At 36.2% G+C, this 72089-nt stretch overlaps 1 protein-coding gene across 4 annotated transcripts; it reads left to right on the forward strand.

The window, feature by feature from the left end:
* Positions 1-22163: 22163 nt before the first annotated feature.
* On the forward strand, positions 22164-54172 carry Rbbp6 (RB binding protein 6, ubiquitin ligase). Of its 4 annotated transcripts, XM_063226678.1 has the most exons (19): positions 22164-23448; positions 28272-28371; positions 31171-31207; positions 35493-35537; positions 37521-37609; positions 37726-37822; positions 38180-38319; positions 40005-40118; positions 41036-41208; positions 42645-42748; positions 42857-43194; positions 44425-44521; positions 44645-44723; positions 44832-44886; positions 47011-47079; positions 48513-48875; positions 49167-49268; positions 50113-51867; positions 52190-54172. In XM_063226678.1, exons 1-19 carry the CDS (start codon positions 23283-23285, stop codon positions 53754-53756), a joined length of 5490 nt encoding a protein of 1829 aa, XP_063082748.1. In that variant the 5' UTR covers positions 22164-23282; the 3' UTR covers positions 53757-54172. The 4 variants fall into 4 exon arrangements, with proteins under 4 accessions (XP_063082748.1, XP_063082750.1, XP_023416645.2 ...); XM_063226680.1 differs by lacking the exon at positions 49167-49268; XM_023560877.2 differs by lacking the exon at positions 40005-40118.
* The last annotated feature ends 17917 nt before the right edge of the window (positions 54173-72089 follow it).

Consider the following 72089-nt stretch of genomic DNA (forward strand, 5'->3'; position numbering starts at 1 on the left):
GGTTGCTTAAAATTAAATCAAAATAAACGTAAGATTTGTGGCTAGTCATCATTCACTCCTAAAAAGAAGCAGAAAGAGCCTAGAGTTAAGTGTAATACATGGGCTAAAATGCCAGGCTTTCCACTCGCCCATATTTTATGTATTAAAAAAAGACATGCAGATGGATAGCCCATTCTATATTTACAAGGAAATTTTTCAAGAAAAACAAAAATGTAAGCACAACGTATTCTGTAAACTTATTTTAAGTGGTTGTATGAAGAGAAATATTCTTCTTAGTTGTCTAGTTCACTTTTATAGTTGAACATAAACATGAAATCAAATTTGAAATATATCTGAGAATATAGAGATATTCTAAAATATACCAGATAATCTACCAGAGAAAGTAGCTCTCCATCATACATCCATAAAACCAGCAAAAATAAAAGGTACAGTATTGAAATTCTATGTATAGGTAAGACTATAGAGCCAGAGAAACTCAGTTACTGTTGACAGGAATATGAGTTGGTGCAATTACTTTAAAAACCAGTATGATATTATTAATATTGAAGACCTTCAATTCCTCTCCTTATATATATGTTCACTGGGAAAGTTTAAGAATATCCACATGCGCATGGTTCATAATTCTATTGGAAGCATCTTATATGTCCAGGTACATTGAATATATAAATAAATTGTGGTATATTTATTCAGCGGACACTATACAACAGTGACTCTCGAACTTTGTGATCTCAGACCTCGCCTACCCTGAAAAACTATTTAGTACCCTAAAGAGCATTGGTTTATGATGATTATACCTATATGCTTTCATAGATGGGCACTTTAAACTGAGAGACTTTTGAAACACTTATTTATTCATCTAAAAGTAAATCCATAACATCTTAACATAAGTAATATCATTATGAAAAATAGCACGCTAGAAATAATGAAGTCTAAAAAGGCAGACAACTTCTTACATTTTGTACTAAATATACACTTAGTAGCCTGAAAATAGTTTTAATCTGTGGGATGGTCTGATTTTGAAGGGCTCTGCTACATAGTTATGAAAATGAAGTGAGTTATGCTATCACATACAAAGCGCTCGTGAACATCTGTATTAGTCAGGTTTCCTATCTCTGTAACACAATTCCTGACATCTATGACTGAAAGGAGGAATTTAATCTGGCTCAGTTTCACATGATTCAATCCATCGTAAGTAGCTCCAAGGCAGAAACATCATGGTTGAAGCTTGTGACAGAGCAAAGATTCTTAGTTCATGGTGAGAAAAAAGTAGAGCAGGACAACAGAGCCAGAGAGCAAGGAGTGAGCAACCACACATAACCCCAAGGCCATGCCTCCAAGACCCACACAAACATGCCCAGCAGGGCACTCCACCAGTCCCGAGGTGACTCCCAAACCAATCAAGTTGACACAATGAAGTTCAACCACCTCAGTATCATACTAAACAAAAGAAGCAAAAAGCAGAAGGAACAACAACAACAACAACAAAAAGAATCAAAAGGCAAAATACTACATTTAGAGAGAGAAGCAAGTATTCAGAATTGACACCTAATGCGTACAGGGTATCGAGTCTGCAAGACGAAAATTGTGAAAATGAATGTTGGTGATAGTTACACAGCGCTATGTGTAGAATGGTATATTACTATAAACTCAAAAATTGGTTATGATGGTAAATTTTATCACAGTTAAAATTGCTTTACAATGAATATATTCAGAATGACTTCATTCATGTAAGGTTCAAAACTGGCCAGAATTAAACTATGTTATTTAAAGAGGAACACATACATTGGAAATTCTTAAATACTTAAGAGCAGGGAAACTTACATTTTAAAATCAAAATTGTGGGTGCTCTAGAGAAGAATGGAGTTGCAATTAGAAATTGACCTGGATGATATTCTATAATAATTATGCTATAAACTGAATGGATATGTTGTATGCATGCTTATGTAAAAATAAATATTCAAATGTAAATATTTTATCGAAAAGAAAAATACATATTGTTGAAAGTCAATTGCCCTTGACAAAAGTGAAAATGTATTCAAGGGAGAAGGGACAGCCTATGCTAAGCCTATTACAAATCTGTGTAGTGTATGTGCTACTGAGGTGAGCACTGCAAATCCATATGGAAAAAAGTAGTAATAATAAACCCTGACCTCAAATTTAAAAAAATGTAGAGAAATAATAGGCCTAAATCTAAAGCTTAAATTGGTAGGACTTCTAGAGGAAAACAAAGGAGAAAATTTTTGTTACTTTGATTTAGGCTAAGAAAAATTCTTAAATAAGACAGACAAAGCATAATCCATAAAAGAAATCTTAATGCACTGACTTCACCTAAAGTTAAAATGTTTACCTTTTAAAAGATGCTATTAAAGAAATGAAAAGATAAGCCAGAGATTAGGAGGAAATATTTGTAAAACAAGGAAACTTAATTTTAAAAAAGATCCAATTTAAAAATGAGCAACGTATTTGAACAGACACTTAGCAAAGAAGATAGGTAGACTACCAATGAACCATCTAAAAATGAAATTAAGAAACAATTCCATTTACAATAGCATGAGAAAGAATAAAATTATTAGGAGCAAGTTTAACAGTACAAAAGCAAGACCAACACAGTGAATACTATAAAATGTTGTTGAATATAATTGAAGGACACTTAGGGGCTGGTCATGTAGCTCAGTCTTTCCAGTATGTAGTTAGCATGTACAAATCTCTGTATTAATTCCAAAAAAGAAAGAGGAAGAAAGAAGGGAGGAGAAAGAGGAAGAGCGAGAGGCGAGAACTAATTAACTAAATAGGTAGATTTTTGATAGTCTTGAATCAGAAGACTTAACGTTGTTCAGGTGGCAATATTCCCCACCTCAATCAACAAGTCTAATGCAATCAAAATTCTAGCTGGGTTTTTTTTTTGCAAAAATTAGTAAGCTGATCTTTAAATTCATATTGAAAAACACAGGGCTCCAAATAGCCAAAACAGTCTTAAAAAACAACACTTGCTTATATAAAATCTTACTATAAAGCCACAGTAATCAAGACACTGTGGAACTTGCTGAAGGACAGACTTATGGATTCATATTATAGATTTTGTATTTCATAATTTAAACATGATATTTAATGGCTAATTGACTTTGGCAGGGGTACCAAGTATATCCAATGAAGAAATAATAAACCTTTCAACAAAGGAGCCCCTGTCTCACATCATGTAAAAAACTTAATATGAACTGTATGTATAAAAATTGAAACTATAAAACTGCCAGAAGAAAACATAGAAATATCTTTGTGATGCTAAATCAGGGGATAATTTCTTAGCATGGCAAGGGAAGAAAAATTAGATATACTGAGTGTGATAAAAATCAAAAACATTCATGTTTCAAGAGCATCATTAAGCCAGGTGTGGTGGTGCACTCCTGTAATCCAGCACTCAGGAGGCCGAAGCAAGAGGATCATTGCAAGTTTGAGACCAGCCTGGGCTACAAAGCAAGCCTAAGGCCAGCCTGAACTACATAGAGAGAACCTATGTAGAAAATTAAATGAAAAGACAAATCACGGAATGGGAAGAAATATTTGCAAATTATATATCTAACATGGTACTTGCATATAAACAATATAAAGCACTCATAAATCAACAAAAAGACAAATAGCCCACTTTTAAAATATTCAAAAGATTGAAACAGTCATTTTTCCAAAGAATATGTACAAATTACCAGTAAGCACCTGGAAAAAAATGTTCAAACTGTTCAACATCACTAGTCACTAGGAAACTGCAAATCAAAACCATGGTGAAGTTACACTTTCTACTCACGTGGATGGCTACCTAAAAAATGGACAGTAACAAGTGGTGGCAAAGATGTGAAAAGGCTAGAAGCCACATATATTGCTGATGGAAAGGTCAAATAGTGTACCGTTAGGAAAAACAGTATGATGACTCTTCATACTGGAAAAAAATTAAAGATAGAATTACCATATGTCCTTGCATCTCCACGATTAGATATAGACCTATAAACATTGAACCATATTTGATAAAACACCAATAGGTACATGTTTATAACAGTATTACTTATAAGAGCCAAAAAATGGAAACAATCCAAAAGTTCAACAGTTGATAAACGAATAAAGCTCCAAAATGGAGTATTATTTAGCCATCAAAAGCTGAAATATTATTCAGCATCAAGTACTAACAAATGCCACAGTGTCAGTGAACCTTGAAAATATCATGCTAAATTAAAGATGACAAACACCAAAGACTGTATATTATATGATTCCATTAATATGAAATATCTACAGTGACCAAACCATAAATACAGAAACCAGTTGCCTGAGGTTGGGGTAAAGGTGATAAATGTGCATGATTAAGGAATAATTGCAAATGGACTCAGAGTTTCTTTGGTGAGTGATAAAAATATTCTCAACTTAGGTAGCAGTGATGACTGCAAAATCCTGGGACTATTTTTATCTCTACTGAATTGTGTGTGTTAAAAGGGTGAATTTTATGCTATGTGAACTATATTTAAAGGAGTAATTTCAAAGTGCATTCTCCCTGTCATTTATTATGCATAGAGAAATACAGATTATATAGTGGGAAATAAATACATCAAAGATACACAACATTATTGACTATTAGAGAAATTTATATTAAAACTGCAATGCGATATCTATTGGAATAGCTATAAAGAAAAAATTGGCAATACTAAGTATGGACAAAATGTAGACCAACTAGAATATGTTTCTTGTGTTAGTTTTCTGTCACTGTGACAAAATACCCAACACCTGAAAGAAGGAAAGGTTTATTTCAGATCAGCATTCCAGAAGTCTCAGTCCATGGTCACTCAGCCTCATTGCTTTGGATACATTACATCATAGCGGAGGATGGTCACCTTATGGCAGCGGGGACGCACAGAGGGACAGGAGAGGGCTGAGCTCCCAATGTTTCCTTCAAGGGCACACTCCACTGACCTAACTTATTCCCACCAGGCCCCATTTCCTATAGGTCCCACTATCTCCAGTACCGCCATCAGCTGAAGACTAATGCTATAACATACAAGTCTTTGACAAATATTTCAGATCCAAACTATAACATTTCTGATGGGAGTACAAAATTGAGCCTCTTTGGAAAAGAGTTTGGTAATTTTTTGTGAAGTTAGATACACACTTACGTAAGACCCTACTCTCAAGTAGGTGTCAAAGAGAAATAAAAACATGAGCTCATGCAAACACCTCTACATGAAGTTTACAGATGAAGAAACAACTCAGATATCCTCAACTAATGAATAAGCAAACCATGTGGATCCACACAATGGAAGATAATTCAACAAGAAAAGGAATGAGTTACTGTTACAAGAACATAGGTGCATTTCAGATGTAATATGCTAAGTGAAACCAGCCATAGCCAGAAGACTACACAGGATTTGATCCCATGACTTGATAAACTAGTAAAAGAAAAATTGGGAGAACAAAAAATAGACCAGTGGTTGTTAAGGGCTGGAGGTAACGAAAGCAGTTGACTACAAAGACACCCAGGAATCTTGGAAAAAGAGAAATAAATACTCTATATTTTGACTGTGGTGGTAATTACATGATTACAGATACTTGACAAAACTCAGAAAACAAACTAAAAAGGGATATTGAAAGTTATACCTCAACAAACATGATTTTAAAAAAGAAAAAACTGTGGTTCTCACTCTTTTTTTTTTTTTTTTTTTTTTTTTTTTTGTCTTTTTCGTTTTTATTGGTACCGGGGATCAAACTCACGACTGCCTGCTTGCAAGGCAGGCGCTTATGCCACTGAGCTAAATCCCCAGCCCCTGATTCTCCCTTTTTGTTCAATCACTCACTTCCATTTTCCCTTCCCAGAAAGCATTCACTTCTATTAATTTGTTGCAAACCCTTTTAGTCTTTCAAAAGAATTCTAGATATTTACAGGTATATCTGTATATGTGCATGTATAGTGTGTATATAATTTATATATGTATAATTTAGTAAGATATTATAGGTTAGTTTTTACTGTGCTTTTCACTTAACTATAGATTGTGGACATTTTTCCATATCAGCACATAACAGGCTGTCTCTTTTCTTTTTTTATTAAGTTGACAGTTAATTTGGCTAAACTCAAACTGCAGATTGCCACCCTGGGTGTTGGGTGGCAGCTGCAATATCAGTTCAGTTTGGTTAGTCAAATGTTCTGCTAAAGTTTTAGGTAGAGCTCATGTGCAGAATTTTGGGGTCCGTTTCTCTAGATCTTGCCTTCCAAGATTCACCTCCCCGCTTATTTCCCAGAGACTGTTTGTATATATCCAGCTCTCTGGTTCATCAGGCTAGAAGGTCAGATTTCTAGTAGACTTTAAGCCACCTCTACCTCCTGACACAGAGGAGTTGTGCCCTCAGTCATGGCGCATTCACCTAAAAAATAAAAAAGAAGCATTCACTTAATATTGCCCCTTTTTTGAGGTAACAACAGCCTGTTTATGGTAGCTGCCAAGTGTCTTCAGTAGTTCTGTTGTGCTTTCTGTCCAGAGTTTACAGTTGTCATCTGCACAAGTTTGCTCCCTGTAGAACTTTGCCTCTTTTCAACTGCCACATTTCACCTAAAAATCCCTGCAGCAAACGTATTGGTATGGCTTCCTATTTCACAGCAAGGGACAGCACAGGGCCTTTGAACTTCAGATCCCTGGAGGACTTGGAGATGGAATGTGTTGTTTGCAGTGTGTGTGTGTGTGTGTGTGTGTGTGTGTGTGTGCTGGAAAATAAAATAATTTCAGAGTGATCTTACACTGGTCACTTAACTCCAGTTCTTATTTGTATATAGCAATGACTTTTTCTTACAGATATACTGAGAAGTTCAATGACGTACACAGCAATGGCCCATCTGTGCTTGGCACTTAGACTACACAGGCATGCGGCCCAGATGTTCTGGTCCCCTTCCCAGTCTATGAACGAGGTTCTAATATCACCAGCTCCATTGGACAGTAAGGACCCTAAGGCCACAGGGAGTTTATGTGAGTTACTTGGTGGCCTTTACAATACATGGAGAGGTGGGATTGGAACTGTGGCTGGGTAGTACCCTCCTGGTGCTCTTTACCATGTATAGCCTACAAATGTAGTGTGTTGTTGTTTTACCCCGGTTGTGCATCAAAATTCCCTGGCACCACCACCTCAAAGATGTGTTTGATCAGAATCTCCAGCCTCCAGATTTGGAAAAAGCTCCACACCCTGACACAGAGTCACTGCTGAACTATGAGCCTTCCCTTCCCAGTGTCCCTCATCCTGACTCACTAGGGAGAATTGGTCCCTCCAGTCCCTCTAGGCCCTCTACCAAGTCACAGGCCTAAATGATTTGAGTTACCTCTGACACATTCCTGACAGATCTGTATCATCAGCTTGCAAGACAGGTGGAACAGGCTCCAGAGGCCACAGGAAGCAACATCTGTCCTTTGGACCATCCCTTTCCACCAATCTGAAGCCATACCCCTGGTCATATGACTGCTAGCAAGAAGGCTATGAGCCATGATATAAGCCTTTTAAATAACCACGTCTGGCAAATCCATGCTAACTGAGCCCCTGCAAGTTCCTGGAGCCTTCCAGGATGCTTCCAAAAGTCATCCCAGCTCAGAGGTAACTTGAACACCTTAGGAGCACATGGTATTAGCGCTACTCAGAGTGCTCCCAATATTAAAATCAGAGTTTTGAAGCCCATTTAAAACCTCCTACTCTTAAATATCAATGTGCTCATGTGACAGTCCTACATGATCTGGTAACCGCCTAGCTCTCATGCCTGAGCCCATCCCCCTTCCTGTTACCCACACTTCAGCTATACTGAATTTTCGGCCTTGATCATACCCCAGGGACTTTTCACTTGCTATTTACCCTGGAAAGTTCTTCTCTTAGAAGGGCTAAGTTCCTTATTCAAATATCACCTCCTCAAAGAGGTCTGTCCTGACAATCCAAAGTTAAATTACCCTCGCCTGTCATTCGTGTCACCCTCTCCATCTCTCAATCAGGTTTTGTTTTCTCCCCAGCATTTATCAGATCCTAAAGTTATTGCATTTGTTTTGCCTGCCTAACTGCTTGCTGTTTGTCTCCTACACTAGCATGGAAACTTTAGGAAAGCAAAACATTGCCTGTATTGCTCACTGCTGTGTCTCAAGTGCCTAGAACCATGCCCAGGAAGACCTCTGTCACTCAGCAGGTATGTGTAAGATGAATGAGTGCTTCTGACATCTGCATGTTGTCCTATTGCCCTGCCCCTCTGGTCCAGTGTTCTCCAAGGTTAAAACCAGCAAAGCATGATGAGGCTTACTTCTGTGGAGGGCACAGATGTGGCAAGCAGCATGTCAAAGCGTTAGGCTTGAACTCTGGCTCCATCATTACCAGCTGAGAACTGAGGCTCACATCGGGGTTATATAACATGATTATCCTCTCCCTGAGCCTTAGCCACCCTCCTCTGTGAAACAGGGAGACAAATCAGACCTCATTTCCAGGGTCATTATGACAATAAAGGAGATACAGTATGCAAAGGATGGTTTCCAAAGTTCACCTTTGGGGGCTGCGGATTTAGCTCCCATAAGTGCCTGCCTTGCAAGCAGGCAGTTGTGAGTTCGATCCCTGGTACCGATAAAAAGGAAAAAGACCAAAAAAAAAAAGTTTACCTTTGAAACCAAAGTCTTCAGATATAAAAATGGTTACATGTGCATATAATTGGTGTGCATCCTCACATAGCCTTTAAATTGTCCCAGATTACTCATATTATTTCATATTCTGTAGATGCTATGAATTTTTATCATACTGCATTGCTTATGGAATAAAGATAGGAAAAGATCTTATATATTCCATAGAGGCACAAATATTTTCAGTCCACAGTTGGTTGGATACAGAGGGCAATGGTAGCAAACATTAGACACATAGCACAGTCCCAGGTCTATAGGATCTGCCATTCCATGTGCAGAGTCAGGGAGAGGAGGGAGGGCAGCTTTTGGGGGCAGCATCATATCTTCATACCCAGGACCACAGAGATGGACAGATAAGCCAAGACTTCCCACTTGTGCCTGCTCAAGTGAGATTCAAGGTCATTGTTTTCCTTTACCTACCAAGCTTGTTGTGACTGGAGAAGCCATGCAGAACTACTTACCAAGAGTCACTGCAGGGCTCCACAAATAATTACCTGTCTTTTATCAGGTGCCTCCAAGAAGACACAGACGGGTCAGACAAGGTCTTTGCCCTCTGGAAGTTAATCTAGAAGCAGAGACAAGATATAAAAACACAAAAACAAAGATTACAGGATGAGCTGGCAGGAGGCAGTCTGTTGGCAGAGGGCCAGCGTCTGGGATGGCTACTGGGGACAGGACATCGTTTCCCAAGGTCCCTTCAGAGGAGGACACGTTGTCTGCCTGCCTGCCTGCTATGGGAAGCAGTAATGTGGAGTCAGTAGTGCAGAGATTGCTCTTCTCAGCCAGACACACCCTGCTTAAAATCGTGGTTCCTGTGTAACCTCATACGTGTGACCTCACCTCTCTGAAATTCATTCATAAAATGCGGATAATATTGGAACCTATTCACAGGGTTATTGGGAGGACTTACAGGGTAATAATGATGGTGAAAATGCTTGACATAGGGTGACTGAGTACACAATGCATGGCAAACAAACATAAGTAAGCCACGAATCCTTTATTATGATTACGTTTATCCACGCAGGAAACACTTCAAAGAAACCTCTCTGGCATTTTCCACCTGACTTCTCCAAACAATGTTTATATGGTGCTTGTAACCCTGCACAGTCATTAAATTACTGTAGCAACGCTTTGAGAAGGGTATTTCCTGTTTTTGCTTTAGAGCTTTTTAAAATCTTTTTTAAACATAATTTTAATTTTTGTTGTTGTTGTTTTTGGTACTGGGGATCAAACTCACAGCCTCACGCTCGCCCCATAATTTTAATTTTTTACACATGGCATAAGATATATAATTAACTATTTTAAGTGTACATTTCAGTAATATCAAGTATATTTGTATCATCGTGTAATAGATTTATGGAACTTTTTCATCTTGCAAAATGGAAACTCCTATCCATTGAAGATCAACCCCCTGTTTCTCTCTCCCTGCTCCATCCCAGCCCCAGGTAATAACCATCCTATATTCTCTTTGAAAGAAAATAACATTTTAACTGTTTTGTGCAAGACACCAGAAGCAGCTTCCTAATTTGTGGGATTCAGGCTAAAATGCAAATGAGAAGCTTCATGTTCAAAATGTAAAAAGAGTTTCATGAGGATGACAGCAGAATATTCAACTTTGCACAGGTCCCTTGTGAGTACAGCCAGATAGGGCCCTATCAGCAGGGCCTAGAGGAAACCAAGGGGCAGAAAAGTTGAGTAATTTCCCCCAAGGTTACACAACAACTGTTGGATCCAAAATTTAAAATTACATGACTTTTTGGCTAGGCATAGTAGCACATACCTATAATCCCAGTACTTGGGTGACTGAGGCAGGAGGATTGCTGTGAGTTCAAGACCAGCCCAAACTACACCATGAGACCTGTCTCAGAAATCTAAAACAAATACAAGAAAATTGCATAACTACTGACTGCCCAGGACACAAAAGCACCTATTACATATTTCATATTTGGGCAGTGAATTCAAGATTTACTCAAAAGAAAGTAGCTCCTTCAAGTTCATCACCTATCCTCGGTTCTGGCATAAATAGCATTCCCATTCCTGTTTACCTAGAACCTGTCAATTCCCAGGAAAAGCAATCAAGCATTGATACATGCCTGTCTACACATGTGGCCCACATGTCAGACACTTTGATGAGGCTCCACCTGTCCAGGACACTCCTACTGAGTCTTGCTTTTATGGGGTAGAGTAAAATTAGGAGACACTGGGCAATGAGAAGTCACCATGGTATCTTCTTGCTCCAGAATTTAAGGTCTATAGCCATGTTCTGTCACTGAAACTAGACAACACAAGAAAACTAGAACCAAATTAAACTATAAGCAAAAAGTGAGTTATAATTATGATTATGGCATTAAGTACAAAACAGCACCTAACGATTAGTTTAAATTAATCTCAACCAATCTAATTCAATAAACATAACTGAAGCTATATCTAGAAAGCTGGCTAAATTCAATTTCTTTGAAAAGGGCCACCTTATCTTTGACAAAGGTGCCAAACACATTCACTGAAAGAAAGACATCCTCTTTAATAAATGGTGCCATAAAAACTGGCTTTGCACATGCCAAAGATTAAAGTTGGTCTCATATCTTTCATCATGCACTAAACTAAATTCAGAATGGATCAAAGATCTAAATATTGAAACAAATATTAAAGTTTCTTGAAGTAGATAAAACTCTTGAAGACACTGAGGCAGGCAAATATTTTATGAACAAAAGCCCTGATTGCACAGGAACTATCACAAAGAATCAACAACTGGGATCTCACCCTACCAAAAAGCGTTTGCACAGCAAGAGAAACCAACAGAGTGAGGACATAACCCACAATGTGAGAGAAAATGTTTACCAGCTATACTTCAGACAAAGGGTTACTATCAAGAACATATAAAAACTCAAAAAAAAGTCTTCCCAGATTGAAAGATCCAATCCAAAAATGGGTATTCTGAGATAACTGCACACTCCTCAGATGAAGAAATAGAAAAAGCAAATAAATACATGAAAAATGTTCAAAAGCACTGGTCATTCATCAAATGCAAATTAAAACAACACTGAGATTCCACCTCACTCTAGAAAAAATGGCTATTATCAAGAAATCAAGCAATAACAATGCTGGAGATGCTGTACAGAAAAAGGAACTTTCCTCTGTTGTTGGTGGGAGTATAGACCAGTGCAACCACTATGGAAATCAGCATGGAGATTCCTCAAAAAACTAGGATTGGAGGTCCCATTTAAGCCAGCTATTCCCCTTCTAGGGATCTTCCCAGAAGAAAGCATCAATACCACAACAATATATGTGCACCCATGTTGATAGCACACAATTTGTAATAGCTAGATCCTGAAAACAACCTAAATGCCCACCAACTGAGGAATGGATAAAAAAGGTGTGGTATTTTTATACAATGGAGTACTACTGAGCCATAAAGAAAGATAAACTTGAGACCAAACTCGTAAGTGAAATAAACCAGACATGCATATGTAAATGTTGTATTGTCTCACTAGTATGAGAAGCTGAAAGAAACAATATATATATGATGGTATAGATAGTTATACTACCGATTTCTCTGAGTTCATTGAAGAGAAAAGTTTGTGCTAGTATTGTTCAAACAATTGAAGGCAGCTAGCTTGCGCTCTCAGTAACTGATTTGAACATAACAGTACACAATGTATATACCCCAATTATTGTGCTTTGATATTTTGGGTTTTTTTTCTCTTTAAAATAAAATAGATATAAAAATAAAAAAGAGCTTCTCTGTCTAAATATTTGTAAACTTTTTCACTGGCAGCCAGGGAAAGGGAGAGATGAAAACTCAGGGTCACGTCAACAGAAGAGTCATATTTCTGAGGCCATAACATCTTGTCATCATTATTCTGTGTGTGGCTTCCTTTTAGTTTAATTATTTATTCTTTGTTTTCAGCAAAATAATGCATATATGTGAACTTTTTTACCCAAGACTGAGGCAATTATCACCTTATGTCTTTTCTTCCCCAGCCCAGCATTTGATCTCAAAGGCAATCACTGATGTCAACTTTGTATTTCCAGTTGTCTTTTAAAAGATGTATTTAATGTGTACACCTAGCTAAATAATATATTACTTAGTCTTAAACATCTTCAAAATTCATAAACTAAGTTGTTTTATAGTGCCTTGTATTTGCTTTTTGCTACTAGATCTTGCCAGCCTTGGACTCTCGAGGTAAACCAGTCTGGCTCCAATCTGTGACCCTCTTGACTGAGCCACCACAGTGCTGGGATTACCAGCAAGTAATCCTCACCAAGCTCACGATATGTCATTTTCTTTCTTTTCTTTCTTTTTTTTTTTTTTTTTTTTTTTTTTGTCTTTTTTTGAGACGGGGTCTCGCTGTGCAGTTCAGGCTAGCCTTGAGCTCACTTTGTAGCCCAGGCTGGTCTCAAACTTGCAATGATCCTCCTGCCTCAGCCTCTTGAGTGCTGGGATTACAGGCGTGAGCCACCACGCCCGGCTCATATGTCATTTTCTAATACTTGCTTTCTTGGTGCAAGTAGGCCAAAAATGATTTCCCTACACGCTGTTGTGGTCTTCACAGCAGTATAACATTCAACTATCAAAATAGGCCGTAATATTATCATCCGTTCTCTGGTTTATGGCCATTTGGGTCATTTCAGCCTTTTGCTATGGCAAAGCGGACTTCCATGACATTCTTACACAAAACTTTGAGTTAAGTTTTACTTTGACTGTATAACCAGAGTGGAGTAACTTAGAGTATAGCAGTACTCAAATTTGATAGAGAAATGCCAAATTGTTGATTATTCTAATGGGCACCTCATTATCAACAACTAATGGATTTTTCTGATCTCCATTCCTCACACGTGCTATTGTCAAACATTTAATTTTGCTAATTGGATGGGTGTTGAACTAATAAATAAAGGGTGAGAAAACAACAGACTTTCCACATCTGTTTTCTTTTTTTTTTTTTTTTAATTTTTATTTAAGGAGAAAAGAAAAGAAAGGAAAAAAAAAACAGTGAAGGGGTACAAGTTATACAGATTTACAGAATAAAAAAATGCGCAGTAGGAAATCACTAGTTAATGGATTACATATTGCCATCTTAGAAATAATTGTTTAAGTCACAAAATTAAAGCTTGTAGAGTGGACATTCCAACAATGATACTGCAAACAGTTCTGTTCAATGATCCAATAAAACTCTGTGATATCATTTTCTATCTTATACATTTAAATATACATGCAGTTATATAGTTTAGAGCACTTTCTTTTCCTCTCTTTTGTACAGTGACTATTACACATTTTGGGTTTCATTGCTCCCACGGTTCTTGTTGCTTTTTTGGAAGAGAGTAAAACCAAATGTGACATAACAGAACAGAATCAGTCAAGTCAAAAGGGTGGACATAATAGATAATATAAGAACATAATACAAGGTGATCAACAATGGTTACCATAATGCCTCCCGCTATTTCTAATAGAATTGCCTATATCATTAGTTGTAATACAATTGAACAAAACCGTAAAGAATAAAACCGACAAAACCAAAACATTGGAGATATTGTAGGTCTTCAAAAGTAGATAAAAGTCAACGAGAATGGGCGTTATAATGAATCTCATTATCTTCTCAGCTGATGCCTAAACTTTCGAACCTGATACTATCCAGCAAAACAGAATATAGGAACCTCAGTCAAAAACAAGATGGTGAGAGTAATACAGGGCTTCAAATCGAGATAATAGAAAGTCAAAGTGGGTTACTATATTATATCCTGCTATATTTTTCCCTTTAATTAAATGGATAAAAATAAAAAAGTAAATAATGGAGTGGAGATTGAGAAAAAGGAGGGCATAACAGCGAAACAGGGCAGATCAAAACATAACCATTTAAGCAGAATAGTGTTTCACCACCAGCTAATCCTGACCCAAAAATAGTTACCATATTGACTCCCTCCCTGAAGTCCTTGAGTACAACTTCATATACTGTAGCATTAAGTATATCAAAACAATGTAAATCCATTTAAGAGAATGACAGCATTATAGAGTATTTAGAATCGACTAACAGAAAATGAACAATGGTCTCTGTATAATCTCCTTGTCTTTAAAAGGTTTTTTCTTATACTATCGTACATAACAAAATCCAATAAGATACAACCTGTTTAGACCATTGGAGACAGAAGAACAAAAGCTAGATGAGACTTCAAAACAAGATGGTACTAAATCAGCATTACCTATTAAGATGTCATTTTCTCCAAAAAAAGCTGCTCCTATCATCCAATCTTCTGTCTCATTTCTGTTGAGCTCTTTTTCTGTCAGTAGCTGTCAGTTTGTCTTCTTCATTTTGTTCTCTGCTCCATTCGTTGTGGCCTCCCCGCCCCTATTTCTGGGTTCTTTGTATTTTTCTTTTTTTAGAATATCCTGCAATACTTTCTGTAGGGTTGAATTGGTGGTTGCAAATTCCCCCAGTTCCTCTTTATCCTGGAAGCACCTCGTGTTTCCATCAATTTCCAGGGACAGTTGTGCAGGATATCTCAATCTTGGCTGTAGATTATTATCTTTCAAAGCTTGAATTATTTCTCCCCATGCTCTTCGTGATTTGATGGTTTGTGAAGAGAAATCTGCTGTAATTCTGATGGGTCTTCCCTTGTAAGTGATCTGTTTCTTGTCTCTTACAGCTTTTAATATTCTGTTCTTGTATTGAATTTCTGGAATTTTTATTATTATATGCCTGGGTGTTTCTCTGTTAGGGTTGTAGGTAGCTGGGGTCCTGTATGCCTCATACATTTGAGTATCTTTACCTTTTGCTAAATTAGGAAAATTCTCCTGGATTATTTCTGTGAGTAGCTTTTGTAGTTCACTTGTTTGTGTCCCTACTTCTTCTTTTATGTTCTTAATCCTTAAGTTATGGCTCCTCTTATCATCTTCTTGTCTTTGTATTATTGCTGTGTGTTTCTTTGTTATTTTTAAGAAGTTTTTCATTTCATTCTCCCATGTTTCAAGTCTGCCCTCCAATTCAGATAGTCTGTCCTTAGTTTCTTTCAAGCTGTTATGCCAGTCTTGGGTAGACTTCTTAATTTCTTGATAGTCCCTTTGCACCTGCTTCACATACTCAATGCTTTCTCTGTTTTCTCCATCAAGCAATTCTCCCCTCTTTTTCTGTTCTTCCATTCCACCATCCGCTTTTTCCTGGGTGGTGCTTAGCATTTCTCTAACTATTCTGCATACTTCTAGCTTCAGGTCATTGATAACTTCATTCCTGAATTGGTCTATGAGGCTCTCTAAATGGCGCTTAATGTATATTGGTGCAGTGTCCACAATTGCCTGATTCTCAGGATTGGGGGTCGAGGAGCCTTTTATGTTGCTTCCCTTCCCCATATTTTCTGTTCCTTATAAAATGTAATCTTACACAGGAGGCCCGGCTTCCCTGCCTGCCAGCCACAGCTTGATCAAATTGCGCTGGCTAGTTGTTCCCGCTCACCGCTGCGCCCCAGGGAGTTGCGGAGGAGGCAGCCTACGCGGGAGTCGGTCGCTCCTCCGGGCCACCGTCAGGCTCTGGGATCTGGGTTAGGCCAGCCTAGGGAGTCCGCGAGCAGCATCCCTCCGGCCAGGCACCTTTCACCAATCCCGTCCAAGAGGGAAATGTGCGGCTGCAGTTGCCACTGCGCCCTGCTCTTACAGGACTGCCCGCGCCCAGAAAAACCTCCGCTGGAGTCAAACTGCGGTAGGGAATCAGTTCCTCGCTCACCTCGCCACCAGTCAGCCTTCCTCCCTGGCCGTAGCGTTTCCGACTCCGTTTGCAGATTCCCGTTCCCAAGCCTCTGCATGTCTCTCCTTGCCGAGCCGCTATGGAGGTAGCCGGGCGCCGGGCGGCGGGAAATCTAGACCGCGGTTTCCGATGGCGTGGGGACTCCGTTCGGAGACTCCCGTTCCCAGAGCTCGGCGGTCGCGTCTCTCCTTGCTGAGCCGCTGTGGAGGTAGCCGGCCGCCGGGCGGCGGGAAATCCAAACCGCGGTTTCTAATGGCGCGGAGTCGAGCCTCCACACCGAGATTTTTCTGTTCCTATTTTAGCGCCAGGACTGTATTCCAAGTTGGATTCTCTCAGCCCAGTTTGTTCCTGAGTCAGCAGAGCATATCTCTACTGGTTCGTATCTCCTTAGTCCGCATCATTCCTGGCCTCTGAGCCGAGCCTTTAGAGAGCGTTCAGAAGTTGCTGTTGTCTGTCCGCCATGTTCTCCAACTCCTCCCCACATCTGTTTTCAAAATATCTTGTTCGTATGATGACTCAATTTATGACTTTAACTTTTGACAAGTTGAACATTCTCTTAAAATGCTTCTTAAAAATTGAAAACAAAAACAGTGGTCTGCTACAATGTTGCAAAAAAAATCTTCTAAAAACTAAAATCATTCCATCTAACATAAATCACCAGAAAATGTAAATAGTTTGGACATCAAACTTTTGGTAATTATAATGGATTCAGTCATTTATCAACATGAAATTTCTAAAGAATAATCTAGGAATGGTGTCAGTAAACTTTCTGTAAATAGCTAAATAGTAAATATTTTGTTGTAGTCAGGGTTGTACACAGAGAACAATTCAGATCAGGATATGGAGTTTATAATATTTTTATAATGGTCATCAGAAGTTAACATAGGAAAATGCAGCACATCTATCCGCAACACCAAAGACATAGATTATTTAGTCAAGAGCCTAAACGCCACGGCAATGTCCCACATGAGTCCAGATAAAAACCCAGAGCTCATGACAATGCCTCCCACGAGTCCAACTGGAGGTCTAGAGCCCACAAGAAGGACTCACGCCAGTGTCTTTTACAGATCCGTGCCAGGAAGACCCAAGGGTCAGTGGTGGAAGCCAGAAAGTCTATGCCAACAGGAAGAAGGAGCTGTGCTAGTGGGATGAGGGTTCTACGCTGGAGCCGAGAAGTCATACTCACAACAAAGACCAGCGCTATCCTGAAAGGCAACACAGCTGTCCTCAGTGACAAGGAGGCCCCGAGTCGGGTACGTGCCAGGAAGCAGTGTGAGGAGTTCATCCTGGAGACCAAGAAGGCACATGTCTTCCCCTCCGGAGCCAGGAAGCAATTGTCGATGTGAGGACCCAAGCATGTCCAGGAGAACCAATAGCTCAGACAGCAACTTGTAGGAGAACCCACAAGGCCTCTTTTAACACCTCAAGCCTCCACCTCCCTTCTCCACCTATTTATCCTGGCAACCCTCCTCAGGTAGAGCATCTTCGCTCAATGTATGCTGATGTAATCCAGCTGGCGTTAAATTGACCACCAGTTCTCAATCCATAACAATCCACCCCTGGTCAACTTAATAACCACACGCCTTTCCTTTGACTATAGTCCTTAGTGGCAGATTTGTTACATTAATACAACAATTACATATATACAATTCTTTTTACACTTAATTCCTGTATCAAAAACAAAACATTTAAAGATGACCAAGGTTCAACATTGAAACACAGTACTTTGACAAGTTAACCTGGTTACAAACATATAAAACATTAAAATCACACTAAAAGAACAATTATAATCACAGTCCTTGCTTCCCATTAACTTTAACATGGCATGGCAAGACTAAAATAGAAGAATCTCCTGCAATTCAAATGTACTCTTGATTTTTCCATTATCCTATTCTAAACAACCATGCTCTCTGTTTCATCTTTATAACCCACTCTTCCAATGGAGCCTTCTTGGCCAAGTGTTTTAAATTACTCTACTGGCTCTTTGCTCTAAATTTTCAAAATAGATCTGGTCAGCAGTTCTCTAAAGTAACCATGCTACCATCCCAAAAGTAGACTAAAATTTTTCTGCCACCCAGGTAATATCTCCAGCAGACATTGCAGTCTTTCCCAACAGAAGCACCCCAAGCTTCATCTTAAATGGCAGCATTTCCATCAGTACTCTGATTTTCCAAGTTATGACCAGAGTCTCCAAAATAGTACAGCATACAGGGGCTGTCTCTTTAGCCAGTTTCTCAAAAACTTTTCAAATTAAATTCTAAGGCTCTTAAGTCACATGGCCAGACAACATAACAGCCACGACCCCACTCCTCTGGTACCAATTTCTGTTGTAGTCAGGGGTGGTACACAGAGAACAATTAGGTTCTTTTCAATTATATTTCTTATACTATGAAATATTACTTGATTTTTCTTTAACATTTTAATGTTAGGGATTAGGGTATTGCTCAGTGGTAGAGCCTTTGCTTATGCCTAGCATGTGCAAAGCCCCAGGTTTGGTCCAGAACCAAAAAACAAAACAAATGAACAAACCCTAAAACAACATTTCCAGTTATGAGTAAGTGCTTCCTACTGGAATGGGATACTGAGAAGGACACATCAGTTCTGATGTTTTTCTCCCCAAATTGCCTACCCCTACTCTAACTCTGAGGAAATATTAAACAAACCCAAACTGAGAGACATAAAATAAAAATGAATTATTCTGTGTTCTCTGAAAATGTCAATAAGAAAAGAGCTTTAAAAAAACGTTTCAAAAGAAAGGTGTTTTAGAAGACAAGAAAAGCAACTGCAATTTGCAATCCAGGATTAAAATAAAAACAGAAAAAATGGAAATGAGTGGTGTTAGCCAGTGGTAAAATCTTGAATCTGAATCTCCTATTGTCCTGTTTGGAATGGTATTATATTGGGAGAATTTAAGGTTCTTGTCATTTGTACAGAGGACTCACAGCTAAGAGTTTGTATTAAACCTCAAAGACTTTGGACTTGAACTTTGCAGCAATGGCAAAACTGTTAAGACTTTGGCAACTCTTAGAGATGGACTAAATGCCTTTTGCATACAGGGATGCACATGAATCTTTTGGGAACTAGGGGCAGAATGTTATGGTCTGTATCTAGATGTCTTCCAAAGCCTCATGCAGTTACAGGTGGGGCTTTTTAGAGATGGCTGGATATAGTGTGATGGTGGGATTAGGGACAGCTAGGATTGAGGGTGTCCCACCCTGGGTGTGGATGACATCACCAGAAGGGCGGTATCCTGGATGAAATATAAAGGCAGGCATGGTTGCTACTGCTGCTGCAGCCTCTGCTTTTGGGCCTTCGCCTGCCATAAACTGTTTCTCCTCAGGGACACTCCTGCCACTCTACCTTGGAGCCAACTGACTACAAACTGAAACTTCTAAAATGTAAGCTTTTCTTCCTTTAATTTGGGGTATTGGGTATTTGGTTTCAGCAAAGAGAAAAGTAAGTAAGACAGATTTTTATCCCCCATGCCACTACATCATCATTATCATCAAGTAAACCCACTTAAGTCTCCCAGAACTTCAAATATGATTATGAATGTATTTTGACTTATTTCATGTGATAGTAGGGTCTCCGTAAATAAGAATGTCTAGGATGAACACAGCTTGGTAAAGGGCCTTAGTCTGAGAAGACTTCTTGAACCAAATTATAATTGACTATATTCCTTCCAATGATATATGCTCAAAGTGGTTCTGATCCACTTTTTCCTACCCTGAGGGTGTGGTCCACTTATGCATCAGTTGAGGAAATTACCCATTTAGGATATGAAGGCATTAGCTAAAGACTATGTAATGAGAAGATTAAAAACTACCACTGAAGGTGTGAATACCAAAAGAATTTACTATTTTCTGAGGTTTTTTTTTAAACTATTTTCTTGCCCAGTTTTCCTTTCATTAGATTTAAGATTCATTTCTCTCGTTTTTATTCATACAGATTTTTAACTCAAGAAAAGCAGCCACCCTGAATTGGACCTAAAAATAAGAAATTTTCGGTAAGTTACTAAAGATAAAAGTGGGAAAAACTGTTACAAATGAAAAGTACTGATGTATAATGCAGTTAGGCTGAATTTGTGTCTCGGGGACTGTTCTTGACTATTGCCAAATCTTACTGCCAACATATTTCTACAGATCTCATAAATATATAACTAGTTATTCAATGCTTATTTATTGAGTAACTACTACGTGCAGGCATTGTTCTAAGAGCTGAGGATACAGCAAGCATAAAGATAAAAATCCCTGTTCTCAGCTAGGTATTCAGGGAAAAGAAAATTAAAAAGTGAAAAGCATGGTAAAAAGCATATACCATATCAGCAGTTGGTGAGTGCTATGAAAAACTTTTTAAAAATAGGATAAAAAATAATGTCCACTCTAATTAAAATGGTGTGAAGAAGGCTTTTCTGACAAAATGATGATGAGGGAGGTGTTTTTTGAGGCAGTATCTCACCAGATAGTGCAGACTAGCCTTGAACTCACCATGTAACCCAAGATACTCTCAAATTTACCATGATCCTCCTGCCTCAGTCTCCCAAGTGCTGGGATTACAGGCGTGTACCACCATCCCAGGCAAGCTGATGATCGATTTAAATCATACTGAAGCAGATTTTACGGTGTGACATTCAGGAAGTTCTTGGAAAATTATCTCTTGGCTATATCATCTTGTTAGTTGCCTTAGTTTGCTGAGTCTAGTCTGTAAAACTCAGAGAGAATGGAGGACATGAATTTTAAATGATAATGGTTATTACAGTTTATTAAAGTAATGTTAGTATACAAACGTAGTAACTGCCAATTCCTCCTGGGTGATGGGAGGGTGTCTTGGTAGAGTTCACATTGAGCTACATTTCTAGCCCTTTTTATTTCATATGAATTTATTTTAGATTGGGCTAAATTGCCCGGGCCAGAATTTGTGAACCTTGTACTTCAATCTCATAGGCTGCTGGGATTATAGGTGTATACCACCACGCCCAGTAGCTCCTAGTGTTTGAATTAAAAATGGCATTGGAATCTCAAAGATGAAGCAAGCCCTCCCTTCTACAAATTCAGAAAGCAGGTGATTATTAGCTTCAGTTTCTTCATCTATGAATTTAAGATAATGGTATATTGACCGTTGGTGATTCTTATGGTTGCTAAGTAGACATTTGTTGGGCCACCTCTATGGAGATACATTGAACCGCGTGCCAGGTATGGTTTTAAACTATGGAATATATATTAATTCATGTAATCTACAAAACACCTAGAAAACCAAGTACTTTGGTTTTATGTTTTATGTGAGTTCCTACCCAAAATACTTGGCTCCAGAACCTGGCAACGTGCGATTTGCCCTGTGCCTATCAAATAGTAAAAGCTTGATAAATCGAAGGGATCTAATGATGGTGGTTATTAGTTCTAAGTTTCCCCTTGTGAAGCGTTTAGGGCAACCAGTTTGTTGAAGGCTAAGCTTAGGACTTCTTGCATAGCAACTATACCGGACAGCATAGCAATCGTAATGATTACTTAAATTGGGGGCTTATGAGGGATTCATGGGAACTATGGAGAAAGGGAGAGTTAGCCGAGCCCTCTTGGCATGTCACTTTTGCAGAGAAAATCAGCGTGGTAGTATTTGTACTGTGAACTCCCGTGTAAGTCTCAGCCTTCCCCTCCCTCGCTCGCCGATGGTTTCTCCCGTCCGCGGCGCAGCCTCAGGTTCCGCGCTCCGAGTCACAAAGCGCGGGTCACGTGGGCAGGCCGGTGCGCTTTGTGGCATCAGTGACCCCGCCTCCCGGCCCGCCTATCCGCGCACGCCTAGCTCCGCCTCGCGCGCGCCGCCCGTGCAGTCCCTGCCTAGAGACCCCGGAGTGGGGCAGTCGCCCGGAGCCAGGCCGCATCCACCATAGTGCCTGGCTTGGAGGTGTCGCCGACGCTGGGTGAGGGCCGGAGAGCGGCAGGGGGGCAAATCAAAAAGGGAGCCAGCGAAGCCTTCGCCCCCCGCCTGGCCGTTTCCGGGCTTCCTGTCGCGGTTTGGGCCGAAAGGCGACGGGAGCGAAAGGCGAAAGGAGCGCGGAAGATCCGGCGAGAGGAAACGTCGGGGAGCCTCGGCGGTGTCCCCGGGGTCCGCCACAGCCCCCCCGGCTGCTGGCCGGGGCCCGGGGTGGTGAGGAAGTGCTTCGCGGCCTAGTTGAGGCCCGGCCCGGCTTTGTGTCCGAGCGGCGGCGGCGGCGGGGGGGGAGGCGGAGCCGGCGCCGGCGGCCTGCGGGAAGGAAGGCCTCTCCTCCGCCGACCGCGCGGCCTCGGCCTAGGCCGCGGGGCCGCTGTCGCCTCCGGGGACAAGGCGACCGGGTGTGTGTGTGGTGGGGGCCTGGGCCTGGGGACGCCGACGCCGGTCTTCCGGAAGCCGGAAGGAGGCAAGAGGCCGCTCGTGGACTCCTAGGCCCTCTCCCCTCAAGCTCCTCCCGGGGCCTGGGTCACCCCAATCCACGGAGAGAGAGACCAGCCGGGAGGTGCGGCCGCGCTATGGACCCCTGACCCCGCGGGGTCACTCGGACTCTAACGTGTGGACTGACCGCTACAGACTGCACCGCCTGCCCCCCGTCTCCTGCCGGCCCTTAGCATGAGCGAGGGGGCCCCAGCCGGGTGACATTGTGCCCGTTGGTGGATTCTCGATTTCCCCTTTTCCCCGCACTGGCCCTCCTCTTCCCACATGAAGCGATTCTGAGTCTTGGGGTAGTTCTGCATTATTGTTCTTACGAACCCCTGCTTGTGGTTGGGGGGTATTTAATCTGAGGCCTTAGAGGTCCTTCGGTGTCTTTGCGTGTTTTGTGTGTGTACATATTTTGCTCTTAAGTTTATAAATATACATATATTGAGAGTGTCCACGTCTCCTCGCTGAACCTTAGGCATCCTTTGGCACAATGTCCTGTGTGCATTATAAATTTTCCTCTAAACGCAACTATGATACGGTCACCTTTGACGGGCTCCACATCTCCCTCTGCGACTTAAAGAAGCAGATTATGGGGAGAGAGAAGCTGAAAGCTGCCGACAGCGACCTGCAGATCACCAACGCGCAAACTAAAGAAGGTAAGAGTCGGGCTGGCTCCAGATGTTTGATAGGTGGAAATGATGGTAGTTAAGAGACCTGATTGGGAACTAACCGTCACTATTCTTTTTAATACGTGAGGTACAACTTTCATTGATAGCCAAGAATTGCTGTCGACCTTGGAGTTTACCTGGTTTGATTTCTGTATATTTTGATCATCTATCGATAGGCTAATCCGAAAATCGAAGTCTGATTATTCTCGGTATTTCTCTAAAATGAGGGATAAGCAAGAAAACGAAGGTTGTTACCCATGTCCTTTGGATGCTTCCCTTGTGTTTTCTAACTTACTTTTTGTCTGAAGGAAAGGAGCATCAATACAAGGTTTCTTACCTGTGAAAACGTCAAGTCAGTTTCTCTTTTTTGTAACCTAACAGTGTTTGGGAGTTGACTAGCAAAGTTGTATGTCTTCTTTCCCACCCTCCTCTTTATTTGAAATTGCCGGTATTGAGAAGAGATCCTTACATATTTTTGAGCATATAATGTCGGAATTGTTTTGGAATTTAAAATGTTGTAATATAATTGCTTTTGTGTTGTGTGTAAATTCCGGAATTACTAATACAGTAATTTAGTAGCTGAACTTTGTGTTCATCGTATTAGTCTTAAAATTTAGCAATTCAGTAAAGTGCAAAAGTACTGATTTTTTAAAAAAATAAATATTATAGTACTGAAAAATGGTGGGCTTCTACCATGGGTACAAATCGAACATTATTAGAATCCTTGATTCTGTCCCCATTTTAAAAGTACACTTTGGGGTTTGAATAGTAGATAACTGTAAATGCAGCCAGGAATTAATTTATTTATTTATTTATTTATTTTATTTATTTATTTTTTTTGACTGAGCTCGTTTTGGTTTCTTTTTCCGGGGTATAGTAGTGCTGATGTGTAGTAGTTTTCGAATCAGTCTTCTGAGGTGTATTGAAGAAATAGACCAAAGTGCTAATTGGGTAATTTTTGATGCCTGTAATGTCCAGTAGGAGTTCTGTGTGTTTCTAAGAAACCAGGATCCTCTAGCCTGTTTGATAGATAATCTTTTCATGTAGATTAGTTTTTACATTTATAATGCAGACATGAGTATGAATGTATTAGGCTGAGAAACAGTAATACTGTCGTATCGTGGACTCAAAAATACTCAAGGAAAAACTTTACTCATATATACAAAAGAATATTAGTGTCCTTTTTAAAAAAATATCAGTTGTAATTACCTGTATTGTCCTTCTGTTTAGAGGAAAAATTGTTAGTTAGGAAGACCTGAGAAATAGCTTTTTAAATCCATCAAAAGTAGCCTTAGGTCCTGTAATCACAGCGCACAAAACATTTCTCAAATCGGTCTGTTTTCTTTATTTTTTTGACTTTGCTTGGGGAGGGTGATGTTGTTTGAGACAGGGTCTTTGTAGTTCAGGCTGGTCTTGAACTCTGTGTAGCCCAGGCTGGCCTCAAATTCACAGTGATCTGGGGGCTGGGGATTTAGCTCAGTGGCATAAGCGCCTGCCTTGCAAGCAGGCAGTCGTGAGTTGGATCCCTGGTACAAAAAAAAACCCGAAAAAGACAAAAAAATAAAAATAAAAATTGACAGTGATCCTCTTGCCTCTGCCTACGAAGTGCTGGGATTATAGGTGTATGCCACCGCGCCCAGCTAATCTTGTTTGCTTTACATACCAGCATGTCTTTTGAAATGAAATGATGGACTGGTTGTGTTAAGAGTTATTTTAAGCGTAAAATTCTTTCATGTTTAGAAAGCTATTGTAATCCTGGCACTTAAGTGATAAATTAGAATGTCTGTTTGAATGCTAGGTTGCCCTTTTTAGTGCTGTTTAGCATACTACTGTGCTGTATTTAGCATATTAAGAGCTATTACAATTCCAGAAACATATTTGCAGATTGCTTTTTAAAATTTTTTTAATTTTAAAAGCAAAATAGAAATGATACAGAATTTCAAAAAATAGATAATTAACATTAGTTAATATATTGCATATTGTTATCTTAGTTGTTCAGATTATAAGATTCAGGCATAAAATGATAAAACAATGAAGGCACAAACTTATTATTGATGAATTTACAGAGATTAGTATTATGGCTATCTTGTATAAATATATATATATATATATTAGTATTTCTTTTCCTTTTGAGCACTTTCTTTCCATATCATTTTCACAATATTTTACATTTTGGATCTTATTACTCTTGGAATATTTTAAACACTAGGGAGACAATTATTTACATACGTGAGTTTGATTTATTTCATTTATGAGTATGGTCTCAAGTTGTATCCATTTACCTATAAAACCTCGTTTATCCTTATTTATAGCTTAATAATACTCCATTGTATAAAAATACCACAGAATATACATTATTCTCAGCTGCACATGGGACATCTCTAAAGTAGACCATATATTAATTCATAGAACATACTTAAGTAAATGCAGAAGGATTGAAGCTATCCCATGCAGCTCAGTGTGGTGGTGCACGCCTATAATCCCAACACTGCGGAGGCTGAGGCAGGAGAATCGTTACAAGTTCAAGACCAGCCTGGGCTTACAAAGTGAGTTCAAGGCCAGCCTGAACTGCATAGGGAGTCCCTGTCTCCAAAAAAATTATCCCATGCATATTATATGACCATAGTGCACTGCAGTTGGAAATTCATGGCAAAAAAAAAAAAGACAGCCTACATAAACTCATGGAAATTAAATAATGCCCTCCTGAAAAACCAGTGGATTACAGAAGAAATTAAAGAACAGATGAAACAATATCCACAATCAAATGAAAATGCAGATACAACATACGGGAACCTGTGGGGTGCAATGAAAGTGGTCCAAAAAGGGAAATACATAGCAATGAATTGTCATAGCAGGAAAATAGAACAAGCACAAATAACCTTTCAGATTTTTGATACTGTTTTGGTTCTAAAATTAACTTTTTAATTCATTTAATTCAACTTCTCTGCTCTAGACTTTTCTGACTTAGAGCTTGCTTGGAATTTGGAGTTATCATGAGCTATCCAAGATAATGACAGTCTAAAATCTAGGAAATTGCATCACTCTAATTGGATATGTATGAAATACAGCCACGTACTTGAAATATGCTGAAAGAATCTTTGCCTGAACAATTTAATTTGTAATAGGGGATAGTAATAACATGACTAAAAATAACAAAGTGATACATGTACATGCAAAGCTTAAAATTTCTACACATGTAATAAACAAGATAATCAGGTCAAGAGTCAGCCATTCTGTGCTAAATAATGTAATAGAAGCAAACTTAATAACATTAAAAGTGAACCTTAATGTCTAGTTGTGAGATTAAGAGTGATGGGTCTCTTAAGTGAGTTTTGGATCTCTAGTAAGGGATTTTTTTTTGTTTCATTGCATTTTTGGAAGTTTTGTACATTCCTTCCATAGCAAATCTTTTATGATGGCTAGGGTCCAATTTCTTTAATTTTATTCTTATGGAAGTATTGTAAACTCTGTAGACCGTTCAGTGAGGAGAAAAATAGCATCTATTTATCCTCACCTTTGATCTTAAGTGACATTGCAAGACTGTCCTTACAGTGTTCTCACAGTCCCTTTCTATTTGTCACTTCCTAATACAGGCAATCATTTCTACATGGACTAAGTAGAAACCTTTTTATAGTTACCGCATTTCTGTTCTTGTTCTCTTTATCTTCTTCATATGGATGACAACATCATCTTTTTCTAACAAATTGTTGCCATGATTTCCTCTTGTATTTAGAAACAAAATATATCAGTATATGATCTGTACTTGGGTCTCCCTTGGTAGTTCAGGGTGACTTTGAACTCTAGGTAATCCTCCTGCCTCGACTGTCTGAGTGCTAGGATTACAGGCAATCCTGCCTCAGCCTCCGAGTGCTGGAATGATAGGCATATGCCACCACACCTGGCTGATCAGTACTTTTCTGCCTGTATTTTGTATCATTCTTTTTTGCAGCTTTGCAGTTCTTTTTGTCTGTTTTGCACATGTGCTTTGTCTTTTAAGTCACAAATGTAGTTTCCTAAGAGGAAACAACTTTCTTTTTCTTTTTCTTTGGGCCAATATTCTATAGAAATTGAATCTGCCATTCATTATTAGAAAGTATTTCTCCTTATTCATAATATATCTTAATTTATTGTTTAGTCTGTCATCTCCAGTAACAAGCACCGTGAAGACAGGGATTATAAAATTCAACTTATGTTTAGGGGCCACAGGAAAATTTTTTTTTTGTCTGTTTGAGAAAGGTTCTTGTTGTGCAGTTCAGGCTGGCCTTGGGCTCACTTCGTAGCCCAGGCTGGTCTCAAACTAATAGCTTTTTTCATAAATTTCCTTCTTCATTGTGTTTTTGTTCTGTGGGATGTTTCTGAAACAGGGTCTCAGTATATATTCTGTACTGGCCTCAAACTCACTAGGTAATCCATGCTGACCTTCAGCTGGCAACAGACCTCCTGCCTCAGCCTTTTGAGTGCTAGAATCACAAGCATGTGCCATCCTACCCAGCTTTGTAATTTTTTTTTTTTTCCTAAATAAACTGCAGAATAGTTAACCTTACTGAGACTTGGAATTCTACAAGTAGAAGTGATAGAACCAAAAACCTGGTTGTGCTATTTGCTATTATTGAAGCGTAACCCCTTATGGCTTTGCACATTTGCACTAATGATGCTTGTAATGTAGATACAAGGAACAAATAGTATAGAGCTCTTTTATGTCTTGTGTTTATTCCTCTTAAAACTTATATTTGGTGAACTGAGTTCTCATTCTTGGGTATTTACCCAAATCCCCCTATAGAATTTTGACTATTTATCTCTTTTACTTCCAGAATATACTGATGATAATGCTCTAATTCCTAAGAATTCATCTGTAATTGTTAGAAGAGTTCCTATAGGAGGTGTTAAATCTACAAGCAAGACATATGTTATGTAAGTATTTATAAAGTCTAATATACTTCTCAAAAAACAGCTTTTTAAAATTTAAAAAAGTACATATTTTTATCTTTCAATCCTCAAAACTATGAAGATGGAGTGATACTGTCCCTGTGTTAAATTGACTCAGGCTGTAGTTAGAAGTAAACAATTAAGAAAAATTTTTGTTCTATATGAACTATTTTCTTTACCACAAAAATGTATATGTTGAGCTGAGCTGAGCTGGTGGCACATGCCTATAATCCCAGCTACTTGGGAGCCTGAAGTTAAAGGATCATAAATTTGAGGCCAGGCTAGACAGTACAGCAAGACCATGTATATACCTGTACGCTCCGAAAAAACCAAATATGTTGTAGGGTTCAGTCTTACATGTTTTGAAAGCATCAGGTTATTCAGTAACAACAACATATGGTCCTTACCAGTAAGAGGCTTTGGTTGGGAGGCCGGAGAATATATAGGATTTATGAGCATAACTCTGAAATCAGGTTTAATGTTATCTAAGGTGTCTTGTGTCTCACATTTCTTTAAACAGGTGTATGTCTTCATAACTGCAGATTGAAAAGATTTGAGGGGAGAATGATTGTTACATTTTTGCTGGTGTGTGCTGTGTAGTTAAGCCTGCAATGATTAGTGTCTATGCTAAACATGTAGATTTTTCTTGTCATTCTAAGCAACGCAGTATAACCATAGCATTTATATTGTATGTTAGGTATTATAAGTGATCAAGAGATAATTTAAAGTATAAGGAAGATTGCACTAAGTTTTATGGAAATACGTGCTATTTTATCCACAAGACTTGGGGGCATTAAGAGTCTTGGGTGTTTCTGAGGTGTAAGGGTAAAGGTCCTGGATCCAGTTCCTCAATACCTAGGGAACAACTGTTCTCCAACCCACAGACAGTTTTAAGAATTAATGATGCTTCTTGTATGTCCATTATTGGAATAAGAACACATTAATCCTAGGACTAGTCTAGTACTTATATTCACTAAAGAAATACAATTAAAGCTTTTATATGCTTAACTTTTTCTGTCTTCTTGCAATTTTAATAGTGATAGCAAAACTAAAATATGTGATTAGCACAGCAACTTGGGCTATTTAAGGGTGATGATTTCCACCGAGAAATTGAGTATCTTTCTTTGTTCAAAATTTTGGTAAAATCTTGGGATCAATGAAAAATTCTGGAATTTACCAGTCCTAAAAAATGGAGTGTATTTGTGGAATTGAGATAAAATACTCATTTTGTGGAGCTTTATCTCATGTAGGCAAGTATGCTAAGATTTTTCTTACCAGTTTGTGGTAAAGTTACATTTCATGTGTTAATATTTGGAGATCTTTTATGTAATATCTTCTGAACAGTATCAACGTTAATAATTTTTTTGTTGTACTTAACAAGGGAGCTTATTTATAAGTGCTTTTAGTTTTGTTTTGTTTTTTGTAATGCTAATAATGTGAGGATTGAATTCAGGGCCTTCACACAGAGGTTTATTCCCAGCCGTTTTTGAAACAAGGTCTCTCTAAATTATAGCTGGGTATGAACTTATGATCCTCCTTCCTCTGACTCCAAGAGTGCTGGGTCTAGAGGTATGCACCACCACAAGTAGTGTGCTTTTATCTTGAGAATTAATGCCCACATTGAAATACTTTACCATGTGTTTTGTTAAAAATATCAAAGGTTTTGGATTTTTTTTTTTTTATACTAAGATTCTGGGCACAAGAATTCTTTTTTTTTGAGACAGGATCTCTCTGTGCAGTTCAAGCTGGCCTTGAGCTCACTTTGTAGCCTAGGCTGGTCTCGAACTCTCAACAATCCTCCTGCCTCAGCCCCCCAAGTGCTGGGATTACAGGCGTGAGCCACCACGCCCAGCTAAGAATTCTTTAAAGAACCTGACAAAATAAAAATTACACACTAACTCACAATACCTCGAGTTTCATTTGTAATAAAATTCATCTCATAAAATGTCTGAGTTCATGAAAACTTTGATTTTTTTTTTTCTTTTTAACTTAAGGACTTCCAAATCATACAAAAACCTAAAAATTTCTTTTAGATGTTATCTACATTTCTGTATTGTCAAGATATCATAAACTTGAAACTGAAGCTGTACTTAACGTCTTCTGTCCCCTTTTCTGTGTTGTAAAGAAATTCCTTTTTTTGGGTTGATTCGTATATTCTAAACATCAGATTGCCTGGTTTTAAATAACCATTTAATTCATTCTTTTAATTTATATACTCAGTTTTTATGTTGTATTTTCCTGCTGGTTTGCATTTTTACTCAGTCCTTGAGTGTTGTTTTAAAACATTTAAAAATGAAAGTAATTATTAACCAGATTTGAAAATTAACTTTTGGAGTGCAGCATTTTCTCTGAGATCCACACCACAAATGTTAATAGCATTGATCTTGATTTTTTAAAACCTGATGTGGAAGTGCATATCTGAATCAGTTAAAAAAACATAATTTTTCAGTAATTTTTCAATATATTACGAATAAGCCACAGTTTCTAAACATAATAAAATCCTCATACAGCCTTTCAGAAAATATTTGTTATAAGTGGCAAGATGTACCTGTTCTAGAATGCCATAGTACAGAATGGACATTTTTTAGTCCCAGATGTATCTTAAATTATTCAAAGATAGTAAAGATTAAAGTGTTTTGTCTATTACTTCAAAAATGGACTGTATTTAAATCTTGGGTACCAAAGGAAGACCGTGTTCCTAATAATGTGATTGGAGATAGTAAGTTTTATTACCATAAAGATTCATAAATAGCTAATGTAAGTTTTTGTCTTTTTATTTTTTAGAAGTCGAACTGAACCAGTGATGGGAACTACGAAAGCAGTATGTAAAAACACAATCTCACACTTTTTTCTACACATTGCTTTTACCTTTTTAATGTTGCAGTGAAGTAAATCATTTTAGAACTTAATATCCAACTGATCATAGCACATACTGTAAATAAAATGTATTTTGATGACAGCTCAGTTAAACGGAATATATATGGCATAATTTGCACACTCACTTTGTAGAAATGGGTAATTTGTGCCCATAACACTGTTTCATATTAAATATGGTAGCATTCTTCCTGTAGGACACTGTGTTGTACAGTAATGTATGATCCTTTTTAGATCGTGTAGGTATTACACAAATGAACATGATAACATGTTCTACATCTGTCTGTCTATAGTTTAGTATTTTGTATGTATGTACAGGCTGTTGTGTGCTTTTTGTTTCTTGCAATAAAAAAATGTTTGAACTGTATATTTTGCCATTTCCACGTTGTATAACTTAGTTTTTGTTAGTTTTTTTTTTCCCCTGCCTCACGATAGCTTTCAAAAATACGTTAGCAACATGCAAAGCTTACATTAAAGTTTGATGCTTTCTCTTAAGTTCACATATATCATGGAAAAAAAGCTTTCCAGAGGCCACTGATACAGTTTTATTAGTCTTGCAATATTTCCCATTTTGAACTCCTCCTATTCTTTATTTACAAGTATACTATAAAGTGAAAACTCAAATTGCCCCAACCCGCAAGAGGTCAACCCGCATATGTCAATGATCTTGATAATTTTATACCATTGGGCGTATTATTTTCAAAATTTAATGCGTGATCTTACACTTCTTTCTAGTCTGTTTAAATGCCCAAATTAAAATATTTCCCCCTTTTTTATAAGATGATGAAATACTACATTCATTGTAGGGTATTACAAGCTATAGCTTATCAAAGGTAACTCCCTCTAACCAGGGTAACATATTTCTTATAACCACAAATTGACCTGAAGTGTGACACTATGTTAACTGAGTTCTTAAGTGAAAAATACTCAGTATTCCTAAATTATAGGATGAAATATCTGGGTTCAGGATACAGTTCGATCTTAATTGGGTTCTGTAAACTTGATGGTTCTCTAACATTTTACTGCTCAAGCTTGATATTGTACACAATGCAAGATGTCTGAAATCTCCATTTAGAAATCAAGGGTATTGCTTGCTATTTCATTTCATACTTTTTTAAATGTTAGTGATCTTTGTGTATGAGCCATTTCACTAACCTTGGATCATCAATTCTTAAACATGGTAACAGAGCTTTGAACTTGTTTTCTAAAATATATGGCATTTAGTTCTCATGGAACTAAATACAGTGATTCAAAGATCAACATTCTAGTGTTTGGGGGTTTTTTTCCCCTCTTTTTGGATATATGGGATTTTTTTTTAAAGCATAATGCTGTAAAAAACCTGTCTGAGTTTCTGTTTTGCTGATGATTGGTTTAAAGCTGAGTTTTATGTATCCAAATGCTAGCACAAAAAGATTGACTATCCTGGTGACTGTTAGTAGTAAATGTAACACATTTTGTATAAAGTACATTTTTTATATAGTATTTAACGAATTCAGATGAAGTTTTATTTCTTGAAAATAATTCCTTTTTGTTTATTAGCATGTGTATAAACACAAATCACATGTTCATAAATAAAGTTAACATTCTTTTAGCCTTGTGTGTTCCCTGGCATGTCTGTATTACATTTATAAGCAATTGATTTCAAGCTTATTTAGGTTTCTCCTTTCTTTTTCTTTTTTCTTTTTTTTTTTTTTTTTTTTAATGCTTTTAGAGTGGCTTTAATTTTTAGGGTAGAATTATCTGAAATGGAGATGTTAAGTAACTCATCCCCATTGTTATTTGCTTGGGGTACATTTGCTGATATTTAAGATGAAAGGATATATTCATCCAATGTAATTAGTGTCTGTCTTAGAAGACTTTAAAAAAATTGTGTAGAATGTACACAGTCACAAAAACAAAGGCACTGAACTAAAAATTTTTTAATTCTGATTATGTATGTATATTTTTGATAATTTATGCCAGCTCTTATCCTGGCTGGCTGTTTCTATATTCCCCAGTCATTGTATTTAGTCATCTTTCTGTGTTGGTACTCCAAATCTAGATATTTTCTTGCTAAGCATGAAAATTATACTTTGTGGATTATTTAATTTTAGTAAAGTATAATTGATATAAGAAAATATAAGGTCCTTGCTTCTGGAAGGATGACCCCCTAAATAGATGTAGGGAGACAGGTTAGTTTTAATGATTTTTTACAAGTTACCTCAATTTTGGAAGATATTTTTTAATGTGATAGTTTTTTTAACATTAGTACCTTACCTGATAATCTTACCAAGAGTCGGTATTTTTACTGACATTTTTGTGTCTATAAATTCCTGAATGTTCTTAAACCACTGGTTGTCAGCATTTTTTACTCATTTCTTAATATCTTACAATATGTAGAAAATAAAATTGGATGCCTTTTTAAAATTTGTGATAAATTTGCAGATTATTTTTAGGTGCTGTAATGGTCATTTGGTGGGAGAAACCTGATGGAGATGTGATTGCATATTTGAAATCACTTTCAACTCAATAAATATACAGTATAATTAATGACGAAAGCTTTAAAAAGAAAGATCAAGAAAGTCCAGCATTAAAAACAAAACGAAAGTTATTTTAAGTGTTAGAGGAGTGGGAAGATTTTTTTAAAACATTAGTTTTCTAAGAAAACCACCAATATTCTCATTTTGGGTAATGGACTATTTTTAAAGGTTATTCATTTGTTTCATTAATTAGAAACTGTATAGATGGAGATTGGGTGGCAGCAATTTACTTGGTCTTTGTTACTTAAATTCCAATAACTCAGTTGATATAAAGTGTACTATGGTCCTTTTAAAAATAGATGAAGTAGGTGGAATTTTATTCTGGATAAATAGAGTGTGTGTATGTTTTTATGGCTCTTTTACTTCTTTAAGATTAGTTCCCAAAAGAAAAATTACTTTAACGCTCAGCAAGAATGAAAACCCATTGGTGGATTATGTGGCTATACGTAAGGAATGTGAAATTAGTGTATTTTGAATTATTTAACACATCCCCTCAAACATGGAACAAAGAACCTTTTGTCTAGATAAACATCACAGTAATAATATCTATCAAGCTAACATTTAAAGTCATAAAATATTTGTAAGATATATCTTAAATGTAGCCATTATTTTTATACTTAAATTTATGGAGTCGCTTCTGTGGTGAGCATTGGTTAAGTTCAAGTTGAAAATAGTTACATTTTGTTTAGGGTCTGAAGTTGTGTTTTTAATTAATACTCTTTAAAAAATACCCAATGAGGACTTCTTCTTTGACCCAGACATCTTTTTACCTTCTCTCCATTTTAAAGAATGATTCTGACCGGTAATTCTTGAGAAGCTTATAAAAATGTTGAATAAGCAGCACTGTTACTAAAATAGAAAGCTGTAGGGAAGTCATGTATTCAAGATTACAGTATTTGCTCAAGATATATTTGTATGTGTGTAATATGCAAATACATTACCTTTATAACTAGTCATTTTAGAAGATGAGAATTTTTAAATGTTACATTTTTTTAAAAAGCCCTCTTATGTTTTGCATATGTTTCTCCAAATAGTAGAATCCATTCATCATCCGTGACAGCTCTGTTTACCCTGGATGCCTTTGGTTTTCTTTTTCTTTTTTCTTTTTTTCTCTCCCGAAAGATCATTGCTCTGACAAAGCTGTGATTTCTTTGGCCAGAAATTATTGTTAACTCTTTGTATGAGAAAATAAAACTTAAAACTGAGCAATGCAGTACATGATCATAAAAGAAAAAAGTAACAATTATGTGAGAGCTGTTATTTATTAAATGAATTATCTGAACTATTAAAGAGATAATGTGTTTTTACAATGTTGTATGATGACATAGGCAAGGTACTGATTTTTTTACTCTACCAGTGCACATTGTCTTGAGCATTATAAAATTTAAGAGACCATTGAGAGACAAGGGACTCTAATGTATTTAGGCACAACGCTGAACAGATTGCCTGTGTAATATATTTTAGGGTACCCTGTCCTTTATTTTTTTTCTTGTGATTAATCCTTTCAATGAATAACCCTTAAAATCTGCAGTGAAATGATACAGAAAAAAAAGTAGATCAAGCTGCAATTACCAGCCTTAAAACAAAATAGTCTTTAGAAAACTAAGAACATGCCCAGTATTTTTGAACATTAAGTGACATTAGGGGCTAAATGATCACTTTCAGATGTTTTCAGTGTGGAACTTGAATGTGTGTTTAATTTTTTGTGAACAGATTGATGACTCTTCTGCATCTATTACTCTGGCCCAGCTTACAAAGGTATATATACATATATTCTTGAAAATATAATTTTTTTGTAACATTTTATGTGGAACATTTTTTTAAATGGGTTGGGGGAGGATATATTCTACAAAACCATTGTATATTACTATCCTGTAAAGAGTAGTTTCTGTTTTGAGAAGATAGGGGAGTACTTTGTCAGTCTCAGCATAATGTTGGAGTATTGTTCATCTTCAAGACAGAAGAAACACATGAAGCTATACTTAATCTATTTTCCCCCTCATACATTTTAATTATACATTGGAAACAAAGTTCTGGAGGAATTCCCTGGTTTTGGCTATAAATTATGTGGACTTTAAGCAGCCAAAACAGAAGATTTCCTTTTACATGGACAATCTGATTGATTGATTGATTATTTGAGTCAATCCCATGAAGATCTTTATTTTAACTGTTACAGTTGTTTCTTTATGCTATAGGCTATCTGCTTTAGAAAAAATTTTAAACAACCTAATTTGTTTGAACACAGACTACATGAATTATGTAAGTGTATAAAACTGTTTATAGGAATATACCAATGTGTATGTTTGACAGAGGGGCAAATTGTTACCTCCTGAAATCATTGTATATGTCATGTTTTATAAGATTGCTTGCATTTTCTGCTCAATGCTGTGTATCTTTTGTTTGGGAAAGCATTAGATGAATTTTTTAAAAAAAAACAATTTAGTTTACAGATTGTGCCTGGGGGACAAAAAGAGTAGGTTGTCTTTTGAGGACCAAGAAAGAGGTTGTCCGTTTTCCCAAAAATCCTTTTTTCCCTACCTTCAGAAATGTGAAATCAAATTAGGCAACTAAGATAAAATGAAGAGTTTTATTGTCCCTATCTTGTCCCTGGCTTTGTTATAGATTGTGTCCTTTTCCTTAGGACATATCCCCCTAAAATGTCCTACTAACAAATAATTGCCTTTTAAGCTCCTTTCCTAGGAAACTAAACATTAAACTTGATGATTCTAGATGAGTGGACTAAAACCATTTTATTTTATAATTTCTCAATGCGAAATGGCTTAGCCTAGAGTTAATATCATTAGTTTGTAGTATACTGGTTTTACTCTTGTGTACTGTAAGGCCCACTTTGGAGTTTTGGTCTATTACTACAATTGTTTCTTTGTGGGGAGGAGTTGGGAAGTTTTAGAGGTTTGGGGGATTTTTTTTTAAATCTGTAATACAATGTTTGGGTTCAAACAAATTAGTTGTTAAACATCTGTAATCCAGTTTTCTGTAAATGTTACTATTGTTCTAAGCTCTGTTAATGTTAAGCATTCTTTGTATATAAAATTACAATAAAATGTTAAAACTGTTTGCTTGTTTTGTGGATGAATGTAAAGTTACAAAACCCAATGAGTGGCTGATGTGAGTGCTAGATGTTTGAAGATTCAAGTAATTAGAAATCACTCCCTTAGACCCTGCTTATATCTACATTATTGTATATAGTACTTTAAAGTTCATGAAATTTATCTGGAGAGTTGAATTAAAGTTACAAATGCCTAAAATGTACATCTTTTGTACTTTGAAACTGACACCAGGACCTGAAGAGCCTTCTGACTTTTCTAATAGTTACATAATATGTTTGTTCTTGCTCCCTCACCCCTACCTCCAATTAGTAAGTATAAAATTATACTAGTCTCAATACTCTGACACTTGAAATATTTTCGAGGTTTAAGAACGTCAAGTGTTTCTCTTAGTCTTTGACTTTATAGAACAATAATATGCAAATCTTAGTAGAAGGTACAAACAGGGTCTAAGGTTTGAGTACCCCAGGAAGACTTCTTTTTCAACCTCCCAGACACCTATTCATCATATAATCTAAGGAATTTCCAGTGCCGCCTCCAGGTTATACATGTAAATAGCTATTTTATGCAAGGTTAGTCTAGATACTGCTCTTTACAGGATGAGTGGTGTTGTCTTTGGCTGCGTGGTCTTAAATGTGTTTCTAATGTGTGTGTCAAATAATTACCTGTTAAACAGACTGCCAATCTGGCTGAAGCCAATGCTTCCGAAGAAGATAAAATTAAAGCAATGATGTCACAGTCTGGCCATGAATACGACCCAATTAAGTAAGTTTAGAAATATTTTATATAACAGAAACTTTTGGGGAGATTTCCCCTGCCCTCCAATCAAAAGCTTTATTATTTAGAAATCTGTGTGTACATGTAATTTTTTTCCTTTTCAGTTACATGAAGAAACCTCTAGGACCACCACCTCCATCTTACACATGTTTCCGTTGTGGTAAACCTGGCCATTATATTAAGAATTGCCCAACAAATGGGGTAAGTCCAAACTAGAAACTGTGACACATATACTTTCCATAGAATTATTGCTTAGCTGTCCTTTTTCATTGGTAAAATTTGATTTGTCTATTAGAATGGCCAGTGAGCATCATCTCTGGAGCTAGATTTACCAGGCTTCCAATGTTGGTTTTGCCATTGAGTGAGTTTAGGCAAATTACTTAATTTCTCTAAGCATGTTTTCTTTAATGAAGTTAGTAGGATTCACGTGACATGATAGTTGTATTAAATGATCAATTATGTAAAACATTGTAAAAAAGTTAGTAAACACTATTATATTAACAGATATTAAAAATGACTGCTTTTTTCATCTCTCCCCTCCTTTCTCCCTCCAAATAGGATAAAAACTTTGAATCTGGGCCTAGAATTAAAAAGAGCACTGGAATTCCCAGAAGTTTTATGATGGAAGTAAAAGATCCTAATATGAAAGGTGCAATGCTTACCAACACTGGAAAATATGCAATACCAACTATAGATGCGTAAGTGTGCAAGTTAGATAACAGATAGTCCCTGGGTATAGTGCTTTAATCTTGGGCTTGTTACTTGTCTACTTCATTTTGTTGGGAACTTTTGTATCTCAAGATTATTAGTTTCCACCTGTTGCATTTCTTTAAGATTGAAAGGCTGCAGTCTGCTCCATTTAAAGCAAATTTCAAATGGATTTGGGAATTTTTGTCATCAGTGAGTGCCACTTCCCTTGTAGTCTTCTAATTTTTTTTTCTTTTTCTGTCATTCCCTGCTTTCTTCCTCATTCACATACATGCTTCCACATTTATACTATTTATATATACTATTTAAATTTCTTAAATGAACAAAATGGATATACTTACTTTGAGAAATAAGGTTAAAAGTTCTTTAAGATAATAAGGCAAATCTGAGTTCCAAGCATAAATGAAATACTGAGGAATCTTAAATAAATTTGGATATACCATAAGATTAAGATTCTAAAGCAAAGTTTATAAACTGTTAGTTCAGACCATCTTGTAACTTTGTAAAACACCTTCATGCTTATTTTTAGTGTTTTCAGATTTTATTTCATGAGCCAGTTTTTAGTGAAAGGAACAGATATGAAAATGCAGTGTTACAGTTCAGCTAGTTAACATTACATTTTATCTGCTCTTAACAGTTATGTTTAATTACCTTTTGACTGCCTTCAACAGTTGGGAACACGTAATATTAAGTGTTTCTTTAGACTATGGTTTGAGTGTTCTGCTGACAAATGGCAGTTTTTAATTTAGAAATTATGTGCTAAGATCCTGATTCTGGTTTGTTTCTGTTTGTTTGTTTGTTTGTTTTGCTTTGCTTTGTTTTGGGGAGGGGTTTTGGTAACAGTGATTGAACTCGTAACATTGGGCTTGCCAGGTAGGCACTTGTGCTGCTGAGCTAAATCCCCAGCCCTCGGATTCTGCATTTTTAACAAGTCTTCCAAGAAATTGAAGATAACTTCAGGCTATACCTTGAGAAACATCAGTTTAGAGAATAGGTGTTCTCAATGACAAAAAAATTCTAAAATAGTTAAGACCATACTTTTTTTTTAGCTTTATGCTATAAATACTGAAGCATTGAGTAATAAGCAGGTAGGGATAATGAAAATGGTCACTATGGAATGATAACTGAAAAGAATGTCAATCTGTATACTTACTGAATATTAATATGTAATGTTTCACAAGTAAAAAGTACTTTCCTAAGCTCCCAACCCTGCTCACTTCCTCAACTTCACCCGCATCTATTTTTTATCAGTCACCATCCTGTGTTTTTGTGGTTCATCTTAGAACAGTCTGTTGTTACACTGTTTCTAATTCAGAAATACTTCATAGAAGCTTCTAATTTCAATTTAGGTTGAAATTGATAATAATGTCAGTTTAAGAGCAGACCGCTTCATCTTTATCATGCAGGAGTTCTTTAAAAATAAAAATTGGTGTTGAAAAAGTTAACATCACTATTAATTGACTTCTTTTGAGTGCGAAAATACAAAAGCCCTTTTGTGTGAAACACACACCAAATACTGGGGAGAGATGGGAGCCCAAATATTTTAAATGAAACTTGCACCCTCTCCACTAACAACACGGATAAGCAACTCAGACTCTTCTTCTGTTTCTTCTTCTATCCTCTGTTCTCTTTTTTTTTTTTTTTCCTTCTTTTTTTCTTTCTCTTTTTTGGGCAGTGGGAGACTCCTCTTTCACAAATTGGGAACAATGGGGCATAAGCAAATTGATACTTATTTCTGGAATCGTGGTGATGTCTATGGAGCAGCTGCAACACAAATAACACACCTAAGGTACCCTACTGCATACAGCTGAGATTCTTTCATTTTCAGCATTGAGATAAACACACTTTTTTCCTAAATGAAATAGAAAGGGTTTCTCTAGGAATTCCTATGCTTTACAGATTTGTTTGATGAAGAGATGGGAGTGGAAACAGTGGTGACCAGTCTGAGAATAGCTTTTTGTGTTTTAATATATTTAATACCCAGCATTTTTGAAAAATACATTTCTAAGAAAAAATGAGCTCTGAATGTCTTAATGAAGTATGACTGTATATTTTTGTAACACATACTTTGATCCTTCAGATCGTATTTTTAAATTGATTATAAATAGGTTAATTTCTTAGGGTAGTAATTATAGTTGATAATGGCTTTGAAGTCTAATTCTGTCAGTTCTATTAATTGTGTGGCAGTGAAATATTTCTCTTGAACTATCTCTGTTTAATTGTAAAATGTCAATACCAATTTTAATTTTCCATCTTGTAGCATTCACTCTTAAAAACTTCATGGGTTTTGGAGACTGTTAGATTGTGGAGGTAGATATGTTACTTGTGTTTTCAAGAAATGTACTTCCGTGGGGAAAATTATGTTTAAGGTATCCTCTAAATTTAGATTCTGGCTCTGTCATGTTAATAGAACTTCATGGCACTGAATGCATTGCTTTACTTCTATGATCCTCTGTTCCTACGAGTTAAGGATTCTGGGATCCTTTAGCTTCTGTTATCATTTCTTTATTTCTTTTTGTTATACTTGTATAGAGTTTTGTGTCTTTGTTTAGGAACAGGATAGACATAATAATAGCTCTCTTATTTTGGAAGATTTAATTTGTCTAAAATAATGGGCATTGTACTGAATTGTATATTCCTATAATATAGTAGAACATATAGCCTCAATATTTTGCCTTCTTAAAACACTAAAACCTTTTTTTACAGAGAAGCATATGCAATTGGCAAGAAAGAAAAACCACCCTTCTTACCAGAGGAACCATCATCTTCATCGGAAGAAGATGATCCTATCCCAGATGAATTGTTGTGTCTGATTTGCAAAGATATTATGACTGATGCTGTTGTCATTCCCTGCTGTGGAAACAGTTACTGTGATGAATGTAAGAAACACTGAACACTGAAAAACCTGTATTTGGAATATTTATATTTGCTTGGAAGGGCTCCTAAACAACATTGTGTATTTTGATAAAATATGAAATGTCGATAGTAGCTGCTGATCAGTTATCAGTTACCTTTTTTTTCTTTTTTTAGACAGTATCTCACTATGTAGTTTGGGCTGGCCTTGAACTCACTATATAATAGCTCAGAATGGCCTCAACTTAGTGATCCTTCTGCCTCAACCTCTGGAATGCTAGGATTACAGGCACAGAACATTTAATAGAAGTCTGTGTTTTTTAAACACTGGCCTTTTTGCTCTTTTAAATATTAGAATTAACTACATCCTATATTTTCATCATGGTGGCTGTATGCAATATTTTTAATAGAGAATTTTTGTTTTCTAAGTGTGTGTTTATACAGAAATTTTTAAATCTTTTGGGCCTTAAATCTTGAGAATATTTTAAAATGATACCTTAGTCTCTTTCCTGTCCTGAAGTTTCTGAGTAGTTGAGACTGTCTTCTCGTGTTACTCAGCACTGACATGTGTTTTGACTTTTATTTTTTTACTACTACTTCCCTAAGTTTGTTTCTTCTTATCCAAAAGAAAATGGTATTTGAAAATTAGAGTTCAATTCTGGTATGGCTTTTTTCATTTCTAATGGTAGTTTTTGAACATAACTATTTTCTGGCTTTTTTGAGGACCAAGGTCAAGAAGAGGTCACTTAAGATATATTTTGGATAATTGCTTATTGAAACATAATCAGTGAAAGTACAGTTTAATCTTGCTTCTATTTGCTGTGCAGCAGGTGTTTATAATTTCCTTACCTGAATGATGCAGGGGTTTTTTGTTTGCTTTGTTTTTTTGAGACAGGATCTCCATATGTAGTCCAGGCTGGCCTTGAACTCAGAGATCCTCCTGCCTCAGCCTCCCAAGTGCTGGGATTATCGGTGTGCATCACCATACCTGACTGTGATGTTTGTTTCTTATGGTGCCTATTCAGAAACTCTAAGCCAAGTGAAAATTTTTATCGCTTTTTCTAGACTATTCTTATTTCTATTTTCTTCTCACTATGCCGATGATGTTAAACGTTTTAGAGCTTTCAGGGATAACAGCCAGCCTTGACACACATTCCATAAAGTTTGCCACCTCTGTACTATACTTTATTTACTAACTAAACAAAGAATATTTATTTGGGAAGGAGTTTTTTCTCAGTTTGAACTTCGTTTAAATGTATCTATGACTTTCTGATGCAGCTGAGATCATAGAAAAAGCAGAGGAGTATTGTAAAATGAGATTTCACTTTATTAGTGTAAAAAGAGATTAGTTCTGTATATTTGGAAAATAGTAATGTAACAAGAAATGTAGTCCATCTCTTTAATTCATTCTACAAGTACCAAGTTTGTCCTATGATTTTTAAAATTTCCTTATTATATGTAGGTATAAGAACAGCACTCCTAGAATCAGATGATCATACATGTCCAACATGTCATCAAAATGATGTCTCTCCTGATGCTTTAATTGCCAACAAATTCTTGCGACAGGTAGCTATCTTTGTATCCCCTTAATGAAAAATAAATTTAATGTTTTAACTGTTCGTTGATTGAAAGCTATATGATGTATTTCTGCATTTTTATGTTTGGTATCTATAGGCTGTTAATAACTTCAAAAATGAAACTGGCTATACAAAAAGACTTCGAAAACAGTTACCTCCACCACCACCTCCAATACCACCTCCAAGACCACTCATTCAACGAAACCTACAACCTCTGATGAGATCTCCAATATCACGACAACAAGATCCTTTGATGATTCCAGTGACGTCTTCATCTTCCCACTCGGCTCCCTCTTTATCTTCATTAACTTCAAGTCAGTCTTCCTTGGCCCCTTCTGTACCTGGAAATCCATCTTCTACCCCAGCTCCTGTACCTGACATAACAGCAACTGTCTCCATATCTGTCCATTCTGAAAAATCAGATGGACCTTTCCGGTAAGTTTGTATTTCTCAGTGGCAGAAAACAAAGTTATATGTTGGTTAAATGTTATTAATACATTGATTACTGTGCTTAGTAAGTTGAAATGATTTGTAAGAAATGACTTAGTCTTACTGGAGGAATAGGGAGATGAAAATAATTCTTTTGGCAACTGATTAAGCAACTAGCCCAAGATTAAATAATACCTAAGTTGCCAATCACCCTATTAAATGTTAATTTGTATAACGGGCAGAATTCGCTCATAATGGTCATAATGATATTATTAGGAAAGAGATTTCAGTGCAACTAAGAATATTTTGGTAAGTAGAGGAGTTAAAGCCCTGGTGGAAGTGGAGGTCAGGAATAATGATTATTTTGGAGCATAATTAATTACATAGTAGAATAGTGAAAACTGACTTAAGTTCTACTACTTCAGAAAAGTTTGGCCATGTACTCTAAAGCTTCCTTCTTTTAAAAAATCCAATGAGCCTTTAAAAATAAACATCAAACCTGTTTTAGACAAGCCAAATCTTTAGGGTCAGACTTTTGCAAGTATATTTGAGAAATCATCTGGTTTACTTTAATTTTTTATTTTAATAGTGGGAAATGAGAATCCTATGGCCTTTCCAGGATCACCCATTTAGTGTAGTGGTTGATAAACTAAAATTTATGAATCCTGTATCCTTTGGATTTATTCAGCAAATAAATTTTTGAATTTTTACTTCATTCGTGATACTGTTTGCTATCATATGTAATACCATGTTTTGTTTTGTTTTTTTTCTGATTTTTTGAGACAGGGTTCATTATGTAATTCAGGCTGATCTTGAACTCACAGCAATCCTGACTCCTTCCTGAGTACTGAGCTTACAACGTGGCCCACCCCTCCCAGCTATATATAGTAGTTCTTTTTTGAGACAAGGTTTCACTATGCAGTTCAGGCTGGCTTTGCACTAACTCACTTTTGTAGCCCAGACTGGCCTTGAACTCACAGTGATCCTCCTGCTACAGCGTCCCCAGTGCTGGGATTGCAAGCATATATAGTAGTTCTTAAGGTAGTTCCTTTTTTTTTTACTTTTGTACTTATGCCTAAAGAACTCACCAAAGACTTGGTCCTTTCTTTCCTCAAAAAAGTACATCATCTTTGACTTAACACATCTTGATGATGGAAAGTTAGTGACAGTCATTTTTACTCACAAGCTACCATATTTGATGACTTTTTAATACATTATAATTACATTATTTTCTAGGGATTCTGATACTAAAATATTGCCAGCTGCAGCCCTTGCAGCAGAGCACTCAAAGGGAACTTCCTCAATTGCAATTACTGCTCTTATGGAAGAGAAGGTAAATTTACTGGCTTTTAAGCTTGCTTTTCTTATCGTTGGTTTTTTTTTTTTTTTTTTTTTTTCCCAACTCCTTTGTCCTTTTTTCTTTTTTAACTATACTTATTTGTGGTTCTCTTGAAAGGGTTACCAGGTGCCTGTTCTTGGAACCCCATCTTTGCTGGGACAGTCATTATTACATGGACAGCTGATCCCTACAACTGGTAAGTAAAATTACTTGGATTTGAACCTTTTTATCTTTTCAAAAATGATTTGTTTTATTCGGTTTATGATTTTATATTTAATGATTGCTTCTATTTTTTGTTTGTAAGGTCCTGTAAGAATAAATGCTGCTCGTCCAGGTGGTGGTCGACCAGGTTGGGAACAGTAAGTATATGTTTAAAAAAGATGTAAGAAGATAATTGCTCTAATCTAGATAATGGAATCTACAAACTGGACAGAATGCTTTTTGTAATTCCTTTGTGTGTGTGTGTGTGTGTGTGTGTGTGTGTGTGTGTGTGCGCGCGCGCCAGGGATCAAACCTATGACCTCGTGCTTGCCGGGCAGGTGCTTAAGCCACTGAGCTAAATCCCCAGCCCCCGTGTAACTCCTCTTTTTTATTTTTTGTAACTCTTTTTATGTGCCAAATTAATCATAGATTTTATGTCTAGTGTCACAAATTCAAGTTTATAGGAGGAATTATTTTTTAAAAGTATAATGTACTTACACCTTTTTATAAAGTACATGGAATTGTTTAGACAGGTAGACCAGGTATTAAGTACATTATAGTTCACCTTTAAACAACTTGAAAGCTAGGAGTGCTGGCCTTTGTGAAGTGGAAAATCTACACATAACTTTTTTTCTTTCCTTTCTGGTACCGGAGATCGAATTCATGACCTCATGCTTGCCAGGCAGGCACGTATACTGCTGAGCTAAATCCCCGCGCTGCACATAATTTTTTGAGATAGTGTTGAGAATTGAATCTAGAGTTTCATGCATACTAGAAAAGTTACACCAGTAACCATAACTCTTGACTCCTCTAAAAGTATACTATTGACCGGAAGCCTACCACTAACATAAACAGTGCATTGACATATACCTTGCATGTTGTATGTTATTTATAGTGAAAGATACCTAAGAATGGAAGATGTATTGGTACTTCAACACTTAGTTTACTAGAGACTAATTGCTCCAGATTATTATAGTTACATCACATGTGCTTTAAGTGAATATTTAGTAAAACTTCAGCAATAACAACAGGAGTTGCCTGTGAAATTACAGTGGTACAGTATGTAAAATACTGTGTCTTTACATTTGTTCACATTTCTCTTGGCTAGATGGTGTTTGTGCAGTCTGTGAGCATACGTTTTAATAAATTGTAACTTTTTATAAGAGTTGTATGTATTTTATGGTAGTTAAGTGATAAATTACTAAGTACATATATTCGGTATATTTAGAACATACCTTTTTCTTAGTTTTTTTTTTTTTTTTTTTTATCAGACTTGAGTTTGTCTGGAAGTTTTTTCAATTTATGTGTCTCCCAAAAATAATAATAATAATAATAATAATCTCCACATATAAGTGGACACATGCAGTTCAAACCCATATTGTTTTAAGGGTCAATTGTAATTCTTATTCCAAATTAGTAAAATACAAAATCAAATTCTTTTCTCCTTCGTGTGTTAACAAATGGGGATCTTGATTAGACTTTAATTAATGAGTAGATAAAAATTATCTGAAAACTTATTTTAAATATGGAATCACTTGAAAGGTTAAACTTTTCCCTATCTTTAGTTTAGGTTATCAAAATTCCTCATTTTGAATATCCTCTGTGTTGAAGTCTTGCTACATTTGTAAATCTATTGGATATGATTTCTTACCATTACATACAAAGCACTTTGATCTCGATGGAATGTTTCTTGGCACTAAAACTCAGTAGAAGTATTTAATAACTTTCTAATTTATACAGTCATGTCTGTCTAATGCTTATTTTAAAATTTAGATCTTTTGATTGTAAGATAAACCAAACTTTTCAATGCTAAATGGGAGATTAGAAGAAAGTACATGAAATTGTTTAAGACAGGTAGACCTAGGTTTGAATCCCAGCTTCTCCATGGACATATGCTTTTACTGCTTAACCCCCATTTCCTCATTCTTAGAATCAGAATGTTGCTAGCCTACCTTACTAAATAAAATGCCTTTATAGCACTCTGTAAAGAAATAGGCTCTTTTCCTTTTCTGTAGCAAATTCACCGAGTGATTGAAAGAACACTAGTTAAAATATAGCAAAATATTCCATATTGAACCTTAATTATTGTTATAATACAGTTCAGAAAAGTCAATTTTCAGTAAATGTACTATTTGCTCAGATTTTATCTGAAGTAAAAATTCAGTAAGTAAATGTTTTTGGCATAATTAAAATAGACCATAAATTCTGAACAGTGTAAGGTTACATATTATACTCATGCAGAAATACTCAAACCTATTTTATGCTTTTTCCCACATGCACAGTTCCAACAAGCTCGGATATCTGGTTTCTCCACCACAGCAAATTAGAAGAGGGGAGAGAAGTTGCTACAGGTAAGCATGCTAAAAATCCTGGAAAGCAGTAGTCTCATTACATGCTAAAGAAAATAAAGAGAAAGGGAAATAAATCAATGGCAGGAAGAAGGGGGGAGTCATCTTATTTTTGCTTCTCTTAAATTTTCAGTAGTTGTCCTTAAGTCTTGAAAAGCATAAATTATATTTAATATTTTTTATTTAAAAAAAATTTTTTTGAGTCAGAATTTCACTGCATAGTTCAGGCAGGCCTCAAATTTGTGATAGTCCTTTAGCCTCATCCTCCTAAGTGCTGGATTTGTAGGTGTGGGCCCCCTTCCAGTCTTAAATTTAGTATTTTAGGAGATGGTTTTTAAGGTTACCTCTTTAAACTCCTCAACTACTTTCTCCCTATAAGCATACAGAATATTGGTGATGAAAGTTAATGAAAAATTGTGTTTCTCTTTTCCTTACCATTTCTTTTCCAAAAGAAGAGATAAGAGATTGTTTGGTGCTCTTGCCCTAAAAATGCATAAATAATATTATTCTGAGAATAAAGGCATAGATCTTGCTCTGTAGGTCATAGGTTGCCATCAGGATAGAAAAGCCTTGAAAATTTTATAGCAGGAATATTAAAAGTATCTTTTGCATCGTTGAGAATTGCTAACTACTACTTCATTACTAGATCTCATGTTAAAAAAAAAATAATAGTTACTAATTTCTAACTCTGAAAAGCTTAAATCTGAACCTTTTCTCCTGCTTTCGTATACCAGTTGGCCATAATTTTAAAAATTTAACAGTTTAATAGAATCCCACTCAGTTTCTTTGCTGAGGCACAATTCAGAAACTATATTTTATCCTTTGAGAAACAACATTAAGATGTTCAATTATTAGTTACAGATATTAAAACTATTTTGTATGGTCTTCACCCATTTTCTCAAAAAAAAAAAAGTTAACGAAAAGTAGTTTTTCTTCATTTAAACTTAAGGTCTCAAAAGACTTTTTGGGGAGGATTATGTCACAGGCACCGTTAATTGGTCAGTTCTTTCAAAAGACAGATAGTAACGGGGTAATGAGCACAATTATAATCTGAATTTCATTAGAATTTTTAAATGTAGTAATTCTAGTAAAGGTCCCATAAATTTACCCTCTCATTCTCTATGTGGCCTTAAAAAGCATTATTTTGTAACTTTTCGGTTTGTGAGATGAGGTCTTGCTTTGTTGCCCAGGATGGTCTCAAACTTCTCAGTGTCAGGTGGTCTACCTCAGCCTCCTAAGTAGTTGAGACCACAGGCATCTGTCACCGTGCCAGCCTATGTAGTTAACATTTACAAATAAGTGGCATTAATGTTTCCATGTTAGTGGAATAGTCTATTCCATTTGATTGTATATTTGGAAATAATTATGGGTAAAGTAAGCTTACTTGTCTAAGATCAGTTAAATTTAAAGGAATATCTTGAAATTTATTTCTCCAGAAGTATAAACCGTGGGCGACACCACAGTGAAAGATCACAGAGGACTCAAGGCCCATCACTACCAGCAACTCCAGTCTTTGTACCTGTTCCACCTCCTCCTTTGTATCCACCTCCACCCCATACACTTCCTCTCCCTCCAGGTGTTCCTCCCCCACAGTTTTCTCCTCAGTTTCCTCCTGGCCAGCCACCACCTGCTGGTTATAGCGTCCCTCCTCCAGGGTTTCCTCCAGCTCCTGCCAACTTATCAACACCTTGGGTATCATCAGGAGTGCAGACAGCTCATTCAAATACCATCCCAACAACACAAGCACCACCTTTGTCCAGGGAAGAATTCTATCGAGAACAACGCCGACTAAAAGAAGAGTAAGTATTTTAATTTGAAATTATTATACACCTTTTCATTTTCTGGTGTAACATTAAATAGGTACCTTTGGAAACATTTTCCAGTGTTTCCACTTAGTAGAAGAAAATTCACCTAAAATTTAAACCAAAGCCATATAAGCAACTTCCTCAGGGATTCCTAGTTCTTTATAGTTTTAAAGTGAAAAACTAATAACAGTTTCATTCATTTCATTCATGATCTAATTACATTTGTCTTGTTAGTTTTCTTAAATGGTTTTTGTTAACTTTCACTCTTTAACTTTATTTTACTAGGGAAAAGAAAAAGTCCAAGCTAGATGAGTTTACAAATGATTTTGCTAAGGAATTGATGGAATACAAAAAGATTCAAAAGGAGCGTAGGCGCTCATTTTCCAGGTTAGTGTTTTGCAAGCCTTCACAACAGAATTACAAATGGGACTTTGAATATCCAGGGATTAGCTATGGATATAAATAACATTGTACTCATGAAATTTTTCTGATTCGGTCTAGATATATAGAAATGGAGATGTTGCCTAGTTCCCAATATCTGTTTATTTTTAAAAAAATGTCTCAGTGTAAATTCTATTGTGTAGAACTAGCAGTTAAGGGGTTAAATTGCCCTTGTCCCTTGACATTATTACAGTTTAAAATAATTGGGAAATGTTTATGGAAGGAAAAAAATAGGGAAATAGTCAAAGAAAATTACAAGGACCCTCTTAGCAAAGGCTTCAGCTTCGTGCTAGAACATTAACCTGTGTAATTGTAAGGTAGTGATAGAAAATAAATTGCTTTATTGATTAAAAATTGAATTGTAAAAATTCCCTGGAAGTTTGTTAAAAAATCTTTCTTTTTTGTTTAGTCTTACACTTAAAATGTGGTTTCTTTTAAAGTTAGACTGTTGGCCAGTATAGGATGAAAAATGGACTGCTATTTAAATAATTGGCTAGGAAGTGAAATTGAAATTTAATTGGCATTTTGTTTAATGTTAGTAAGTTCATATAACTCACGGTACATTAATGCACTCCACTCTAGTTAAGACTTCACTTTTGTTTTGTAATAAATGATTGCTCTGGCTTGTCTGCTTTGCTCCATTCCAATAGAGGTCAGTATACCTCTTTAATCACCTAAGATAAAACTTGACATAAAGGAAAATGAAACAGTGAGAAGAGAATACTAGAATCTGTATTTTATTGTGTATATAGTTCTCAACTACCAATTATTGTTATGTTTTTGTTTTTAGGTCTAAATCTCCCTATAGTGGGTCATCATATTCAAGAAGTTCATATACTTACTCTAAGTCAAGATCTGGGTCAACACGTTCACGCTCTTACTCTCGATCATTCAGCCGCTCACATTCTCGTTCCTATTCGCGATCACCGCCATATCCCAGAAGAGGCAGAGGCAAGAGTCGCAATTACCGTTCACGGTCTAGATCCCATGGATATCATCGATCTAGGTCAAGGTCACCTCCCTATAGACGCTATCATTCACGATCAAGATCTCCTCAAGCATTTAGGGGACAGTCTCCCAACAAACGTAATGTACCTCAAGGAGAAGCTGAACGTGAATATTTTAATAGATTCAGAGAAGTTCCACCACCTTATGACATGAAAGCATATTATGGGAGGAATGTGGATTTTAGAGATCCATTTGAAAAAGAGCGTTACCGAGAATGGGAAAGAAAATACAGGGAATGGTACGAAAAGTACTATAAAGGGTATGCTGCTGGAGCACAGCCTAGACCCTCCACAAATAGGGAGAACTTTTCTCCAGAGAGATTTTTATCACTCAATGTCAGAAATTCACCCTTCACAAGAGGTCGCAGAGAAGATTATGTTGGACAAAGTCATAGAAGTCGAAATATAGGCGGCAGTTACCCAGAGAAGCTTTCAACAAGAGAGACTCATAATCAGAAGGATAGTACAAAGTCAAAAGAGAAGGAAAGTGAAAATGTTCCTGGAGATGGTAAAGGAAATAAGCATAAGAAACACAGAAAAAGAAGGAAGGGTGAAGAGAGTGAAGGTTTTCTGAACCCAGAATTATTAGAGACAGCTAGAAAATCAAGAGAACCTACAGGTATTGAAGAAAATAAGACAGACTCATTGTTTGTTCTTCCAAACAGAGATGATGCTACACCTGTTAGGGATGAACCAATGGATGCAGAATCTATCACTTTTAAATCAGTGTCTGAAAAAGACAAGAGAGAAAAAGATAAACCAAAAACAAAAGGTGACAAGACCAAACGGAAGAATGATGGATATGCTGTGTCCAAAAAAGAAAATGTTGTAAAACCTGCTAAAGGATCTCAAGAAAAACTAGATGGAGAGCGTGAAAAATCTCCTCGGTCTGAACCTCCACTTAAAAAAGCCAAAGAGGAGACTCCAAAGACTGACGCTGCTAAACCATCATCATCTTCGCAGAAGGATGAAAAGACCATTGGTACCCTCAGGAAAGCTCACTCTAAATCTACAAAAGAACACCCAGAGACCAAGCCAGTCAAAGACGAAAAGGTAAAGAAGGACTATTCCAAAGATATCAAATCAGAAAAGCTAACTAATAAGGAAGAAAAGGCCAAGAAGCCTAATGAGAAAAACAAGCCACTTGATAGTAAGGGAGAAAAGAGAAAAAGAAAAACTGAAGAAAAAAGTATAGATAAAGATTTTGAATCTTCTTCAATGAAGATTTCTAAACTGGAAGTAACTGAAATAACGAAACCATCACCAAAGCGCAAAATGGAACCGGATATTGAAAAGATGGATCGGTCTCCAGAAAAGGACAAAATTCCATCCTCATCTGCCCCAGCCAAAAAAATCAAGCTCAACCGAGAAACTGGGAAAAAAATTGGGAGTACAGAAAATGTATCTAGTACAAAAGAACCCTCTGAAAAGTTGGAGTCCACCTCTAGCAAAATTAAACAGGAAAAAGTCAAAGGAAAAGCCAAACGAAAAGTAACTGGAACTGAAGGATCCAGCTCAACTCTTGTGGATTATACCAGGTATCTGATTATGGGTAGATGGGTATAAATACCTGTTTTGGGAAATTACTTCCTTTTAATCTTATCTGTGTTTGAACTTTTGCATTAAGAGTGTGCTTTTTATTGGGATTGGCCTGGTTTACACTTTGATGATCTTTAAAGAAAGACGTTGTAAGAAGATTTGGGAGATGATGCACTTATATCGTTAAGTCACATATATCATTTTTAGAGCAAAATATTTTGACTTTTTAAAGTTAAAAGGACATTTGTCATGCCGAAGTTAGTATTTCTGTGTTTTATAATTAAATGTTTACTATTTTAATTGTTTTTTATCCTTTTTTAGTACGAGCTCAACTGGAGGCAGTCCTGTGCGGAAATCTGAAGAAAAAACAGATACAAAACGAACTGTAATTAAAACTATGGAAGAATATAATAATGACAATACAGCTCCTGCTGAAGACGTAATTATTATGATCCAGGTTCCTCAGTCCAAATGGGATAAAGATGACTTTGAATCTGAAGAAGAAGAAATTAAATCCACACAGCCTATAGCAAGTGTAGGAAAGCCTTCTAGTGTTATAAAAAATGTTGGTACTAAGCCATCAAATACAGTGAAGTATACTGAGAAAGAAAATGAGCCATCAGAGAAAATTCAGAAACTCACCAAGGAAGTGAGCCATGAAATTATGCAACATGAGGCAAAAAGTTCAAAAACCTCTGTATCTAGTGAAAAGGGGAAGACCAAAGATCGAGATCATTCAGTATTAGAAAAAGAAAATCCTGAAAAAAGGAAGAATAACACCCAACCAGAGAAAGATAGTAATTTGGACCGTTTAAATGAACAAGGAAATTTTAAAAATCTGTCACAGTCTTCTAAAGAAGCTCGAACTTCAGATAAGCATGATTCCGTTCGTAGTTCCTCAAGTAAAGACTTTACTCCCAATAGAGAGAAAAAACTTGACTATGAAGACAGAGAATATTCAGGTTCCAAACGGAGAGATGAAAGAAATGAATTAACAAGAAGAAAAGACTCTCCTTCTTGGAATAAAGATTCTGCTGGACAGAAAAGTAAGCCAAAGGAGGAGAGAGATTTGCCTAAAAAAGGAACAGCAGATTCCAAAAAAAGCAGTTCTAGTCCTGCAAGAGACAAAAAACCTCATGATCATAAGTCCCCTTATGATACTAAACGCTCAACTGAAGAGACAAAATCTGTAGATAAAAATTCTTGTAAGGATCGTGAGAAACATATAGTAGAGGCACGGAACAATAAAGAATCAAGTGCCAGTAAGTTACCTTATGTACTTAACCCACCGGACCCACAGATTGAAAAGGAACAAATAGCTGGGCAAATTGACAAGAATGCTCTGAAGCCTAAACCTCAGTTGAGTCATTCTTCTAGACTTTCCTCTGACTTAACTAGAGAAACCGATGAAGCTGCGTTTGAACCAGACTATAATGAAAGTGATAGTGAAAGTAATGTATCTGTGAAAGAAGAGGAAACTTCTGGAAGCATTTCTAAGGACCTGAAAGATAAAGTGATGGAGAAAGCAAAAGAGAACCTGGAGATACCAGTGGTTGAACAAGTGGGCGTAAGCAGGAGCCAGAGTCAAAGCAGCCCTAGCGTTAGTCCAAGTAGAAGTCACAGCCCTTCGGGAAGCCAAACCCGAAGTCACAGTAGCAGTGCCAGCTCAGCAGAAAGTCAGGACAGCAAGAAGAAAAAGAAAAAGAAAGAAAAGAAGAAGCACAAGAAACACAAAAAGCATAAGAAGCATAAGAAACATGCAGGCACTGAAACAGAATTGGAAAAAAGCCAAAAACACAAACATAAGAAAAAGAAGTCAAAGAAGAGCAAAGATAAAGAAAAGGAGAAGGAGAAGGATGACCAAAAAGTGAAATCTGTCCCTGTGTAAAAGGACAGATTTGTTTTAAATTGACTTAATTACTAAGTCATCTGTATTAAATTTTGTTATAATGTAAAGAGATTCAAGCCTTGTAAATAATGACACGGAAGACCCTGTGCTGCACTTAAAATATTGCTGCTTGATTATTTGATTTTTACATCAGAGCTTTATAACACGAACTTTTGTACAGAATTGTGACTTGTGACCATGTAACATGAGAGGTTTTGCTAGGGCCTATTATTTTTAACCACCATTAATTAGTTGGGGTGGAGTTTACTGTGAAATTTTCACATTTGAATTTTTTTAATTGCCTGGCAAAAGCTGATATGAGTTCTAAAATATCAGCAGAATGATTTGCTGAAGTCATTACAACCCCGTTATGTCACGTTTTGATTACAATAAAAGTTTTCAGTAAACTTTTCAAATGTCGAATGTTTGTATTAGTGTTGCATCTCCTTCATTTTCCTGATTAAAATATTTGAATCTTTGAACTGAACTGAATATACCAAATTCTAAACACGGAAGATAGACTTGGGCTGATGGTAGGTAGCCAGAAGGAAGGCAGAATTAGTTGGAGGTGCAGTTAAACAGTAACTGCAAATTTGAACTTCTAAAATGTGGGTTTAAATGTTGAGGAATTGTAACTTGTTTATGCTACATGTTTTTCTTGAAACCAGTAAGCACTGAATTCCTTAGGCTTGCTCAATCTGCCTCCTTGAGAAAAACAGACACTGAGTACTAGAAACAACTATAATTATTTCCTTCATTACAGTAGTTCAAGAAGAATATTGTGGACAGTAAAAAGCTCCTGAAAGGATTTGGGTAATGAGGCTAAGAATGGTACTTAATCATGGTGGTGTAAATAGGAATTATCTTATTCCGCGTTTGGACAAAGAACAAAAGACAGTTGTGATCTGTGATGGTGATCTCGTGTTCTGTATCAGGGGCATAGAGTGGTAGATGATGAAAAGTGTTTATGTGATCAGCAGAGCATTGCTGTTACTGTTTTACCTTGATGCAGCATTTCTAAATGCATTAGATGCCACATACTAGGTTGACACTTGATTTTAAGTGGCATATGGACATAACTTTAAAAGTATTTTTAGTGCAAGATTTTAACATTTAAAAACTAATCTTAAAAAATTGTATAGGTGAAATAAGAATATATGGTAAGTGTAAAAAAATTCAGAGGTGAGTTAAATTTGAGAAATGCTACCTTTGAGTCAAACCAACTTTTCCTCTGTAGGGCTGTGCTTTTTGTTTTGATGATTCAGTCCCCCCACTCACACACAGGCGCACACACACCCTTATGGTTAGAGATGGAATCTCTATTGAGACCTCTCCAGCCCTACCCCAACTCACATACAATATATATATTCATTACTTTGTGATTCCATTTAATGTGCAGTCTTAATTCCAGTTAATCTGGACCAAAATTCCAAATTCTAGTGAGGATCTGGTACCCAAAAACTGACATTTTATCATAAAGTCTATCACATGAAGACACATGCATTACCCAGACATGCTGTTTTTATATTTTAAGCTCGAGTAACCTTCACTTTGACTACAACCCATTACTAGGAAAATTTCCTGGAGTCACTCATTCTATTTCCTGTCTTATTTAAGCTCCAGTATTTCATCCACAGCTGTGGTCTCCCAGCTTCATCCTCTTTTGGTGTTATTTAGGATTAGGTTTCAACTTATCCCTCAATTACTCTTCTTACTTTCCCTTCTCAAATGGCCTGTGTCCTTTCATTTCAGTCACTTGCTAACATCCCCTAAACTTTTCCCCTTTACCCATCTTTCAGCAATTAAACTGCTAACCTCCAAACCTGAATTAGCATGCTGAATACTGTTTAGCAAAAGTCCTGGAAAACAGTTTAAAAAATAATTTGCCAGACATTGTGCCAAGTGTTTACACTTTCCTGTGGCTCTGGATGCCTTATGCTTGCATTTTAAGCATAAAAAGGTACTGCATTAAGATTCAGTTCTTACCACATGGAGGAGTGAGACAGCATATTCAGACTACTTTTGCACAAAAAAAAAAAATTCTGAACCTTTTTTGAACTTGGCTGTTCAATCTTTCTAGAATTCCCTTACTACTATACATCATAATTTCTTGTTCATTCTTGAAAAGTTACATTGCTTTTTTAAAATTTCCTCTCAGTCCCTGCCTGTCCAGTGCCATACACACCTGAGGTGTAGTGGCATCACTGAATAAATGGTAACTCTTTACAGAGTTTTTTTGTTTTTTTTAAGAGGGGAGGCTGTGTTTGGTTGTCTCACCACATGGAATACTAACTCATAAGTAATGTGTATTCTAGGAGCCAAACCATGCACAACATATCTTCATGGTTTTTTTTTAAAGTACCCTTTTTTAAAACTTAGATACTACATTTTACCAAGCAAATTCTCACCTAAACAGTGACTGAAAAATGTGTAGAAACCAGTAGAGCAAACATCACAGATAACCAGTGCGTCAACTTTTTTTTAAGGGAGATTTTTAGCTACTACAGGTATAAAAAGTATTCTGCCAGTAATCAGATTCTTTATTGTGCCAAGGTATTTGAAAGTTAAAACTTCAGTATGCTGGGGATATAATTCAGTGGCACAGCACCTGCCTGGCAAGTGCAAGGTCCAGAGTTTGATTCCTGGTACCAGAAAAAAAAAAAAAAAAAAAACTTTCCAGTAGTAAAATCAGGTACTTAGGGGCAACTTTCCAGTAGTAAAATCAGGTACTTAGGGGCAACCTGCTCAGGACCCCTTCTGTGTGTCTTCAGACAGAAGCTTTCTTTCAATAGATATATTCTACTCTTTAAAAAAAATCAGGTACTTAAAAATAACTCCTGTAGTGTCTGCATACCAAATGTGTGCTAAAATCCAAAATGTTTTAAACCGATATCAAAAGTAGAGAGCTATTTAATGGTTTATTCATCTCTCTGTTAGTATCCTTTGGTGTCCACCTTTTTTGCCTTTAACAAATGCTGTCCTTACTATACAAAACTATACATAACAAAACCTCAGACTGTGAAATGCACTTCTGTAAACCCTTTAACTGTTGCCCACTTGAGAAGTGTCAACCACAAAAGCCTGTGTGTGTGTGTAAAATGTATACCCTGCTTTCTATGTCACAAACATCTTTCTGACATTAAATGTTTTCTTTAACTGATGCATAAAAACAAATATACATCAGTGAGGTACTGTGTAATGTTCTCATGTTTCTATCAAACACATTTCCTCAATTATTTATGGTGAAAACCCAAATCTTTGTTCTAGTTTTATGAAATGTAATAGTACATTGTTACCCTAATGTGCAATAAGACCTGAACTTTTTGTTCCAATCTGATTGTAACTTAGTACCCATTTATTAAATTATATACACATGCACACACGCGCACACACACACTTGCCTTTGGTAACCATTCTACAAGATCAGTTTTTTTGATATCCTACACATGAATGCAGTTACGCAGTACTTGTCTTGGTGTATTTCAGTTTACATAAACATTTCCAGGTCCACCAAATGTAAATAACAAGTTCATTCTTTTCATTGCTAGGATTCCATTTTATACATGTGCCACGTTTTCTTTACCCATTTGATTAATGGACAACTTGTTTCCGTTTTTGGCTTACTGTGAGTGTAGCAATGAATATGGGAGTGCAGATGTCTCTGACGTACTGATATTGCCTTTGGATGTAGCTGGTAGTGGGAATATTGGATCATGTAGTGTTTATAATTTTTTCGAGGGACTTTCATATTGTTTCCCATACAAGTAGTATTAATTTACAATCTTACCAACAGTGTACAAGGGTTTGCTTGACATTTTTAAGAGCTACAATGATCGTAACAAGCTACTTATATCCTTGACAGAACATCAAGCTGACAGAAGTGAATAATAATTCAACCTACTAATTGAGAAAAAGTTAACTAATATTCCAAAGATTTCACGTGAATTGGTAATTGAACGTATATAAACAGTTTACTAGAACTATTTGTTAGGCCTTTGAGATTATTTTTAGGGTCATGTTAAAGGAGGTTTTAGAAACAACTTTCTAATTTCTTTATGCACTTTTGATAATGATCTTATATTAAAGCCAACACCAGCGTAAATCTTCCTTTTCCACTTTGAAATCTGACTGTAGTAATTTGCAATAAAGATGGCTTATCCGGTATGAATCTTTATCAGTTTATGTTCCCATTTTAAAAGTCTTTAAGTGATGAAAGATTCTAGTATAAGAAGCGTATATTTAGGATTCAAAATGAAATACACTTTTTAGAAACTTTACCACCTTAATAAAATTTTGGTGATTATCTAATAAATTTTTACATAGTTTAATGACATTGAAGCTGATAGACTTTTTCATGTAACAACTAAAACTAATCTTTTTATTTTATTTAAGAGGAAAAAGAAAAACACAAAACAAAACAAAGCGGTGTAAGGGTACACGTAATACAGAACTACAAATAAAAAACATAACAGTAAGAAATCACCTGTTAATAGATTACATATTATCATCTTGAAAATAGTTGCTCAAATCACAGTATCAAAGAATACAAGGTGGACATTCAAACAGGGAGACTGCAAACAGCTGTGTTCAATGATCCAAAAACATTGATATAGTCAGCTATTTAACACCCCTAAACACACTTGCTGTTATATCCATTAGAGCTCTTTTTATTTTTTTTTCCCTCTCTTTTTTACAATAAAATTTACACATTTTGGATTTTATTACTCCTTAGTGCTTATTACTTTTTTGGGGGGGAGAAAATACAGTCAAATATGGCAAAACAAAGCTGTCAGTCAAAACTAAGGATAGACATAGCACATGGTGTAGAACAGAGCACAAGGTTATCAACAATGGTTATTAACGTCTCTTTAAAACTAATCTTTAAAAGTAGGAAAATGGGAGGAGGAAAAACATCAGTATTAGAAACTGGGAAAGGATGGGAGTGTAAACAAATGTGAAATTTCTGCCTTAGTATCACATCTTAAGAAATAAAGACTGCTTATCTAATGACAATTCTTCCTTACAAAGCAGATGGCCTCTTGGGAAATGAATAAAGGATTTTGAACACCCCATATCTGGAGGGACAAAGGTAAATCATGGAGCAAATAATATTCTCTTTGAGGCCCCTCAAAGTGATGAAAATTGTACAAAAGGAACAGCGTAGTTGTAGGCTGTATCAGTACGGAGGAAGGTTCAATTCCAAAACATTTGTTATAGCAGGAAACAGACTAAGTCACACTCATTTTCCTGGCTATTATGGGATGCAGAAGGAAATACAAAATTGCCAGAGTATTACGATAGCTAACACAAGCAGAAAAATCATGAAATTGAATAATACCACAAATTGGGCCACATAAATCTAGCATGAGCAAAAGAAATGGTTGGTTTTTTCCTTTGGCACTGGGGCTCAAACTCAGGACCTTGTGCTTGCCAGGAGGTGCTTATACCACTGATCTATAGCCCTGACCAGAAAAAGATTTTTTCAATATGCAGATTGGGAAGTTTTTCACAAATTAGAATTCTAAGAGGAATAAAATTTTCTATCCAAAATTTTATTACCGTAGCTCAAAGGTTTGGTTTTCTTTCAGGCTTCTAGGATCACCTCATCTTTTAGTAGCTTAGTTCTTTTTTCAACTGGCCAGTCAACTGGAAACCCAGGTCTTCCTTATTTTTGGTGATTGTTGTGTGAGATAGTTTATGTTGGTTTATTCTGATTTTTGTAGGACAAGCTCTCACTATGCAGTTCAAGCTGGTCTTAATCTCACTATATAGTCCAGACTGATCTTGAACTCACAGCAATCCTGTCTTGATTTCCTGAGTGCTGGGATTACAGCCATCCTCTTTTTCATTTCTTGATGTTCACTCCTAGTACACATTTTTCTCATCTGGTCTTGCTATAGTAGTTTCAGTTTTCATTAATACGGCATTTCTGTCTTCACAAAACATGTCTTAGCCTCTCATTTGTCCATGTATATCACCATCTTTTCTGTTTTACATTGTAGGCCTTTTATTTTTTTAAGCTGAACTTAGGTATTTTTCTGAACTGAGATGACATGCTATGAAAGGGTAAAAACTGTTAATTCCTCAAAACAGCTTTTTCTCTATTCGCAATTTTCAGTTTTTAAAAGAATATTATGCAAAAGTACAAATGGTCATTTAATTCTAAAAAAATGTCATTGAAAATGATGAAACAAAAATTTCTATTGTTGTTATTTAGTGTTAACTCTACATTCAAAACCAACCCAATTCTCCATCCTCCCACCACTTTGACACATTGTACACCTCTCCCCATCTTCTGCTTCAAGTAAGCTTTACCATTTAGGTTAAACAACCTAGGTAGGTAGGTAGCTAGATAGATATATCAATCTAGATAAATGAGGAAAAGGGAGTTCAAAATGGAACCATTTGGCATAGTAAGATGCTGTTCTTACAAAATTAATTTTATAGGATTAATAAAAGGTTTGGGTTTGATTTTTCTGTTATATAACCAAAAGTAAAGTGTTCTTCTCTTAGTTCTGTTTTTTCTTGAAATATCCCTCCTAGAACTTTTTTTCTACCTGTCCAATAAAATTGGTTGTCCTAAATCTGACACAGAACTATCAACCTTCAAGTTCCTAGAATTCCCTTCACCTTCTTTCTTGAATCTTTTGTTTGTTTTTGGAAACAGGGTCTCACTAGTTTAGGCAGAACTTGAACTCACTGTGTAGCCCATGCTGGCTTCAAATTCGCTATGATCCTTCTGCCTCAGCCTCCCAAGTGCTAGGATTATAGGTATGCACCATCATGCCCAGCTTTTTGGGATCTTAGTGTCTTCTGTTCACATCTTTCTAGATTTGCTTCTTCCTTTGCGGTGGAGGACACATTCTTTAGTGAATTTCCTGAAGAGTTTACAGGAATTAACAATTTGAAGCATATAAGGTCACAGTGCTTTTATTTCACCCACACACTGATTTGTGGTTTGGCTGGACATAGAATTCTAGGTTGGAAATTATTTTCACTTATATTTGGAGAAATTTTTTGTCATAATCCAGTTTTTGGTGTTATAAGGAGTTCAAATCCACTCTGACTCAAATACATTTATATGAAAAAAATACATTTATCTATGAATTACCTCCTTCCAGTAAGCTTTGGGGAGCTTCCTTTTATCCTAAATATATTATACAATTTTGGTAATATGCCTTGGTGTCTTTTTAAGTTTATTTTGCTGAATATTATATAAGCCCTTTCAAATTGAAAAATCAGCTCTAGAAAAATACTCCTTTAATACTTGTGGGATAAAATCCTCCATTTCATTTTTTTCTGCATTTTTCTTCTGGGACTAATTATTTGGATGTTTGCATTTCCTAGACTACTCTGGAATGCTCTTACCTGTTTCTCCTGTTTTTAATCTATATTTTTATTTTGAAGTTTCTTCAACATTTCTGTATTTTTATTTCTGCTGGCATATTCATAATATTTCAAGGTTTTTGTTTTCTGGTTATTTTCATAACATTGTTTTTTCATGAAAATAATAGGACTTGGGAGGATATGATAGGTTTTGCTAAAGTTTTCTTACACTCTTTGCATAAGAAATTCATGTGTGAGATTTGCCAAGTGGGCTCAGTAAGATTTGCCTGAATCATTTATTGGAGATTGGGCACTTTTCTTGCTGCTTACAGTTTCTCCAAAGAGGAATCTTCTACTCCTTGGAGTGTTGTAGGCGAGGTGTGACTCTGTTACAAATCTAGCTACCAGAAATTGGGTGGGTGAGGGTAAGCTTCATTTAGTACATACAGACTCAAACTTGATTTCCCTATTTTTAGTACAACACGTCTCCTCACTGCTATACCTGATGTCTTCACATTCAAGTTCTGTTTTTGGTTCTCCAAAAAAAGAGTATATTGAGATTTTGTAGAGAATTTTAAAACTACAAAAAACTTGGTGAATGCAGCTTCCAGTTTCTGACTGAGTACATCTGGCATGTGATCTAAAAGTCAGGCCTTTAAATTTTCTGGTAGATTTCAACATACAGTTAAGGTTGAAAACCTCTGCTCTACTTGAACATCTCCAGAGAATTTGCCTTCAGTCTTCTGCCAGGATGATCTACTTCATATTCCTCCTTTGACCCTATCGGGAGTCCTGTTTTCTGAGTTCCCTTACCTTTCTATTCTGATTCTCTCTGAGCTTTTATGTTATGAATCACTCAGTGTTGGGCTTCTGATTTACATTTCTGATTTTATGGTCTGGTCAGTTACCACTTATGAATTTCATCTTCCAAAAATATACCTGTTGCTTGCTTTCCTACTCTTGTTCTTGCTTGTGCCTTTTATGACCCCATGTTATTGTAGTACACATTTGGGATGGAACAGAGATAAACATAAATATTCAGCCCCCTATACTTTGCTGGGATTCCTCAATTCTACTCTCATCATATCGTAACATTAAAATGTCACTAAGGGCTTGCCTTGTCAGATTTAGCAAAAATTCAATCTGTAGAATATAAACTTTCCCAAAGATTCTGCAAATTTGTGAGATGTTTTGTTTTTACAGTTTAAAACATTAAAGATTTTATTGGGCTTATGTTTTTGGAAAACTTCAGTCCATAGCTGACTGCCTCCAAGGTAGAAACAGTCTGGTAGAGGGCATAGCAAAACCCAGGTCCATAGTTCTTGGCACCTGGGAAATGGCAGGGATATAGTGACCAAGAAACATGAACTAGTGACCATATATACCTCCCAATGTCATACTTCCATGACCCATCCAGACTCACACAGGAGCGCATTTTACTAATATGCAAGGTGTCTAGGATGTTCTTGTTTTCCATGTCATTCTAGATTTGCAGTTTCTGGTTCCTTGAATAACTATATCAACCAAAGTTTTTCCTTTAGACAAAGTTCTCGTCTATGATTTTATTCTTCCCTGGCATCATCTTTTTTTCCCTTTCTTTTGGTAATTCTGATTTTTCTTCTATGTAACTTTGTTTTTAAATGTTTTTTAGTACATGTTGCAGTACATAATGATTAATTAAATCTATTGTGGGGAATCAGTATGCATATAAAACACATCTCAATTCCTTTTTCTACCCCTATCACCATACCAAAGGCCTTATAAGATAAATTTTTAAAGAGAATTTTTGAAGCAAAGTCTTGCTATGTAATTTAAGGTGGCCTTGAACTCACAACAAATCTCCTGCTTCAGCTTCCTGGGTGCAGTGATTACACGTGTGTGCCACCACACCTGGTTTACACAAACACTTTTTTTTAATCGATACTGGAGATCAAACTCATGACCACTTGATTACAAGGCAGGCGCTTATGTTGCTGAGCTAAATCCCCAGCCCCTACACAAACACTTTTCTAAATAATTTTTATTTTTCTTTCTGTTAGGAGAGGGCATGGTTTATATCCCCTAATTCAGTGATCTTCATGTACAATCCGCTATTTGCTTCCATGTTTGTGACTTTTAAATTTTTTTTGTTTTAAAGAGAAACAAGCAAACAAAAAAACAACAAAAGTAAAATGATAACAAAAAACAGTGACACAGAATTTCAAAACAAGATGATAGCAATTTAACAATGGTTTTTATATTACTTATTGTTATCTTCAAAATAGTTGCTCAGGTTACAAGATACAGGCATGCAAGATTTATCAAACAATATAATTTCCATTTGATCAGTTTCTTTCCCTTTTATTATATCTATTGTAATTTTTTGGACCTTATTTACTCACTCAAGTTTTTTACACTAACGAGACAATGTAGTGTTTACACATGCAAATCTAATTTATTTAACTTATGAGCATGACTTCCAGTTGTATCTATTTACCTACAAAAGCCTCAAGTTTATCATTCTTTATGGCTGAGTAGTATTCCATTGCATTAAAAATACCACATCTTTTTTTATCCACTCCTCAGTTGATGGGCATTTGGGTTGTTTCCAAGATCTGGATGTTACAAATTGTGCTGCTATAAACATGGGTGCACATATATGATTGTGATATAATGTTTTCAATTCTTCTGTGAATATGCCCAGAAGTGGAATAGCTGGGCCAAAAGGAACTTCCAATCCCAGCTTTTGAGGAAGCTCCAGACTGACCTTCACAGTGGCTGCACCAGTCTACACCCCACCCCTGAGAGTGCAGAAGAGTTCCTTTTTCACTGTAGCATTTGTTGTTGGTAGTTTTCTTTATCCTTGGTGATTTTTCCTGGAGTGAGATCAATGTGGTTTTAATTTGCATTTCTCTAATGACCAATGATACTGAACATTTTTTCATGTGTTTATTTGCCATTTGTATTTCTTTATCTGAGAGCTGTGTGTTCATTTCAGATGACCATTTTTGGATTGGGTCTTTGACTTTCAGGAGTCTGATCTTTTCTTTATATGTTCTAGACAGAAGTCTTTTGTCTGAGGGACAGTTGACTAATATTTTTCAGAATTCATGGGTTTCCTTTTTATTCTGTCGGAGATTTCTTTTGACATGCAAAAATTTTTAATAAGACAAGATCCCAGTTATTGATTCTGGGAAGTATTTCCCATGTGGTTTGATTTTTGTTTATGAATTCTTTACCCCTGTGTCTTCTACCACAGATTTCTACCAGCAGATTTAGTGTTTCTGTTTTAATATTTAGATCTTTGATCCATTTTGACTTTAGTTTAGTACATGGTGGTAGGCATGGGTCTAGTTTTAGTTTTCGACATATAGAGTCAGCTTTTCCAGCCACCACTTATTAAAGACACTATCTTTCTTCCAGTGAATGTGCTTGGCCCCTTTATCAAAGATAAGGTAGCTGAGTGTGTTTGTAGTTGTGGTTGTATCTTCTAATCTATTCCATTGATCTTTAGATATGTTTTTATTCCAGTACCATGATGATTTTATTACAGTAGCTTTGTAGTATAACTTCAAGACAGGTATTGTGATGCCTCCTGCTTTGCCTTTGTTGCTCAGAATTGCCTTTGCTATTCTAGGTCTTTTCTGGTTCCAGATGAATTTTAGGATTGATTTCTGTAGATCTGTGAAGTATTATAGTGGTATTTTGATTGGAATTATATTAAATCTGAATGACAATTTTGGGAGAATGGCCATTTTCACAATATTTGTTCTTTCTAATCCATGAATGAGGAATGTCTTTCCATTTTCTGAGATCTTAAATTTCTTTTTTCAGAGTATTACAGTTTTGCCTGAATACATCTTTTACTTTTGTTACATTGATTAATCAGTATTTCATTTTTTTGATGTTATTGTGATCTATTATTTTTCTTAATGAGCTTGTTGTTGTGTATAGGAATGCTATTAATTTTTGAATGTTGACTTTGTATCCAGCTACATTATTGAATTTAGTTATTTTACGTAGGAGTCTTTCAATGGAGTTTTGGGGGTCTTCTATGTAGAGTATCATGTCATCTGCAAACAATGATAATTTAACTTCTTCTTTTCCTATCCTTATTCCTTTTATTTCTCTCTCTTGTCTAATTTCTCTGGCTAGTATTTCCAGCACTATATTGAATAGGAGTGGTGATAATGGACATCCTTCTCTTGTTCTTGATTTTAGACTAAAAGCTTTCAGGTTTTGGCCATTTAATATGATGCTGGCTGTTGGTTTGTCATAGATGACTTTTATCATATTGAGGTAAAGACCATCTATTCCAATTTTCTGTACAATTCTTATCATGAATGAGTGTTGGACCTTACCAAAAACTTTTTCTGAATCTATACAAATGGTTATGTGATTCTGATTTTTGGTTTTATTGATATGGTGGATTACATTTATTGATTTGTGTATGTTGAACCACTTGGTTGTGGTGTATAATCTTCTTGATGATTTGCTGCATTGTTTGCCAGTATTTTTTTGAGAATTTTTGCACCTATTTTCCTTAAGGAGATTGGCCTGTAGTTCTTTTTTTGGTTGGATCTTTCTCTGGTTTTGGTGTTAGAGTAACACTTTCTTCCAGGATTGATTTAGGAAGGATTGCTTCCCTTTCAATTTCATTGAAAAGTTTGAGGAGTGTTAGCATTAAGTCTTCTTTGTACTTCTTGTAGAATTCTACAGTGAATCTGTCTGGACCTGGGCTCTTCTTTGTAGGTAAGGACTTAATTAAGTTTTAAATTTCATTAATAGAGATTGGGTTATTCAACAGTTTTACATCTTCTTGATCCAGCTTAGATAATTCATATGTTTCTAGGAATGTGTCCATTTCTTCTGTATTATCAAGCCTATGAGAGTAGAGATTTTCAAAATAGGTATTGATGATCTTCTGTGTTTTACAGAATCTGTAGTGATTTCACCCTTTTCCTTCCTTATTGCATGAATTTGAGTGGTTTCATTCTTTTTTAAAATAAGGTTGGCTAAAGGCTTATCAATTTTATTTATTCTTTCAAAGGACCAACTTTTTGATTCATTGATTCTTTGTATTGTTTTCTTAGTCTCTATTATATTGATTTCTGTTCTGATCTTTATAATTTCCTCCCTTTTTTGGCTTTGGGCTTGACTTACTCTTCTTTTTCTAGATGTTTGAGGTGTAACATCAGGTTATTTGTGTTCATTCTGTTTGCCTGATGTGGGAATTCACTGCAATAAATTTTCCTCTGAGGACTGCTTTCATTGCATCCCACAGATTCTGTTAAGTTGTACTTGTATTTTCACTTGCTTGTGGATCTTGTTTAATTTCTTCTTTAATTTCCTCTGTGGCCCACTGGTTGCTTAGGATTGTATTATTCAGTTTCCATGTGTTTGTGGAGTTTTTGCAGTTTCATTTGTCATTAATTTCTAGTTTTATGGTGCTGTAATCTGTTAACATGCATGGAACAATTTCAATTCTTTTGCATTTACTTAAGCATGTTCTGTGGGCTAGTATTGTATACATTTAGAGAATGTCCTATGTACTGCTGAGAAGAATGTATATTCTGATGTTGTTGGGTGGAACACTCTGTATATGTCCACTAAGTCCGTTTGTTCACAGATATGATTCAGTTCTGTTACTTCTTTGCTGATTTTCTGTCTTTGATCTCTTTGTGTAAATGGGGTGTTAAGGTCTCCCATTATAATTGTCTTATTGGTTATTTGATTTTTTATTTCTGTTACTATTTGTTTTGGAGAGCTGGGTGCTCCTGAATTTCATACATGTATATTTAAGGTTGTTAACTCTTCTCTTGAGGTTTTCCCCTAACTAGTATGTAGTGACGTTCTCTCTCTCTCTCTCTCTCTCTCTCTCTCTCTCTCTCTCTCTCTCTTGTCTTTTTTGAGACAGGGTCTCACTCTGCAGTTAAGGCTGGCCTTGAGCTCACTTTGTAGCCCAGGCTGGTCTCAAACTCCCAACTCCCACCTCAGCCTCCCGAGTGCTGGGATTACAGGTGTGAGCCACCACACCTGGCTTTGTTTATCCCTTTTGATCATTCTTGGTTTGAAATTCACATTGTTGCAAACAGAATAGCTACTGCTGCTTTTTGTTGTTGTTGTTGTTGTTGTGTAAAGTACTATTTTATATCCTTTGAATTTCAATCTATGGGTTTCCTTTTGGGTTAGATGGGTTTCTCAGATACAGCATACGGTTGGATGATGTTTCTTGATCCATTTTGCCAATCTGTTTCTTTAAATTGGTGAATTGAGGCCATTTACATTAATAGTTATAACATAAATATCAGTTTATTTTTGACATGTTATCTTTCTTCTGTTGATTCTTTACCCTCTGTTTAATTGTTTGCCTTGCTTAGTGGTTTTTCCTATGTCTATCTAGAATGCCTTTCAGTATTCTTTGCAGGGTTGGTTTGGTGGTCGTGAAGTTCTTCAGCTGTTCTTTGTCATGGAAGTATCTTATTTCTCCATCAGTTTTGAAGGACTGTTTTGCAGGGTACATCAATCTGTGTTAAAAGTCATTTTCCTTTAGGAAAGGAAAGTCCCAGAGGGACTTTCTGGTAGGTCCACCAGTGATGTGGGATGCTGGGCAGAGCCCTACTAGGCTCAGAGCTACACACTGAGACTTGCCCATGGGATGGAGATCACTGTGTGCTCTTTTGGTTTGTGTGGCAGGGCACAGATGGCTGTAGGCCACTTGGGGGGTCACTCGATAGGGCCCAAATAGGCCAGGAGGGACCGTCCCTTGGGTCCTTTGGTGAGATGGTATGCTCTACCACTCTCAGAACAATGCATCAAGGCTTCCCTGTGGGATGGAGATCACTGCATGCCCTTTTGGTTCATGAGGCAGAGCACAGCTGGCTGCAGGCTCTTTTTTAAATTTTTTTTTTTACAGTTTTAATTTCCTTTTATTATCACACACAGAAAGAGAAGAAGTAGCTATGACATTCACGTCCTAAAATTGATAACTTAGAGAGTCTAGAAAGTTTCCTGTGCTTTCTACCTATGTGTTTTTCCTGTGACTTTTCTTTTTCTTTTTTTTTTTAATTTTATTTAAAAGGAAAAAGAGAAAAAACAAAACAAAACAAAGCAGTGTAAGGGTACAAGTAATACAGAACTACAAAAAAAAAAAAAAAACAGTAAGAAATCACCAGTTAATAGATTACACATTATCATCTTAGAGATAGTTGCTCAAGTCACAGTTTCAAAGCATACAAAGTGGGCATTCAAACAGAGAGACTGCAAACAGTTGTGTTCAATGATCCAACCAAAAACATTAATATGGTCAGCTATTTAACACCCCTAAACACCCTTACAGTTGTATCCTTTAGAGAACTTTTTTCCCTCTTTTTTACAACAAAATTTACACATTTTGGGTTTTATTACTCCTTAGTTCTTATTACTTTTTTTTGGAAGAGAATAAAGTCACATATGGCAAAACAAAGCTGTCAGTCAAAACCAAGGATAGACATAGCACATGATGTAAAAAACAGAGTACAAGGTTATCAACAATGGTTACCATAATGTCTCTTGTTTCCTTAAAAATAATTGTCTATCTCATTAGGTATTATAAAGTTGAACAAAATAGTAGAGAACAAGACCAATAAAACTTAAACATTGTAAACATTACAGGACTTCCAAAGGAGATAAGAGTCAAACCAGAATGGGCATCTTAGTGAATCTTATTGCCTTCAAAGTAGTTGCCTATACCCTCAAACTTGATACTATCATACAGAACGGAACGGAGTCTAATCAGTCAAAACAAGATAGTGGGAGTATTACAGTACTTCAAATCAAGTTAATAGGAAATCAAAAAAAGTTACTATAATATATCCTGCTAATTTTTTAAATTTTTCTCTTTAATTAAAAAAACAAAAAATAAATAATTTTTTAATGAATAAAGGAGAGATTGAGATAAAAGAGGACATAACAACATAACAATACAGGTCAAAGCATGACTGTTTCAGCAACCTAGTGCTTCACTACCAAATAACCCAACTTAATAGTAGTTACCATAGTGCCTGTCTTTTTCCTTGAAATATTTTAATATAACTTCATATACTATAGCTTCAAATATTCCATATCAAGCAGCCCAGAATAAAGCCATTCCAATTAATAAGTGAAAACTTTATAAGGCTTCAAGGCCACATAATGGGGAATCATGATTACCACATACTTTTATATATTTGAATCATTACTTACATTAGGGAAACTATTCTGTATTCACACATGCGAGACTGATTTATTTCATTTATGAATATGGTCTCAAGCTATGCCCATTTATTGATAAATATCTCAATGTGATCCTTCTTTATAGCTGAATAATACTCCATTGTATAGAAATACCACAACTTTTTTTATCCATTCCTCCGTTGATGGGCACTTAGGTTGTTTCCAACATCTGGCAATTACAAATTGTGCTGCTATAAACATAGGTGCACATATATCACTGTGGTATGATACTTTCAGTTCTTCTGGGAATATGCCTAGAAGTGGGATAGCTGGAACAAATGGGACTTCCAATCCAAGCTTTTTAAGAAATCTCCAGACTGACCTCCACAAAGGTTGTACCAGTCTACATTCCCACCAACAGTGTAGGAGAGTTCCTTTTTCCCCACAGCCTCTCCAGCAACTGTTGTTGTTAGTTTTCTTGATCCTGGCCATTCTTTCAGGAGTGAGATGGAATCTCAGTGTGGTTTTAATTTGCATTTCTCTAATGACCAATGATGATGAACATTTTTTCATGTATTTATTTGCCATTTGTATGTCGTCATCTGAGAAGTGCGTACTCATCTCAGATGCCCATTTTTGGATTGGATCTTTGAATTTTGGGGGTCTGAGTTTTTTTTAATTCTTTATATGTTTTAGACAAGAGTCCCTTATCTGAGAGGGAGTTCACTAAAATCTTTTCCCAGTTTGTGGGTTTTCTTTTCACTATGCTGGAGATTTCTTTTGACATGCAGAAACTTTTTAATAAGAAGTGGTCCCAGTTATTGATTCTGGGAAGTATTTCCCGTGCGGTTTGAGTCCTGTTCATGAATTCTCTACCTACCCCTATGTCTTCAAGGTTTCTACCCAACTTGTCTTCCAATAGATTTAGTGTTTCTGTCTTAATATTCAGATCTTTGACCCATTTAGATTTTAATTTAGTACATGTTGATAGGCATGGGTCTAGCTTTAGTTTTCAGCAAATGGAGAGCCAGTTTTTCCAGCACCATTTATTAAAGAGATTGTCGTTGTTCCAGTGAACCTGCTTGGCTCTTTAATCAAAGATAAGGTGATTGAGTGTGTTTGTAGTTGTGGTTGTATCTTCTAATCTATTCCATTGATCTCCATCTCTGTTTTGATTCCAGTACCATGTTGATTTTACTACTGTTGCTTTGTAGTATAACTTTAAGTGATGGATTGTGATGCCTCCTGCCTTGCCTTTGCTGCTTAGAATTCCTTTGCTATTCTAGGTCTCTTCTGGTTCCAGATGAATTTTAGGAGTGATTTCTCTAGATTTATAAGGTATGTTGATGGTATTTTAATTGGGATTGCATTGAATCTGTATAAGAGTTTTGGGAGAATGGCCATTTTCACAATGTTTGTTCTTCCTATCCATGAGCAAGGGATGTCTTTCCATTTTCTGAGATCATCTTCAATTTCTTTTTTCAGTATATTATAATTTTCCCTGTATAGGTCTTTCACTTTTTTCGTAAGAGTAATTCCTAAATATTTCATTGTTTTGCTTGCTAGTGTGAAGAGTGTGGTTTCTCTTATTTCCCTCTCTGTGATTTTTTTGTTAGTGTGTAGGAATGCTATTGATTTTTGAGTATTGATTTGTATCCAGCTACATTACTGAATTTATTTATTATATCTAAGAGTCTTTCAATGGACTTTAGGGGGTCTTCTATGTAGAGTATCATGTCATCTGCAAACAATGATAATTTAACTTCTTCTTTTCCTATCTTTACCCCTTTTATTTCTCTCTCTTGTCTAATTGCTCTGGCTAGTACTTCCAGTACTATATTAAATAGGAGTGGTGATAAAGGACATCCTTGTCTTGTGCCTGATTTTAAAGTAAAGGCTTTCAATTTTTGGCCATTTAGTATGATGCTGGCTGTTGGTTTGTCATAGATGGCCTTTATTATATTGAGTTAAAGACCACCTATTCCAATTTTCTGTAAAGTTCTTATCATGAATGAATGTTGGACCTTATTGAAGGCTTTTTCTGCATCTATAGAAATGATCATGTGATTCTTACTTTTGGCTTTATTGATATGGTGGATTACATTTATTGATTTATGTATGTTGAACCATCCCTGAATTCCTGGGATGAATCCCACTTGGTCATGGTGTATAATCTTCTTGATGGTTTGCTGCATCCTATTTGCCAATATTTTATTGAGGATTTTTGCATCTGTGTTCATTAGGGAGATCGGTCTATAGTTCTCTTTTTTAGTTGGGTCTTTCTCAGGTTTTGGTACTAGAGTAATATTTGCTTTCAGGAATGACTTAGGAAGGATTGCTTCCCTTCCAATTTCATTGAATAGTTTTAGGAATGTCGACATTAGGTCTTCTTTGTATTTCTGGTAGAATTCTGCAGTGAATCCATCTGGGCCTGGGCTCTTCTTTGTAGGTAAGGACTTAATTACATTTTCAATTTCATTAACAAGAGATTGGGTTATTCAGCAGTTTTACATCCTCTTGATCTAGCTTTGGTACTTCATATGTTTCTAAGAGTCTGTCTATTTCTTCTGTGTTATCAAACCTTTGAGAGTAGAGGTTTTCGAAATAGGTGTTGATGATCTTCTGTATTTCTGTAGAGTCTGTAGTGATTTCACCTTTTTCATTTCTTATTGCATGAATTTGAGCTTTTTCTTCCCTTTTTAAAATAAGGTTGGCTAGGGGCTTATCGATTTTATTTATTCTTTCAAAGAACCAACTCTTTGATTCGTTGATTCTTTGGATTGTTTTCTTAGTCTCTATTGCATTGATTTCTGCTCTGATTTTTATAATTTCCTC

Source organism: Cavia porcellus, unplaced genomic scaffold, assembly GCF_034190915.1.
Source record: "Cavia porcellus strain 051 isolate PalLab524CR breed Dunkin Hartley unplaced genomic scaffold, mCavPor4.1 scaffold_16, whole genome shotgun sequence".
NCBI lineage: Eukaryota > Metazoa > Chordata > Mammalia > Rodentia > Caviidae > Cavia > Cavia porcellus.

Excerpts from the sequence above, each read along its gene's own strand:
- Rbbp6 (XM_063226678.1), top strand. The coding sequence starts at position 23,283 with ATGTCCTGTGTGCATTATAAATTTTCCTCTAAACGCAACTATGATACG. Across the intron at positions 31,208-35,492 it reads TGATGGGAACTACGAAAGCA|ATTGATGACTCTTCTGCATC; the intron begins GTATGTAAAAAC and ends TTTTGTGAACAG. Across the intron at positions 43,195-44,424 it reads AAATCAGATGGACCTTTCCG|GGATTCTGATACTAAAATAT; the intron begins GTAAGTTTGTAT and ends ATTATTTTCTAG.